Below are 72,089 nucleotides of genomic sequence, written 5' to 3' on the forward strand. Positions count from 1 at the left end.
CAGTCCATCCCAAGGATGATATCAAAACCATGCATGTCATAGACCACTAGGTTAACTGGTAGTATTCTTCCCTGAATTTCCACAGGGAAGTTGCGGACTAACTTACTACGCCCGACTGCAAACCCAGACGGCGGAGTCACTACCAGTTCACAATCCAACAGTTGCACCTCCAAACCACATAGTTTAACAAAATTACGAGAAATAAAAGAATGCGTAGCTCCAGAATCAAAAAGTACTATAGCTTCATGAAAAAAAACACATAAATAGTACCTGTGACCACGTCACCAGCGTTTTCAGCGTCACCAGGAGTTAGAGAATATACCCTAGCCTGGGCAGTACCCCTCTGCTGACCGCCACGCTGTGTCGGAGCATTCCCTCGGTGTTGCTGCTGTGTGACTCCATCATTCCTCTACCTCGGACAGTCTCTCATATGATGTCCTTGTCTACCACACCGCATACAGGTTCCCGTAGACAGCTAACACTGCCCCTGGTGTTTCTTACCACATAAAGAGCAACGTGGAACACTTGCGGCATTCTGGGACGTGCCACCACTATTTTTCTTCCACTTACTCTGTCCTGCGCTAGATGAATAATTAGGAGGCGCTGGTCTCTTCTTCGTAACCCGAACTTCTGCATCCTCTAGTAAACACTTCTATGCTACCGTGGCTTTATCAACCAACGTAGCAAAATCCTGCAACTACAGAATCACCGTATGCTTACGAATCTTGCTCCTCAGACCCCTCTGAAAATTCCAAGCCTTCTTTGCTTCGTCAGGAATCACGAATGGAGCAAATCGAGACAGCTCCTAAAACTTGGCAGCGTACTGCTGCACTGTCAGTGAACCCTGCGTCAAATTCATAAATTCCTCCATTTTCGCGTTTCTAATTGTGGCCGGAAAATAACGTTCAAAGAAAAGCTCTTTGAATCGGGCCCATGTCAACACTATCGGTATCGGTCGATGCTCCTCCATCTGCTTTACCGACCCCCACCATCTCTCAGCCTCCCCTGCCAACTTGAACGTGGCGAAGGTGACTTTCTGCTTTTCGGTGCAGTTTAACACACCTAAGATCTTCTCGATCTCCTGGATCCAATTCTTAGCACGAACTGGATCTGTACCGCCCATAAAAGCAGAGGGCTTCAATCTGGTGAACTACTCAATGGAGCAACCCAACTCAGTCATAGGACGATCCTGCCCTCTATTCGTACGCACTACCTCAGCCATAAGCTGCTGTGCGAATTCACGTAACACACTAGTAAAGTCGTTACCAGCCTCGTGGCCGGCACCCTCACTACTACTGCCACCTATATTGGCAATGATATCCTTGGATTCCATCCTGAAAACATTTACGAGAATCCATTAGAAGGTAATAGCCTAAGCATCAACTAACACTATCATACTATAGACTCAGTTCCTTAAATCCACATCCTGAATATCGATGTACTCCATTAATTTAACATCATCATTCTAACTCAAGTTCTGCCCTTCCACTTGGAAACAACACCATCAATAGATTGCCATGATTTTCTGAACCCTTCGAATGATCCAGAAAAACACAGAAGTCTGCCAATTGTTTTCGTCTCTAGGTATACAAAACAAAACTCAAGGTCATATCCATGTCCTATACTCTGGTATATTCTAGATTGTAACAACTAGAAACTTCTTAGTTTAGCACATATCCCGAACCAAGCAGCATGAATCAAATCATACTTCCGACTGGCTATGGGCTCTGATACCAACTGTAACGACCCGGCCCTTTACACGGACTCAGGTGTCACTCATATACATCAAATACCTATACCTGTTCAAGATATGGAAACAACCCGCCCTAAACAGGGACATACGGGTGTAAATCATACATAATCATGATGTAAATGTCGCGGAAAAACATAAACATCCATTGGGATTACTACTAGCCTTATACCAGAGTTCACTAATACATCCATAATTTACATACATTCGAACTTAGAGTAATCGTCATATTACAACCCTCCAAAAAGGACTTTCATCAAGTACAAAATTTAGATGCTTACGTAAGCTAACCAAAATAACCACCCCAGTCCCTTTATCTACTAGGACCGACGCACGGACGGACCTGAAAACAAAGGTTGTAAGATAGGGTGAGACACCTCTCAGTAAGGAAGAAGGAGTTACAACAGTGTGTGACTGCATACATGCATATTTTCATTCAACATTTGGAATATAAATCAAATATTTTCAATACAGTAATGCATCAGGTATATCATTATTCATATTACAAAATTCCCACATCTGTCTTTCGACCATTTAATGATTTATCAGATGACCAACAGCAAAATATCCCTATAACCAGTTTTACCCCGTGGCTCGGGTTGTGCACTGGTACTCGTCCAATGTCCTGTTCGTGCAGACACTGCCGAGTACCTACGTACAATCCGACTGCCTCCATTGGCCTAATATCAGCCAATGGTTTCACCATGCTAGCCGACCATCTTGGTACCCACATCGTTTAGTACGTGTGGTTGCACGTGTACATCTAGCTACGATATCGTGCCGTATCATATAACAGTGGTTTCATTTCACCCTGCAAAGAAAGTATTTTTCAACCCTCCCGGGACTCTCAAGCTGTGGTTCCGTGTATTATAAATTCAATTTATACAAATATGATTTTATCTCCCATAATCTATATCAATAGTATAGAAATAATTCCATCGGGTTCAAACCGGCGTCTTTCCACTCAGTTTACCCCTCTTTGTTTACTGATGTGGCTCGGTGTATCACCAGCCTCTGTTTATCACATTGTCAGTATAACAAATTGGAATTTCATCCCCATATTCTATATCAGTAGTATAAAAAATACATTCATTTCCATTTCAACATATATCACACAAGTTTGATACAAAAACCCGCTAAATGATAGAAATTCAATATATATAGTTTAACTAAATAAATAAAGGAATCGAGCCTCTCCTACTATAGTATAAACACAAATAACGATGTTTGTAAAATTTGGAGATCATACGTCGAAATCCTCGTTTTTACCAAAAATCGTAAAATCGTCAAACCGGCATTTCTACTCGGTAGAATTTCACAAATAAGCAGTTAAATCATAGATAATAACATAAACTAACTTTTTAGCGGTTTAGTTTTCCAAAATAGCTGTTGTAATCAAATTCCCCTTACCTTATATTCGAAATGAAACTTCGTACGAAAACAGTCCAAAACGACAACCCGAGATCCTAAAGACCTAAAACCACATAACATAACCTTACTATGTTTTCTACTGCTATCCAAATATCCAATCAAAATTAGGATCAGATTCCTACCTCGATTCTTGGGAAAACCCGAAACTCTCCGAAACGACGATCCGATCCACTAAAAGTGTAGAGTTTCCTCTTCTGATCCACGCAATACTCTCCGTTTTTGGAAACAGACGACGAACGGAGAGAGAGAGAGAGAGAATGAGAGAATGAGAGAGAATAAGAGAATTTATAGAATAAATCCTAACTTAGCCCTTAAGTAATCTAAATAAATATTTCCTCCAAGATATTTATATATAAATATCTCAAAATATCTCTTTTCAAAATATCTTCTCCAAAATATCTTCTTTTTTTTTTTTTTCGGGATCGGGTTACTACATGAAAATTTTGACAAAACAGAGAATAGGCATGTACAGCGGCCTCCTCAGGGTAGAGAGTTGAAGACCTGGGAATTGTGAATATTTTATTTGTCTTCACTGAGTGAATATTTTGGCTACAAAAAATTGTGAAAATAGCAGTTAGGTAAATTATGCAAAACCGTAAAATAAAAGGGAGAATATCTGTGGTTCAGATAGCATAGCAGAAAATTTATAAAAATGATTAAATAGATAATAAACCATGTAACGTATTGCATCTTTTTGTAGTATGCTGAGATATGTAGTTAGTATCACAACAATAATCAGTTGAAAACACAGAGGCACACGCGCTCAAATGTGGACATCAACTACCTAACACAACTGTCCTCCCTCATCGAGGCATGGAGACGGCTGTGTATGAAAATTATGATAACACAAAGCACAAGACAAGTGGAGTTGAGATTTGAAGTAGGCATGCCTCTACAATATTTCCTAAAGTAATCCCGCTCTGAAATTGATAGTGTATGAGGCAGGAGCAATGTTGCATAGAACATGGATCAGTCCAGTTCGTAGAAGGGAACAGGATTGCCGTATGGTACATGCTCTAAAATGTAGAGCATTAGGGGTATAATTTTTATATATATTAGTGAAAATTGTGGAACGGCAATTTCATATTATGGAGAGAATGTTGACATGTTTCTAAATCAAGAAGAGATTTTCTTTTTGTGAAATAGATCCATTATGACTGAAAACAGAATTATAATGTGATGGGTTCCCTGCTTTAATGTTGGAGTATGTGACTCATATGAAGTGGAACACATGCACAAGAAAAGCATGGTCAGCAAGAATAAGGAAGTTGGGATGCAGGAAGAAACCGTTGACAGTTTGGTCGACAGTTACATCGACGGTTTACTCTCAGGAGAAAACCGTCGATAGTTTCAGTCTGTGCATTTCAATCTCAGTATTAAACCATCGACGGTTTAATACAGAGACTAAAATGCACAGACTGGCTGTCAACGTTCTTGTTCGGCGCTGATTTCGAATTTTGAATTGGGAGGATCAATAGGCTAGGGATTCGGAGGAAAAACCTCTCGGGATTGCTACAGGGGTACTTTAGAAACTTTCTAAGTCTTTTATACGTGTAGGGTTAGCATATAAACAACATTGTAACCCTGGCTTGAATATTGATAGTGAAAATTCAGCCATTTGCTCTCCGGGACGTAGGCACGTTATCGAACAATGTAAATTCTTGTGTTGCGTGTTTTATTGCTTTGATAATCACCTGTGTGTGATTTTGTTTCCGTATTCTTTCATTATTGGTTACTGCATTGCACGATCCGATCAATTTGTGTTTCCATTGCGCACTGGTATTTTTGCACAACAAATTGATATCAGAGCTATTGTTTACAATGGTTGGAATTTCTTCTGCGAAGTTCTACATTGTCAAGTTTGATGGATCAAGAAATTTCGAACTTTGGTAGAGGAGGGTTAAGGACTTCTTAGTGTAGTAGGGTATGGTGAAGGCATTATATGGAAGAAAGCCGGAAGGCATGGACGACATGAGTTTAAAGGAATTGGAAGCGAAGGCTGTGGCGACTATCAGGCTTTGTCTGGCCAATAATGTGATGTATCGCATCATGGATGAGAAATTGGCGACGGTAATTTGGCTAAAACTGGAGAGCCGGTATATGTCTAAGTCATTAATGAACAAGTTGTATCTTAAGTAGAAACTGTATGGGCTTAAGATGATAGAGGGTTCGGATCTGAATCAACGCATCAACGTATTCAATCAGATCATCAGTGATCTAAAGCGGGTTAATGTGAAGTTCGAGAACGAAGACAAGGTGTTGATGCCGCTGAATTACCTACCTATGTCTCCTACTTATGAAAATCTAGTTACAACTCTGACATGGGGAAAAGAAACTCCAGAGTTGGAGGATATCACGAGTGCTATCTTGGGCTTTCACCAAAGGAAGAAGGCTAGCAATGAGAATTCACATGGTGAAGGACTTATGGTCAAAGGTAATCAGGATTGTGGGAAAAGCAAATCCCGGAGTGGACCGAGTAACAATAAGGCTCGGTCCAATTCCAGGATGAGGAAGGACGTACGGTATTTTAAGTGCGGGAACAAGGAGCACATAAAACCAGATTGTCCAACAATGAAGAAGGGGAACGCATAAAATAAAAAGGGTTCATCAAACTTAGCAAATGTAGTGGAAGGAGACTTAGGGAGCAGTGATGGTGATATGCTTTCGATTTCATCCAGTTCAGATAGTCTCACGGATTCTTAGATCTTAGGTTCGGCGTGCTCTTATGACATGATGCCCAACAAAGACTGGTCACCACTTATAGGTTGAAAAATTCTAATTTTTTTCTAATGGGGAATGATGCTTCATGCAAAATTGGCGAAATAGGGAACATCAGAATCAAAATGTTTGATGGTGTGGTGAGGATGTTATGTGATGATAGGCAGATACCAGAGTTAAGGAAGAATTTGATTTTATCGGGCACTTTAGATTGTAACAGGTTTAGTTACAAGTCTGAAAGTGGAGTAATGAAGGTGAGTAAGGGTGTTCTAACCGTGATGAAGAGACAGAAAGCACCAAGGAATATTTATACACTGCTAGATACCACAGTTGTAGGTGGAGCTGCAGCTACAGAGTCTAAGTCGGATGGTACCGTCTTGTGGCATATGGATGAGCATGGAATGATGGAGCTTCATAAAAGAAATCTTTTGAAGGGAGTCAAATCATACAAGCTTGATTTTTATAGGTATTGTGTGCTTGGAAAGCATAATAGGGTACAGTTCGTGGCAGCCACGCACAAGATAGAGGGAATACTCAACATTCATTTTGATGTTTGGTGGCCGGTGAGAGTAGCATCATAAGGAGGACATATGTATTTCGTAAGCTTTATTGATGAACTCACGAAAGGTCTGGGTGTACTTCATGCAGCACAAATCAAAGACGTTTGTCAAATTTAAATTGTGGAAAGTTGAGGTGGAAAACCAAACTGAGAGGAAGATTAAATGCCTCAAGACAGACAATGGAACTGAGTACACTGATTCAAGGTTCATGAAATTGTACGAGTGGCATGGCATTAGGAGACATTTCACAGTACGCAAGACATCACAACAAAATGGTGTGGCAAAGGGATGAACGGAACCCATAGTTGAAAGGGCTCGGTGTCTCAAGTTGAATGCATGGCTCGCGGAGAACTTTTGAGTAAAGGCAGTAAATATGGTGTGTTTCTTGATTAACAGATCACCAAGGGCAGCTCTAGAAGGGATAGTTGTAAAGGAAGTATGGACACGCAGCGCGGTAGACTACTCCAGTTTGAGAGTGTTTGGATGTCCAGCCTATGTGTACATTTATAATGAGAAGAGATCAAAACTTGATACAAAATTCTAGATAGTGCATCTTTCTAGAGTATCAGAAAGGGGTAAAAGGGTTCAAGTTGTGGGATCCAAAGGCAAACAAGGTAGTGATCAGTAGAGACATGGTTTTCGATGAGAAAGTCATGTTGTGGCATACTCAGGAAGAAGAAAAGAAATAGGTGCTGAAAAATTGCAGCAGCAATGAGCATGTGGTGCACGTGGATTAGAGACTCAAGGTGGAGATGACATTGTGCAAAATGCAGGAAGTTCTAGCTCAGGAGACCAAAAGCAACGCAATATAGCTATAGACAAGCCCAGACGCACTATCAAGCCACCACCCCGGTGTGGATTTAATGATCTGGTGTCTTATGCATTTATCACTAGTAGTAAGGATCCTACTACTTTTCAAGAGGCGGTGCATAGCCAAGAGAAAAGTAGATAGATGGGTGCAATGGTGGAGGAGATGGAATCACTGCATAAGAACCAGTCATGGGAGTTTATGGAGTTTCCAGCAAGGAAGAGGGCGATAGGATGCAAGTGGATGTATAGAAAGAAAGAAGCGGTATCAGAATAGGAACGAGAGAAGTTCAAAACTCGATTAGTAGAAAATGGTTGCTCACAAAGGAAAGGAATTGATTATAATGAGATCTTCTCCTTTGTGATCAAACACACCTCCATCAGAGTAGTGTTGGGATTGGTGGAGCATTTTGACATGCATTTGGAGCAAATAGACGTAAAGACAGCGTTCCTTCATGGTAATTTGGAGGAGCTTATTAACATGGTACAATTAGAAGAGTTCAGTCAGCTTGGACAGGAGCACTTGGTCTGTAAACTAAAGAAATCACTTTACGGGCTGAAGCAATCTCCAGGGTAGTGGTATAAATGTTTAGACTCCTACATGATCCGAATTGACTACAGGAGGTGTGAGTATGATTGTTGCTTCTATGTGAAGAGTTTCGAGGACGGTTCACTTATTTTGCTGTTACTTTATGTTGATGACATGTTGATTGTTACGAAGGATATGACTGAGGAAAATCAGTTGAAGACTACTGAGTAAATAGTTTGACATGAAGGATTTGAGTGCGGCCAAAAAGATTCTTGGGATGGAGATTTGCAGAAACAGAGTTGTAAGGAGATTGTGATTATCTCAGAGTAACTATGTGAAGAAGGTGTTGGAGAGGTTTAGCATGATTAATGCTAAACCGGTGAGTACACCGTTAGCAAATCATTTTAAGTTGTCTACCGCCCAATGCGCAAAGATGGACGATGATGTTCGTAACATTTCAAAGGTCCTCTATGTTAGTGTAGAGGGATCTTTAATGTATGCTATGGTATGTATGAGACCGAACCTGGCATAAGTTGTCAATGTGGAGAGCAAGTTCATTTCGAATCCAGGTCGACAACATTTGGATGCAGTCAAGTGGATCTTCAGATACTTAATAGGTATTACAGACTATGACATTATGTTCAACAAACAATAGGGTGATCCTTCAGTGGTATGATATGTAGATGCTGATTATGCAGGGGACTTAGATGACAGAAGGTCTACCACAGGGTACGTATTCACCCTTATGGGAGGACCTATTTGTTGGAGGTCTACGGTGCAGTCACTTGTTGTTTTATCTACTACTGAATCAGAGTATATAGCAGTGAGTGAGAAACTGCCAAGGAAGCGTTGTGGCTTACAGGAATTTTCAAGGAGTTAGGCAGCAATGTAGAGTTCAGCTGCATTGTGATAGTTAGAGTGTCATCTATTTGCCGAAGAACCAAGTGTATCATGCGAGGACCAAGCATATAGATAAGCGGTTTCACAGGATCAAGGAATTGGTTGCTTCTGGTGAACTACTACTTAAGAAAGTTCACACGTCTGACAAATGCAGCAAATATGTTGACAAAGCCTATTACCACGGATAAGCTCAAGCATTGCTTGTACTTGAACAACATCTCCAATTGCTAGATGGGGGGTGTCCTAACCTACTGTCCCGGGTGGAGCTGCGAGTTATGCTTTCGTATTTCTCCTAAGGGGTGAATATTCGCCAAGGTGGAGGTTATTGGAATATGGGGCTCATATTGAGTGGAACACATGCATAGGGAAAACATGGTGAGCAAGAACAAGGAAGTCGGGATGCAAGAAGAAACCGTCGACAGTTTGGTTAACGGTTTACCCTTTGGAGAAAACCGTCAACGGTTTGCCTAAAACCTTCAACTATTTAAGTTTGTGCATTTTAGTCTTAGCATTAAACCATCAACGGTTTGCTGAAACCATCGACGGTCTTGTTCGGCGCTGATTTCGAATTTTGAATTGGAAAGATCAGTAAGTAGGGGACTCGAAGGAAAAACCTTTGAGGATTGCTACAAGGGTACTTTAGGAACTTTCTAAGTCCTTTTTACATGTACGGTTAGCATATAAACAACATTGTAACCCTGGTTTGAAGATTGATAGTGAAAATTTAGTCGTTTGCTCCTATGGATGTAGGCACATTGTCGAACCACGTAAATTCTTGTGTCATGTGTTTTATTGGTTTGATAATTTCCTATGTGATTGTGTTTCCGTATTCTTTCATAGTTGGTTGCTGCTTTGTATGATCCGATCAATTTGTGTTTTCACTACGCATTGGTATTTTTGCACAACAATTAACTAATTAGAAAAATATCTTATGGGAAAGATATTGAATTAAAACTTTGGATCATTAGATTTAGTTTTGTAGAACAAAAATGTACCATGTTTTGGAGCATTCATACCAATTCATGGTTTACAAAGGTATTAGCATTTTCTGGTCTATGGGCAGGAGTATGGTTATAACAATTTACTAGTTTACAAAAAGAACCTTACAATTGTCACTGGCATTTATTAATAAGTCACATTTAGCATAAAGATATCTAAGCTCCATAATGGGTTTTTTTGCATTTAAATAATGAAAAATACTAACTCTACATTTGAAAACATGGAATTGGGAACTTGGCGATATGGATTGGTGCCAATTTGAGTAATAGTACAAAATTATATCAACTTTCTTCCAAATCCGAGCCCTGAAATTCATCCCAAACACTACCCAAGGAACATTACCTGGAAAAATACCTGCAGTTTGGAAATGGCAGGTATGAGTTTGCAATTTGATCCCATCACTGAAATTCACTGTCTGGGAGCCTATACACAAGTGTTGATCAAGTAAGCTGAAGCTGACCTGCCAAGATGATCTGGTTCTGGGTAGAAATTCAAAGTTTCAATAGGAGCTCTATCCGAATGCAATTATGGAAGTCTCAAAGGAGAACAGCTTGAATATTTTCAATGGACTATTTCTCTCTCCATCTCCACATAATATTAATGCAGCGCAGATCCAGATCCTGACAATTAAATCATTGTAATCCGAACTGAAGTAAAATCATTATGAAGGTGGATCTGAGGCCTTAGTCAAGGCAAACTGTGGGCAGCGAGCAGCAAAGAGACTGAGGATTGGAAATGCAACTCGAAAAGCCCTAAAAGAGCTGGTTTAAGTACAATAAGCTGTTGCAAGCAGTGTGTGTTTCCAAATGGCTCACCAATAATCACCACAGGAGCAAACACCATTCCGGAAATGGTGGAAACGGTTAGTGTCCCTGACTATAATTTCACGCTCAGCAATCCTGGAGATGAGCTTGGCAGCGATATGACAATCCCCACAAACACGAAGATTCTTGGTAACCCTAATTGGCATCCCAGGCCCAGTGTTTAAGATGGCAAAAACAATAGCCAACTTCTCACTGTGAACTGCAAGATGGTATTCCTTATCCTCCTCCTCAACATCATGAAGGGCAGAATCTGTCTCTGGGACATAACCTGCCTCTTTCATCTTTCCTACTAATACATCCAACTCATCATAGATCTCTGCAGACTGTGGATGTGATCGGTCACCAGCAAGAAAAGTGTGAACATGACCATCCAGCTCAACATTGCTAATGCCAGGCATTTTCTTGATTCCCCTCTTTTTCATTATTGTTCTGACAGTTGTTACTTCTTCCCATCTACCAGCCCTTGCATAAATGTTGGATAACAAAACATAATAACCTGACTGCTCAGGAACCAACTGGAAAAGATTATCAGCAGCAAGCAGCCCAATAGTCATGTTAGTGTAAACCCGACATGCACTTAACAAGGCTCCCCAAACCCGTTCATTAGGCTCCATTGGCATCGTTTTGATGAATCCATAGGCCTCATCTACTTGCCCAGCACGTCCTAACAGATCGACCATGCAAGCGAAGTGTTCAATTCTTGGAACAATCTTATACTCATTCATTAGCTTAAAGAAATATCGCCCCTCATCCAATAAACCCGCATGGCTACAAGCAGAGAGAACTGAAACAAAAGCAATAGAATCTGGACTCAGACCCGATTCTTGCATTTTCGAAAATAGAGCTACAGCATCACGGCCTTGCCCACTCATACCATAAGCACAGATAATTGAAGTCCATGATGCTACATCCCGGAGTTGCATTTGATCAAATACTTCCCTTGCATCCCACAAACATCCACACTTTGCATACATATCAACCAAGGCATTCTCCAACAATAGGTTTGGCCGAAGCCGCTTCACGCCAACATATTTATGAATCTTTCTACCTAATAACAGAGCTGAAAGATCCCCACAGGCAGGAAGAACACTCGAAAGAGTGACTGCATCGGGGTCTATTCCTTGAGCTTCCATTCGGGAATAAAGATCAACAGCTTCTGCAGGCATTGAATTATTCACATACACTGCTATCATCACATTCCATGAAACCAAACTCTTATTTGCCAACTTCCAAAACATCTCACGGACGAATGAAACATTCTCCACAGAAGTATTTGTGATGGCCGGCAAGAGGCTAGCCATTGTGCCAGCATCCGGTATAAGCCTTAATAACTCCATCTCCCTACAGACCTCTAATGCATCATTAAACCTCCCATTCTGCGCATACCCAGCAACCAATGAATTCCAAGAAATCACATCTCTGCTAGGCAATCCATCTAGAACTCGGCGAGCCTCTACCAAACAACCGCATTTCCCATACATGGCGACCAGGCTGTTCCCATTAAACAAATTCGAGTCAAGCCCAACTTTCACGACTGCAGCATGAATTTGCAATCCGACCCACAAATTGTTAGACCCAGAACAGGCTTTCAGTACACTAGGGAACGTATAATTATCGAAGCAAATCCCATGGTCAGCCATACTTCTGCAAACGAGAAGAGCTTCAACATACAAATGATTACTCACATAGCTTCTAATCATGACATTGAAGAACACAACACTCTTGTCAGGAATTTCATCAAATACGTGGCGCGTCATTCTGGGTTCACCGCAAGCAGTATAAGCTCTCATCAGTTTGATGCCAAGCCATTGCTTTGATTCCGAACATGGGTCGACGACGAGCTTGGAATGGAGTTTTTTCAATGTTCTGATATCTGGGTTTTTGTCTAACATCTGCCCGCATAATTCGTCCGTGAGAGGCGTGCTTTGCTGGATGGTCTCTGGGCCATAGCTATGGATTGATGAAATTAGAGTTTGTAGCGGTCTGGCATTTGAAAAATGGCGGGAAAGAGGATTTACGGATATCATGAATATGTGTTTGTGTGATGTGTTTTTACGAAAGTGTTCGGGACATTTAAGTTTGCTTGGCATGCTTGATTTTAGCTGAAGCCACTAGCCAAGGCACGCTGTCTTTGATAGGTATCGTCTTAACGAGGTCACACATCCAGAGTTGAGGTGATGAATGGAATCAACCATCTCTTTTTAGTTTTTACTATACTCGCACATAAATTCTGAAAAGGTACACCTTTATTTTAATCCGGCCAGAACCACCCTTGAACCCCCTTACAACATTAAACCATTGGTAACAATGATCACGAGAGAGACTCACAAGTGTGGGCTCTACAAACTAAGATCTAGAATATCACATCAACATTTAAACAAATATAAGCGAGAGAGATAAGGGTTCGCATGGATTCATGTGGATTTTATATCATTTTTATGGATCCAACCATTAATATAATATTTTATAATTTTTAACTTTCAAATTTCATGTTAAAGGGTCATTTCTCACAAGTCTTCCTCCAATGATCACATCACTGTTTTCAAAATGTTCAAATGTTCAAATGTTCAAGCCAATAATTTTCTCATAAGGAGATACTTTTATTTTTTATTTTTTTTAAATGCTAAGGGCATACTTAGATCAAGAAATAATATCAAAAACCTCTCTTGAGATTTCTGCAATTTTCTCATTTTAGAAGAACAAAAAAAAACTCGAGACTTTATTTTATCATTTTTTTTATTTTTTGAGATACAGAACCAGTAGAGAATGAATTAATGATATACAACCGCCACATGAAGGTTACAATAAGATAAATAAAAAGCCACCCATTTTGTGTACATGGATCTAAAATTCCAACCATCTTATGTTGGTTAAATTTTCTATGTGACTTGTTACAGTTGGTCTGCACATGCAAGAAAGCTAGCCTGGTCATTGTCTAGCTTACATCCTCTTCATGAACAGCTTCTATGTGCAAGCAATTGGTCCTCGCTGCTCAAGAAATGTTACTGGCATTGCTGGCCGTTAAATCAGTTATCCTGAAACAAAGCTTTAGAAACAGAGCCACCTGAGTTCATGGCAGAATTTTCCTCATCTTCCATGCCGACATTGTTTCCTCTTTGGCATGAACGTTTCTTTCCTGTCATTGGGGTTTCACATACCATGTCATAGCTTTCCCTTCGGTCTTTCCTCTTTTCCAGCTTCTGGACAGGATATGACTTTCCTTTCATTGCCTTAAGCTGCTTTGGGGCCCAAACTCTCTGCAAATCCGGCATCCAACTTGTGAAAGATGCAAATCTGCGAGCCCTCTCTCTCCTCTCCTGGGCTTCAATTAGCCTGCAGGCATGCTCCTCGATCCGGACCACTTGGGAGCTCATATTAGCATTTTCCAGTGGTTGGGAAGAATCATCTTCTGCTGAGATTGGTTCATTAGTTACATTTTTTTTGCCTCCCTCTTCTCTGGGTTGTTTGTCTCTCCAGGATTGATTACTATCCTCGCTGTTGAGAAAAGGATTAGGGGCTTCACCCTCATCAGCAAAAAGCAACAAATCCATTTTTCTGTAGATTCTGTGGACCACATCTTCAAGGGTGTGAGAATATCTGCAAATTTTGTTGATCAGGCATTCAGTCTAACAGTATTTCTCCTTAAGAAAAATTGAAATCCTGAAGATGTACTGTTAAAAAGAATTAAATAAAGAAAAATGACCAAGTTTAGGCTTCATAAATATGCAAAGAAAATTAGTTCAACAATGCTGTATGATGTTATTATAATTGTCAAGTACGTTTAGTCAAATACTTTCACAGTATAAGATGAAAGGATTGAGAATGGCCACCCTACCTTAAAAGAAAAGCAAGGATTACCTTATCTTTGATTATTGAGGATTTTTTTTTTTTTTTTTTTTGGTTCAAGACAAACCAAAAAAACTTTGTTTACCCAAGGATTGAAGTGCAGAGTAGATGCTAGATAGTACTACAAGCACAGTGTCACAAGCTAAGTTTGTTCAGGGATTTATGCTTGCCTATGATCGCTTTTCTCGTGGACTTGGGATGGGTTTCCATCATTTAAATACTAGTGTAGGATTAATTTATGCTAGTAGTATCTTTGTATGCCAAATAAGGCAGTATGACTCCTCGGTCACTTTGATATTTTCTAGTGTCAACATGATAATTACATAAAAACCTCTTTAAAGGAGGATGAGTGTTCATCAGTCATTATAAAACTCACTAGTTATTGTCAACGTGTTTAGCCTACTTGCCTCCCTTGCTAAATACATAATGTCAACGGAAGTGTTGTTAATGAATTGCGAAGCTTCAATGTTTAATGTTTACTTACCACTGCTTTCATGATTGCTTACTATTTCCGCTGCTATTAGATTGAATGCTAATGAAAGTATTTCGGAGATGAATGTTGGTAAACGATAGGCTGATTAGTTATGCAAGAGTGCTTTAGCTAGCGCCGCACAGCCCTTTCACAAAGGTGTGAAAATAGTCGGCTTGTAACACTTGGTATCAGAGAGCCAAAGGTTCAGTTACTACGAGAATTCAATTACCTTTGTTGTGGGATTTGGAAAGTTTTGGTAAGTGACCATGACACCAAACAATGCTGAGAGGATCAGCGTACTAGAAGCACGGGCTAAGGCAACAGCCAACACTGTGACCGCGAAGGTGGCCCAAATGAGGGAACTTGTTGATGAAGTGATGGGATCACAAAAGCATCAAGCAAGTTTGCTAGGTGAGATGTCAGAGGACTTTCGCCATATAGTGAAAACCTTGCAATCACGGATGGTTGATCTGGATGCAAAGATAAATCTGATGGTTCTTGCTATGGGGAACTCCAACACTCTGGGAGTTAGCAAGACCAAGGTACCAGAACCCAGGATGTATGGGGATGCCCGTGATGCCAAGGAGTTAAAGAACTTTTTGTTTGATGTGGAGCAATACTTTCGCACTGTGAGGATGGCCTAAAAACAAGTGAAGGTGGATACGACGACCATTTACTTGGTTGGTGATGCCAAACTGTGGTGGCGTACCAAGTACCAAGAGATTGAAACTAGATGTTGTGCAATGAATAGTTGGGCAGACTTGCCCCCAGGGCGTAGCTCAGGTGGTTGAGCGAACTATGGGTGTGCCTCTCACGAGGTCAGCAATGAGCCTCCCGGGTTCGATTCAGCCCCTGGGCTCCTGGTTTACCCTCCTCGTGGTGATGTGGGGCCGGATCCACGGGGCGTGGGATTAGTCGCTGGCCGGTGCGACGGACCGTAAAACGGACGTCGTTGACGGTAGGCGGATACCCGGGTCGTACCCAAAAAAAAAAAATAGTTGGGCAGACTTGATGAGAGAGCCCAAGGCCCAATTCTTTCTTGAGAATGTTGAGTATAATGCAAGGAGAAAGCTGAGAGATTTCAAGCATACGAGGTCAATAAGGGAAATGTCAAACAATTTTCTGCTTTGATGTTGGATATTCAGGATATGTCGAGGAAGGACAAGTTGTTCTATTTTTTAGAGGGGATGAAACTGTGGGCAAGAACTAAACTTCATAGGCAAAAAGTTCAAGACTTGTCTACTGCACAAGCTGCTACAAAATGCTTGACTGACTATGCTGGTGATGATACCACTTCGTCCAAAGGGTTTGGCGGAGAGGGAAATAGTGGAAAGTCTTTCAAAAAATGTAAACCCAAGAGTGGGGGAGCCGAATATAAAGCATCAACCTCAAAGGAAACTTCGTTATCAGGAGTGAAACCACCTGCTAAAGGGTCATGTCGGATGGCACCTCTAGATATAGTAGAATTGGGGAAACAACTTGCAGAATTAGAAGCGGGATGTGATCGCCCTTCCAAAACACCATTGGGAGCATCGGTGTTGTTTTAGAGGAAACATGAAAAGCATCTACGAAAGGTGTTGGACAGGTTGAGGGGAAATAGTCTATATGCGAAGAAAGAGAAGCGCTATTTCACTCAATGGAGCAACAATTCCTTGGTCATGTGGTTGAACAAGGTCATATCTGGAGGGGTATGGAAAAGGAAAGGATGATTCAAGAACGGAAGATCCCCACAACAGTAAAGGATTTGTGTTCCTTTCTTGGCCTTACTAGCTATTGCATGAAGTTTGTTAAGGGGTATTCGAGGAGAATGACTCCAATTACAAGACAATTGAAGCAGAGGTATTATTGGCCGCACATGCGTGATGATGTGGTTTAATATATTCGGACTTGTCTCAATTGCCAACAAGACAAGGGGGAGCAAAAGAAGCATGGTACTTTCATGGCCGCACCAAAGTGTTGTTTGGCAAAGGAGACACACAATTGTTCCTTGTGACTATTGTAAGATATTGGGGTGTTTCCCAAGTTATTGTTTGTGACCGAGACTTAATGTTCACTGACAATTTCTTGACAGAATTTTTCAGGATCTTCAGGTCACATCTTGACATCTCTTTGAGTTCTCACCGATAGATAGACGGGCAGACAGAGAGGTAGAGAGCTACTGAAAGAGTACTTGCGCCATTTGGTCAACAACGACCAGAATTGGGTACAACTACTTGACGTGACTCTATTCTGAGGCAATGCCCAAAGGAGCTCAACAACCAACAAGAGCCCTCTTGGGCATGTTATAGGTCAATAGCTGTTGTTACCTCACACAATGGGCGAGCTGTATGGACGAAAGAGTCCCAAGGTGTACATCTTCACCAAAGAATGGAAACAGAATGTAGAGTTTGCCCGAGCCTATCTAAAAAAAGCTTCTAAGCAGAAGAAGAAGTGGCCAGATCAGGGGAGAAGACCACAATTTCATGTCAGCTGCCTCAAGTCGTTTAATGCCGACACCGATGACCTAAACAGAAGTCAATCCAACAGAGCAGAGTTGAAGACAATGCAACCTAACAAACGTGAAGTTGAAGAGATCCTTGTAGACAGAAAGTTTATACCCTCAAGGAAGAAGCTGTAGAAGTTCCAAGTGAAGTGGAAATCCCTTGATGACAAAGAAATCAGCTAGATTTCTGCAAAAAATATGAAACCATTTGTGGACAAAGTTGAAGTATTCCCAGCACCAAAGTCTACAAGAACGTCGACCGCATAAGTGGGGGAGTGTCATAAGCTAAGCTTGTTCAGGGCATTGTGCTTGCCTGTCACCGCTTGTCTCGTGTACTTGGGATGGGCTTCCATCATGTAAATACTAGTGTAGGGTTAATTTTGTTAAGCTAAAATGGAAACGGATTAAATGGAAACAGATTAAATGGCCTTGAAGAGGATGAGTTGTAGATGAAAATGAGCCATGGAGAAGCCAACTTTCATGCGCTAGAATGATAATGCCCGCGTGCTAAAATAACCCATTAAATATCCCAATTACTCCCTTCCTTTCCTATCCATTCAATATGGCTATATAATGAAGCAATTGTACGTGAATGAATATAGTGAAGTGAGTGAGCGAGGAGTGTGAGAGTGCTCAAGGTGAGAGAGAGAAAAGTGTGAGAAGAGTTGAGTTTAGTGTGTATCTCCTCCTCTTGTTTTTCTCCCAGGTTATAGTATATTTGGTATGCTCCGTAGACGTAGGTCAGATTAGACCAAACCACGTAAATCTAGTGTTTTTTATTTTGTGTGCTTGTTTTGCTTGTGTGATTATTGTTCCTAAATCCCTAACAAGTGATATCAAAGCTAGATCGGAGCAAAGTAGCCAGATCAGAGCAAAATTGCAAGATCGAAGCAAAGTCGCTAGATCAGAGGTCCCAGGAGCTATATTGTGCTAATTACGTATTTAAAGAAAATTCTATCTAAGAAAGTGGGACTTAAGCAGTTCATTGTGACCCCTACTTTACTGAGAATTTACCTGGTGTAATTTAGCACAATCATCACTGGGCTCCACTACCATGTCAGCACTAGGCCCCACTGCCACGTCATCATTGGGCCCTACTTGCCACGTCATCACCGGGTCCCACCTGTCACGTCAACAGTTAGTTAACGGCATTAATTAATGTCGTCAATAATGGCGTCAAAATATTCTGTTAAGTGGGAGTATATTCCGTTAAAATTAACGGAAAATTAACCGATTTTGACCAAAAGGTTTGACTAGGTTTTTAGAATCATTTCAAGTCTGTTTTTGAACGACTTGAACCATTTTTAAGGTTTTCAACCGTTCTGAATCCAACTGTGTTGTCCATTTGAGCTGATTCCATCTCTAGATCAACAAATTGAGATGTCGAACGAAAATAACTCAAAGATCGAGATGTTTAACGGCACCAACTTCAGTTTCTAGAAGATACATATCGAGGACTACTTGTTTGGTAAGGAGTTGCACTTACCATTGAAGGGAAAGTCAGATTCCATGAAAGAGGACAAGTGGAAGTTGCTTGATCGAAAAGCTTTTAGAGCTATTAGGATGATGTTGGCAAAACCACCAAGTCTCTTATGAATGCGCTCTCCAACATGTATGAGCAGCCATCAGCCGCCAATAATGTACACTTAATGAAGATGTTATTTACCATGAACATGTTCGCAGGTGGAAGTTTTAGTAGATATCTAAATAATTTCAACAAACTGTCGGATCAACTTGCCTCAGTTGAAATCAAGTTTGATAGTGAAATCTGTGTCTTACTGATTTTTAGCTAGTTGCCTAAGAGTTGGAAAGATATTGTTACTGCGATCAGTAATTCCACAAGAAAATCAAAGTTGAATTTTGATGAAATTGTCAGCATGATTTTGACGGAAGAGATCATGATGTCAAACACTGCTTCCACTTCAAGTTCAGCATTGAATGTGAAAAGTCGAGGGAGAGATTCATGGAAAGGAAGCGAGAATGGCCGATCAAACAATCGTGACAGATCTAGGTCCAGGCGATCCAAATCCAAAAAACCCAAAGGTTCCCAAGACACAAAGAATGTTGAGTGCTAAAACTATGGAAAGTTCGGTCATTTTAGAAATCGGTGCAAAGGTCCAAGAAAAGAATATGAGGCAAAGACAGAAGCAAATGTTACTTCAAAAGAAGGTGATATATTGATATGCTCTTTAAAGAGCAAGGAGTATTGGGTCTTAGACTCTGGAGCCTCATTTCATGCCACTTGCAGTAAAAATTACCTAGAGAAGTATATACCAAGTGACTCCGGTAAAGTATACCTTAGCAATGATCAACCTTGTAACATAACTGGCAAGGGAATTGTGAAGATCAAGATGAACAGGTCAGTATGGAAGCTGAAAGATGTCAAATATATTCCAAACCTGAAAAAGAACTTGATCTCAGTTGATCAGCTGGCAGATGAGGGATACATCACAACATTCATTAGAGATGAATGGAAGATTTCAAAGGGTCCACTGCAGATTGCATAAGGTAAGAAAAGTGGAACACTTTATGTGACTTCTAATGCATATATGTCTATTTCAGTTGCCACAAGAAATGTCAATAGCAACATTTGGCATCAACGACTTGGTCACATTAGTGAGAAGGGACTCAAGGTGATGCACTCAAAGGGAAAGTTGAGTAATCTACGGTCAGTAAAAATTGATATGTAGAGGATTGCATACTTGGGAAACAGAAGAGAGTTTACAGACATACACTAGTACCCCAAAGAATGAGAGACTTGAACTAGTTCACTCAGATGTATGGGGACCAACAACCGTCTCATCCCTAGGTGGAAAGAATTACTTCGTGACGTTTATTGACGATCATTCTCGGAAGATATCGATTTACTTCCTGAAATACAAATATAATATCTTTGATGCTTTTAAAATTTGGAAAGCAATGGTTAAAAATGAAACTGGTTTGAAAATCAAGAAACTGAGAACCGATAACGGTGGTGAGTATGATGACATCGGGTTCAAGATATTCTGCTATGACTATGAGCATAGTATCAGAATGAAAAGAACTGTGTTAGGTACGCCTTAACACAATAGTGTAGCCGAGCAGATGAACCGAACATTGACTAAAAGAGCCAGAAGCATGCGTATGCAGTCAGGCTTACCAAAGCAGTTCTAGGCAGAAGCAGTCAATACAATAGCATACTTGATTAACAAGAGACCATTCGTACCATTGAACAACAATCTACCAAAATAGGTATGGGGCGGAAAAAATGTGAGACTTTCATATTTGAAAGTTTTTGGTTGTGTAGCATATATGCATGTTAATGATCATGTCAGAAACAAACTTACTCCAAAGTTCAGGAAATGCCCCTTCGTCGGTTACGGTGAAGATGAGTATGGATATCGCATTTGGGATGATGAAAACGAAAAGGTGATCAGAAACAGAGATGTGATCTTTAATAAAAAAGTGATGTACAAAAACAGACACATAACAAAACCAACAGAACCCGCAAAACCAGTTCAGAATGAAACAACTTATGTAGACTTGAATGATGTCCTAGAAGGTATCGAGATACAAGAGCAAAACACCGAGAATCCTCAGGCAAAGAAAACACAACAACAAAATGCCGAGATTCCTCAAACAGAGGAACCTGTGGAGCAAATTGTAGTACCACCGCCTCCTACTCCAGCTCCGGAACTTAGAAGATCTTCTCGGCAACATATACCAAATAAGAGGTATATGAATTATTTACTTTTTATAGATGGAGGAGAACCCGAATGCTATAATGAAACATGTCAGGCAAGAGATTCAAGCAAGTGGGAGCTTACAATGAAGGGCGAGATAAAGTCTTTCAACTCCAACAAAACGTGAGAACTAGCTAAGTTGTCCAAAGGTAAGAAGGCTCTTCACAGCAAGTGAGTGTACAAGATCAAAGAGGAGCATGACGAATCTAGGAGGTACAAAGTCTGATTGGTAGTCAAAGGCTTTGAGCAAAAGGAAAGAATTGACTATACTAACATTTTTGCATCGATTGTGAAGGTAACAACCATCATATCAGCCTTGAGCATTGTTGCCTTAAGGGGCCTACATCTCGAGCAGTTGGATGTGAAGACAACATTTCTTCACAGTGATCTTGATGAGGAAATTTACATGCACCAACTAGAAAAATTCTCAGTAAAAGGTAAAGAGGATCTTGTGTACAAATTGAAGAAAAGCTTGTATAGTCTCAAACAAGCCCCCAGACAATGATATAAAAAATTTAACAGCTTTATGCGTAGAAAAAATTTTTAGAAGTGCAATGTCGATCACTATTGCTACTTCAAGAGGTATCATTCTATCTATATCATACTATTGCTATATGTCAATGACATGTTGGTTGCCGGACCAGATATAGGAGAAATCAAGAAATTAAAGCAGCAAATGTCAGAGGAGTTTGACATAAAAGAGTTGGGTTCAGCCAAGCAAATACTTGGGATGCAAATCTCCAGATATAAGCAATAGGGAACATTGCGGTTTTCTTAGTTAGAGTATATTAGCCGTGTTTTACAAAGGTTCAACATGAGCAGCGCCAAAGCAGTAAATATGCCATTGGCCGATCACTTTCGTCTCTCTAAGGATCAAACTCTCCAAACAGATGAAGAGAAGAACTTCATAACTAAGGTATCTTACGCCTCAACCATTAAAAGTCTCATGTACGTCATGGTTGGTACCAGACCAAACATTAGTCAAGCAGTGGGAGCTATCAGCAGGTTTATGTCAAATCCAGTGAAGACTCACTAGGATGCAGTGAAGTGGATTTTGAGATATCTACGTGGCACTATTGATAAGTGTCTATGTTTCGACAAAGGAGATTTGAAAATTCAAGGATATGTTGATGCTGATTTTGCAGGTAAAATTGATCATCGCAGAAGCACCACCGGATATATGTTCACTGTTGGCACAACAACTGTTAGTTGGATGTCACAGATACAAAAGATTGTCGTTTTATCCACTACAAAAGCTGAGTCTGTAGCAGTGGCAGAAGCCAATAAAGAGATGATTTGCCTTCAAGGTTTGTTAACAGAGCTCGAAATAAAGCATGAAAGAAATATTTTGCATAGTGACAGTCAGAGTGCGATACATATAGCAAAGAACTCTGCATTTCATTCCAAAACCAAAAACATTAGATTACGTTATCATTTCGTCAGATCTCTATTAGAGGATGAAGTGTTGACACTGGAAAAAATCTAAGGTAGCAGGAATCCGACAGAAACGTTGACAAAGGTAGTGACTACAGAGAAGCTGAAGTTATGCTCAACTTCAGTTGATCTTCATGTTTGAAGACAGATTTGAGCACATCATTATCTATATACTGGTTGAGATAGTATCTCTATCTCCAAGTGGAAGATTGTTAAACTGAAATGAAAACGAAGAAAATGGAAATGGATTAAATGGAAACGAAAAATTAAATGGCCTTGAAGAAGATGAGTTGTAGATGAAAACAAGCCGCGAAGGAGCCAGCTTTCACGCATTGGAATGATAATGCCTGCGTGCTAAAATAACCCACTAAATATCTCAATTACTCCCCTTCCTTTCCAATCCATTCAATTTGACAATATAATGAAGCAATTGTACGTGAATGAATATAGTGAAGTGAGTGAGCGAGAAGTGTGAGAGTGTTAAAGATGAGAGAGAGAGAAAAGTGTGAGAAGAGTTGAGTTGAGTGTATGTCTCCTCCTCTTGTTTTTCTCCCAAGTTATAGTATATTTTATGTGCTCTGTGAACGTAAGTCAGATTAGATCAAACTACGTAAATCTGGCATTCTTATTTTGTGTGCTTATTTTAGTTGTGTGTGATTATTGTTCCTAGATCCCTAACAAATTTCTGCTAGTAGAGTCTTTGTATGCCAAATAAGGTAGTATGACTTCTCGGTCACTTTGATGTTTTCTAGTGCCAGGATGATAATTACATAAAAACCTCTTTAGGGGAGGATGAGTGTTCATTAGTTATTGTAAAACTCACTAGCTATTGTCAACGTGTTTAGCTTACTTGTCTCCCTTGCTAAACACACAATGTCAACGAAGGTGTTATTAATGAATTGCGTAGATTCAATGTTTACTGCTTGCTTACCACTACTTTCATGATTGCTTACTGTTTCCGCTGCCATTAAATTGAATGATAATGAAAGTGTTTTGTGGATGAATACGATAGGTTGGCTAGTTAAGCAATAGTGCTTTAGCTAGTGCCGCACGGCCCTTTCACAAAGGTGTGTAAATAGTCGGCTTGTGACACACAGACATGCAAAATGTGTTTTTCATATTGTCAATTTTCACAGGTGTAGTGGTTTCTCTCTTTCTCTTCTTTTTTTCCAAGTTCAGTGGGCTAAAAATAAAATACTCAAGCATAGACCAAAACCAATCAAAATCCAAATTTATGCCAGCTTGTGTTGACAAAAATGATGACCACTTTTCCCTCATCCTGTTCATTAAGCAAGTTTTCTGATTGTCTCTTGGTACGCAATGGTAAAACCAATCAGGACCCAAACTATGTCAGCCAATCAACACCTCATTAGAAACAAAAATCCTTCTCAAATCCCAACAAGGATTTCCACTAAAGGTGTAGAGAAAGTTTAACAGTGTTGAATTTTTAAGCAACCAGTACCCCAAATACAGCCTTAGGAGTTTATAGAAATGATTGAGGAAACCATCGTTACATTGTATTTTATGCAATAATAGCACCTTGTTGAAAAGGAATATATTTTATTCAAAGGTCAAAAATTGAAAATTTAACAAAGTACTAATCTATGAGATGTGAAAACAAATTTGTAGTCCCTTAAGAGCAGCCCAAGTCCCTAACAAAAGCAAATGGGAAAGGCATGGTACATATCAAATGAGTCTTAAAAAGGAAATCCCTAGAAAGATATGAAAAAAAAAAAATTTCCAGTTCCCCTTTTATATATCGATCATCGGAAAATACAAGACTATAAATTAGATGATAATACACCACCTCCTCTTGCCCATGTGCATTACAAAAGTAGTTGAAGTATCCATGTTGAAATTTTCATGTTAGGACACTCCAAAACTCCTCAAAATAGTGTACACGCGCAAACACTAACACACATCAGTATCCAAGATAAAGTGGGCACAATGTTAAGGTAGTTGAACATTAGGAATCAGTCCATGAAACTCTTTCTAATAAATATATGATGCTACTGTTTATATATGCAGCCAGTTATTAAAAATGAACATTTTAGAACTTTAAAAAAAAAAATGATGACACATAAGATCAGATAAGGGCATCCCCTTTGAAATGCTCTCACAATCACAGTTCAAATTCAGAACCCACAAAAGCACATACAGAAACCTCTACAAGAAGAAATGCCAGTTACAATTTAACTTTCCTCTAATGTTCCAACCCCAACCCCCACCCTCTAGCCTACTGACTGCCACTCTTTCCACCAGGAACTGGGCAGTACAAAGTGTAATATAATATATTCTTTGAGTATGCTGCTAAGTTAATAGGTCATTTCAAAAAGAAATCAAAGACTCTACCTTTGACAGACTACAACACCGGTAAACAAACCAAAGCAGCCAAGTATCTTCCAGGATAAGACTGCAAAGATATCATATGAAAAAATATAAATGATATAAGCTGAAGTAGAAACTTCCAAACCATCCAAATTGAAAAATATTTCCTTATCGAGGTAGTATGGTCTATTGCACAAGTAAAATGCAGTAAAATAAGGGAAAGCATCCTACAGCTGAAGGAAAATTACTCCTAGGAAATATTGAAATCAAAGCCTAGTAGAGTAAGGTGTGTGGTCACAGAATTCGTATGCTGAAATCAAAGTTTCTGTTTTCAATTAACTCCATCACTGTTATCAAGTTACACAACATTTTTTGCTTTTGTCATTTGGCTCACTGTTCAAAACTAGAAAAACTAGCTAGACACTATGAGAATTCTGCGCAGCCTTTATTTGCGTATTATGGAAGGGTAGTTACATAAATTTTAGAGAGAAAAGTTGAAATTCAAAGACCATAGCTGTGGAAAAGTAGTTACGGAGTTAAAATTTTTCTCAGAAGTTGAAATTTAAAGACCATGGTTATGGAAAAGAATTGAGACAGTTAGGACTTAGGAGAGTGATTGTGGTCACAGGAAGTTAGAAAAGCTTTCAGTGACAGTGAACATACTTAATTTTTTAATAGGCTTATTGTTTTTAAAAGAAATGGAAGAGACCAAAAGAGAGAATCCCCTTAATAGTCATGATTATACATTATAGTCAGGTTTATTATTGAAGATATAAATACATCCACTTGTACATTCATTCAAATATGAGTCCATGATTGAACTGAAAAATAAACAGGGTTGTATTGTAGGCATTTGTGAGGGCAAAGATGTTTCCTAGGGGTATGATAACAGAAAGAAGAGATGCTTAAATTGTCTGGCTCGTTCTCAGAAATAATAAGTTCATATCTAAAAATATAGCAGTTTCAGAAGAAAAAAAATTTCAACCAAGGTATATCGGTGATGCATGTACCTGCTTTTTATGGTCCTTTCTACATAATTATCAAGGCTTGCATCACCAAAAAAGCCTCCTTCCAGATGGCACTGTATCTTCTCTAAAAGTAAGCAAATTTGCCTCACAAACTTCAATTTCATAGATTCCTGAATACCAACTGCAATCTCTGACTGTAGAATCTCCATCCGAAACAAAATTTGCAATTCATATCTAGTGCATATTAAGGAAAATGTTACTGCAATTGGAGCCATGCTGTTGACTCCTCAACTTATTCAATCAACCAAAGCGACTTTGCAGCTATAAAAATTCAATATATAAAAATACAGACAAGGATACTCTCTAACTATATTTACTGAGGTTAGTACGGTAGACTTTGGATCAGATGCTAGAATTGATGAATCATTACATTTGTGTTTTGCTGTCAAATCCTTAGGGTCAACTAGAAGAAGTCTTGTCACTTCAGGAACTATCCAATTGCTAATATCATCTGATTCTGCCACAGGGCTTTGATTCTCCAAATTGGAATATATTGTGCGCTTTTGATATAAAAAACGAATGGACGAATGCACAAGTCTCTCAGCCAGAGCCCTCAGGTCTACTCCTTCAGATTCAAATCCATGTTGAATTTTTACTGAAAGACTACTGAAAAAAGCTTCAGGATTTTCTGTTCTAGCCAAAAATGCAGTTCCTTCTGGCATTCCTGAAGTTCTAGTCAACAAATCCTCCCCAGCAGAGATAGAAGAAGAAACTGGCTGTCCACTTTCTTGGTGCAACTTATTTAGTTGTTCTTCTATTTCTTCTGAAATGTCCAGATGAGGCTGGACTCCATCCGGTGTGGGACGACATAAACTGTCAGATTTCTTGATCTGTTTTATCCAGCATTTTAAAAATTTCAACTTCTTTGAGTTATTACATCCCCTAGCAAAATAGACATCTTCAAGAACCATTTCAGAATGTTCAATGGCCTCCTTACAAAAGGCATTCCAAGTAAGATCCTTGGGCAGATGTAAATGTTTTTTAACTTTTTTTTGTTTTCCATCCTCTAGCGCTACAGACCTTTCCAATGAAGAAGTCCCAGATTGGGAGTGAAAAAACTCATTTGAGGAGCCCATATTGATATTTGGCATGCAAACCTGATTTGTCTCCTTGGTAAACCGAATGGCATGCTGACCACCTAAACAATCAGTCATGTTTGGAGGGAGGATGCCATTGTCTATGATATAAATAAGAGCTGAATAAACAGTGAAAGGCTTGAGGATTCCCGTGCATGAATTTTCATTACCATTTGAAAAAGACACCAGAGCCCAATAACCTTCCCTGTGCATGAAACTCAGAAAAATTGGCCAAATGGGAATGGCTTTCCTCTGCATGAATTGGCTTGTTTCTTTTAATAGCATTTCAAGAACCCTATCAGCAAAAAAATTGGCAGAAATTTCATTTCGTTCTTTCCCAATTTTCAAAGAGGATCCATGTAATAGAATAACATCAGAAAAGCATCCCTCAATTTTAATAAATGTGCTATGCTTCTGCACAGCCCTGACATTAATACTTGTCACCCCATGATCAAACTGCCCCCAAAATGTATTCTTTTGTTCATAACCACTGGTTTCTAGATTTATAGCATCCTTGTTATGCAAAACAAGATCATATTCATGCCCATTCAATGTCTTTGGGTTAATCAAATCAAGATCACAACACTTGCACTCCAAAGGATTCCCATTTACATCTGAGATCTCAAGAGTCAATTGTGCATGAATTGCCTTGCAACCATCACCGCCATCAAAGAAATTTGGTAACATGCCAATTTTTGGATAAATTAATCCAAAAGGGACAAGGGAAGAACCCAGAACAATTGATTCAGTTGAGCAAAACCCCCACCCCAGACTCTTAATCCCACTCTCAAAATATCCCAATTTCACAACAGACTCATTGATTCCGACCTTACCCTCATCATACTCCAATTCATACTTAACATCAACCCAGCTGCAATGAATATCTCTACTAACAAATGCCTCACTAACAGCCCCATAACATTCACGAAATTTCTTACAAAAAACATCGACATTACTCAACAACTCATCGCCCAAATCCACATTCATAAACTCGGATAAGCATTTCAAAGACCGGGCAATCGGAGAAAATAAAATAACCAAATTTGATCGAACAATGGGAGAATTCTTACCTAAGGGGTCGTGAATTGGGGGATCCCATGCATAGTCATGCACGAGCTGCAGCAGCGAGCTGGCAGCAAGCGAAGCGCTGGGTGAATTGGGCGAGTTTTCAGGATCCGGAAGAGCGGAGAGAGAATTGAGGATGTGGGTGAGAGAGGAGAGGGTGTGGGGAGGGTGGTGGAATGAGAGGGAGGAATAAGCAGAGTTGCGGAAGAAGGGGTGGAGCTTGGAGAAGGAGCGGAGAGGGGAAAGGGAGGAGAAAAAGAGCCTGAAGGAGAAGAGCGAGGAGGAAAGAGGAGGGAAGGAGAGGAGGGTTTGGACGGAGGAGATTAGGGTTTTGAGAAATGAAGAAGGGTTTTGGAGATGGAGGAGAGGGTGGAGGTCTATGAGGAGTACTACGCGCTGGGTTTGTGAGAAGTCTATGGCCTGTGCCATTGCCAGAGAGAGAGAGGGAGAGAGAGAGAGAGAGAGAGAGAGAGAAGTGGATCTGAGGATCTTGAAGATTTGAAGTGGATCTTGAGGGTGTTGAAGATTTCTTCTTGCGACGAGACCGAAGGCGCGGAAGCCGGTGAAGTACGCCAGCGGTGGCCGTGAGATAGGCAGAGACGGGGGGAATCGTGGAGGCGGCCGGCGCCGCTGAACTTTAGAACAGGTAGGAGGAGAGGGAGCAGAGGTCGACAGTAAAGTAAAGTTCGAATTAGGTTTCTTGGCGGGAAAATGAAAATGAAGAAATGGAGGCAAAGATAGATTTCGGGGTCGGTTTTACTAAGGTGCACAGGTCGTGCTCTGCTTATTAAATCAACGACCAACCATATTTGGACAGCTCCTCGGCCACGCGAGAGATTAAAATGGGATCAAACACACAACCAAAACAATGTAACAAATTGCATTACAACTCGGTGAGAAAAAGGCGTTCAGTTCAGACCAATAATACGACGTCATTTATCTATTTCAATAATTTGAAGTTTGTGCATTTGGTACGCTTTCAATGCTCGATTGGAATGAAAATTTATTTTACAGGACATTTTTGTGATAATTATGATTTTAAAATAGTTTGAAACATTTAAAAATTTATTTTAAAAAAATATATATTTAAAAATATATTTATTTATAAGTAGTCTGAAATTATTCATTTAAATACTTTTTTTTTTTTAATATTTTGCCAAAAATACTTTTCTCTTTAAAAAAATAATTTGAAAAATAACTTTTTGAAATTAGTATTTGTTTGAGTGAGTCAAACACTATTATTAACACAAATATTTAAAATAAATACTTTCTCTAAATAAATACTTATTTTTTAGACAATTCAAATGAAATTTAGGCATTTATGAACAAATATTAATTGTTTACCAATTGACAATTCCAATAAATTTTAGCACTATTATCACTTAGCACGTGTTTGAATTTAGAACATATTAGAAAAATAAACATATATGTGAACGAAATTATTTTTTGTCGTATTTGCTAATCAAGTAGAGTGTAAAAAAAATTAAAATGTATAATTAATTAATAAAAAAATAAAGTTTATGCATAACTAATCATGAAGTTCTTTTACACTTCCTGTCAAGATCATGAATTTTGATTCTTGAATTTAGATTTGTATAAAGTTTGATCAAATTCATTATAAGTATTAAATTTTGTCTAAATTTATACAAAATTCAATTCTAAGTCTATCCCAAAAATAAAATTACCATATATTTGGGAGATATCTTAAATTTGGATTTGTGTGAATTTTGATTCGATGTAATACAAATTTGTATTAAAATTTGTCATAATTCATCCAGATTCAAATATAAGATTTAAAATTTATACTCTCAAATAAATAACTTGGTAGTGTTTGAGAGCATGAATTTCAAACTTTGAATTTAAATTTGCATGAATTTAGACAAATTTTAATACAATTTTATAGTGCACCTTATCCAAATCAAACACAACTTTAAATTTAAGGTTTCTCAAAACATAAGATTAATATTTAAAAAAAAAACTTATAATAAAAAAAGAATGTGTTTTAAATTTATTAATTTAGTGAAAGATTCTCATGCTCCTTATCCTTCCTACCCTCTAACACCTCCATGCTATTTTTTCATTGCTTTGTTCAATTCTTCCTAATATTATTTTTCAACTCTCTCTCTTCCTCTCTCTCTTCTATGATTGAACCTAGATTGATTTGTACAATCATTAATTAAGTTTTATCCATTTAGAATTTTGTTAGGTCAATTAAGTAAAAGATATGTCAAAAATACTCTTAATTTTTTATCTACAAAAACAATAATGGACTCTCGAATGATTTTAGTAGTGTTTGAAGGATTTTTTCGATACCTAAATTATCAAATAGTTATAAAATTAACACGTGTAAGAAAAATAAGAAGTAAAGATAATGAATCTCATATTAACTCAGTGATGTCACATTTTTTTATTTTTTTGTTTTCTTTTAGCCCTCTGCCTCATAATCGTCTCTAGTAAGTGGATTATCCTTATTTGAATGTGGTTAGTTACTTCTTCTTATCACAAGAAGATGAGTCTCTTCATCGGAGTGAACGATTAAGATCGACTATTGTGGAAATATGGATCACTGTTACCAGGGAGTGGATAGTTAAGGCAATTGATAAACTCAATAAATGAGATTAACTGAAGAGCTCTATAAAAGCAAATTAGTTATGGGGGCAAATCGATTTGGGAGTTCTATGAGCAGGTCAACTTGAGTCCGTAAGAGCTTTATGAGTAAGTTGTTTTTGGAAGCTTTATAAATCGATTTTGAGAGTTCCATGATTAGGTCAATTGCACATGCAATCAGTCACATGTGTAAAATCAGTTTTGCTAGGTAAGATTATTGGTTGGTGCTATTGCAAATTTTACAATAATTGATCATTGATTAACATTAACATTTACATTTAAAATTTATAATTGATTTTTATAGTCATGTATATTTTAGTGGTATAATCAAATGTATAGAAAATTTCTAATATTAAGTTGTCCGAGACATCATTCTAAAATTAATTATATACAAAATTTTAGAATATAAAATAAAGAATGAATAATAGCAAAAGAATTCATATAAGAGTTTATTTTTATTTTAGTTTTATTATTTTTTAAGTTGCCACAACCTTTAGGCATTTTTGGTAAAAAAAAAAAAAAACATAAAAATGTATTTTTGGGAGTAATTAGGATAGATGAGCAAAGCCAAAGCCGTTGGACATCGCCGTACGGTCTTCTCTACTGAAGATGGCTCTGCTATTCTCAATTACACTGATTCCGCTCATCCCCGACCTCTTCACTGCATTCTCACTCCAAATTTAGCTGCATCTCTGAATCGTTACCATTTCAGCTCCTTCAATTCAACTGAAGAACACAGGTTTGGAGAAAGAAGAGGGAAAACTCAAAAAAGCGAGGACAAAATGTCTACAATTTCGGTTTCTAAATTTATCACTTTTTCTGTACTTTCATATTCTCCTGCGAATGGCCATAAATCTTCTTCTATTGCTTGCCCTTTTCACCCTAACAAGTTCCCTTTACTTTCGCAACCACACACTTCTTCTCTGCCAAGAAGAACCTTATTTCTCTCAAAATCTTCCGAAGCAGAGGTCTCTGCGACAGAGGACGAGTGGCTCAAGAAACTGCCCGACAAGAAGAAGCCTTTGTACTCTCACAGCCTCCCTTGCATAGAGGCGTGGCTGAAGAGCTTAGGGTTTTTTCAGAGCAGAGAAGATAGAGCCGTTTGGTTCGTTGAAAAGCCGGAGTGGCACGCCCAGTTGTCGCTTGACGTAACGGATCTCCACATAAGGTTCGTGCATTTTTTTTTTACGTGTTTCTGCAACTGGGTTGTTGTTCCTTTATTAGTGCTGAGATAATTGTGTTTTTTAGATTTTTTTTTTATTCATCTGGGTGTTTGTTTTAAATTGATTAGTGCTGAGATAGTTATGATTTTATATGGGTCTTTTGGGGTATTTATTTTTTGTTTTTGCCATTGTTTTTGGAGTTCTGATGAGGGGGAGTTGCCTTGGCCTGAGACTCTGAATGATAGACTGTTTGTTGGGTTAGTTAGGTTTTGTAATTCAATGGTGCAGTACAAAGATGGTGTCTTGTTGACTTGTATCAAGATATTAATCTGCATCTAGTGTCACTGTATGATAATTTGTTTAGTGTGGTTATGAAATGAGGAATAGCTTCCCAAGAGGGGGGGTGAATTGGATTCTTTTTTAATTTTAATGATTTTTAAGCTATAATTTTAATTACCCAGAAAACAAGATATATAAACGATAACTATACTTAAAAATACTGAAATTTAAATTCACAAGTCAATTAATGAAATCAACGTAATTCAATCACTCAACCAAAAATATTAGAGCTTTAGTTGATTTTTCTGTAAATTCTTAGCATGCACTTTACTTGATCAAGATTTTCGCAGATTAACCAACGTACTCCCTTTTTGGGTTTCCGCAAATGATTAATCAAAACGTACTTTCTAAATATCAAGTACCTTTGTTTCTTTCTCACTTAAGAATCTACAACCTGCACATTTAAATCATACCACAATAGCAAGTAAATAATATAAAGTAAAGCAGAGAGAAAGACACAAGATTTTTACGAGGTTTGGCTTCAACACAGCCTACGTCCTCGCCTTTGGCAAAACACCAAAGGATTCCACTATATTAGTTTCGTTACCTGGTGGAATAATACCAATCTACAACCACTCCTTCTATCAGACTAGGGCCCGCCTCTCCAAACAATAACCCCTTGTTTGGTCAAATGATTCAACAACTCTGAATCGTTTAAGAATGATGATAAAGAAATTTGTGTACAAAAGAGAACTCTCACAATAGAGTAGATTAGTACAATGATCAGCTCACTTATACTTCAAAGTAATTCAAATATAAGAAATTTGAAGCTCAACGCTTAGTATGAATTACCAAATGATTTTTCAAAGAAAATGAAAGATTCTGATTTTTTAAAGTTTTACTTCAAAAATATAAATCAATATCAGATTAGAAATTTTAAGCACAAGAAAAATTTAGCTCATTTGAGAAATTTGAATACTTGAAAATCACTTGATCTAAAAAACCTTTGAAAAGTAGTTTGATCTAAAAACCTTGAAGGTTGCTTGATCTTAAATTTTGAAGATTGCTGGATCTGAAATTTTGAAGATTTTTGGATCTGAAACTTTTAAGAATTTCTAGATCTGAAACTTTTGAGAATTGCTTAATTTCAAAAACCTTTCAATATTGCCTCTATGATCATTATTTTAAACCTTTGAAGTTTTTGACTATTTATAAATGTTTTTAGAAGCCATCCATTACTCTAAAAGATTCCTAAAATTCATTTCCAAATATTTTGAAATAAATATGTTTAAAAACATGGTTTAAAAAATCTTCTCTTCTTAAGCCCTTTTTATTTATTAAAAAATGCTTTTTTAGAGTATATATGTTTAAAAAAAATATTTTTGATTTTCCAAATATTTTGAAATAAATATGTTTAAAAACATGGTTTAAAAAATCTTCTCTTCTTAAGTCATTTTTATTTATAAAAAAAAATACTTTTTAGCGTATATATGTTAAAAAAAATATTTTTGATTTTCTATGAGTTTCAAACCACTTTATATTTGAGTTTAACTTTTGAAGTACTTACATTAAGAACATCCTAAAATATAATTATTTAATCTTCAATCTTGTTCTGCCATCATTTTTGTTGTTTCAATCTTTTATTTGAGCTTTTCACCAGTATAATTTTATTCCTCATGCTCTTTGTAATCCATAAACTTTTCTTTGTGTTCTTCAAGGATTTTTTGTAATCCATAAACTATACTTGTGTTCTTCAAGAATTCTTTGTAATCCATAGGCTTCTTTATGCACTTGGGCTTTGTCACTTTCCTGAAAAAATTTTACTTGAAACATATTAAACATATCATTGATTTGTTATCATCAAAATAAGAATTGTAAGTCTTATTAGACCAACAGGTTATATGTGTAACTGCAGTTAGATTGAACATTTGGCTATTGAGAGAGAGGCAGATGACTATGGATTGAATGGATTTCCAAGCGAAAGGCTCCAAGGACTAGACAAAGGTGAAAAAAGGGCTCCATTGCCTCGTGGGAAAGGTTATGTGGCTATGACTTGATAACATGGCCGTGGACAGGAGATGAATGGTCAACATACTTCATTATGATACTTCGTGGCGAAGAAATTTCATTGTTGGTAGAAGGAACATCAGTGGAATTTTATCAAGAAATATAGAAGAGTGGCTGTTATGGCAGTATCCTTTTATTAACCGCCATTATTATCATTATTTTGAAAAATTGTTGTTGGTTCAAGTAGCCCACAACTGGATTGTTTGGTGATCACTGTATTCGTTGGAAAAGCTGGATTCTTTTGGGCCTATGGAGTGTGTCACACTACCACATCAATGGGTAGATATTTAGATGTCTGCAGAAAAAGTGAAAATTTTAGTCAATCAACGAATATCATTTCCTTTGTGGAATGTTGAGATAAAACAAATGGCAATTCAACAATATTTTAAGTTAAAAATGAATGTAAATGTGAAAATTTAGTGGTAGCATCTGTTAAGGATGAGATGAAAGGCAAAAAAAAATGATAGTTTGATTGCATGGTGATGGGACAAACATTAATGATTATGCCAATAGAGTTCAGTTAGAAGATGGTAGAAGTACAAGGCGAGTGCCAAAGGGACTGTTGGTTGAGGCTGTGGAGAAACCAGGATGTTTTATAAATTGATGGAATAGAACTGTCCTAGATAAACTGAAGTGGTGAAAACTATTTGTTTTAAGGTTGTGGAGAAACCATGATGTTTTATAAATTGATGGAACAGAGTTGTCCTAGATAAACTGAAGCAGACAAAACTATTTGTTTAGCCACCTTGTTTAAATGATAGATGAGGAACTTTGCTAGGTTAAACTGTTCTGGTAAAAGTGTAAAACAAACAAGGTTAGTTTCTACTGATTGTTCTTGAGTAGTATTTACCTTTGTTTATTATGGATGGGTTGTTTTGAATTGTATGTGATGGTTTATTATCTCAATGAAATCTTGTGAGATTTCATTTGAACTACTATGACTGAAAATTGTTTTTAAGGTAACAGCCAGAAGTAGCCCAGCTAGGGGAATTGGAAAAATCAGAGATCTTGCCTGAAATTTTTGTTATTGAGGGAAGCACTGTCCAGTGCCCTGATTGGAATCTGGAAGGAGGAAAGTGAAGAAGAAAAGAGACATTATTCTGTATACATATAGTTTTTCTCTTGCTGGATGTTGCACTAGTGTACCTTTAGAAATAATTCATGTTTTTACACCCTTGTGGTGAGAACAAATATAGTAAAAACAGCATCATCGGCAATCCCTGTAAGCATAATTGGACATAACAGACCTACCCGCCTCCCGTATGGGCATTTTTTTGTTCCTTGAACATAATAAATGACCTTCCTTTTGTCTGGCCTTCATCCATAAATGTTGTTTTTCCTCCTTGGCTGTCTACCAGATGTTTCCCTCGTTTACACTACTTTGGTGTTTGCTCCACAACCAACTTTTTTTTTTCATTCCGTCTCTGTTGCTTGTCATTTTCTAATGTGTAACGTCTGAAACTGTAGTTTTTCCACATTTTTTCTTGTTTTGTAATTTCATGGAAATTAATTGTGATATATTTCATCCAATAGAGATGATAACTATTTTTGACTGATGATAGTGGGGTTGTGCCACTTTCCTTAATTTTTTTTTTCTCCTAAATTGATACAAAATAGGTTCATCAACAAGGTATTATCTTTGTAGAAGATCTAGTAGATCTTCTTGCTCATATAGTTTGCTTGTGAAGGTTGGTAATGTATCATATTCTCAGTAATTATTTGTCCTCACAAATTATGATTATGAAATCTCTATGCATATGCATTTAATTTTATAAGTTTCTGTGCTATTATGTAATGGTATCAGTGGTTTCGCAGGTACTTAAAGCCACAGGGCAATATCTAGGAAGTCCTCCTATTCACAACTATAACACCGTTACAGTTTGTTAAGGACTCTTATGCTGTTAGACTGCGCGTGAATGAGTGGAATAGGTTTTTGAGTCTTATTTTTTGCATTCTCCACCCCCACCCTCCTAATTGAAGCTTAGAAATTCAAGTTTAAGTTGGTTTATTTTAGTTAGTGTTTTTTATATAAAAAATAATTTTTGGTTTTATTTTATTTAACATTTAGTATGTATGTTTTTAATAACTAGCATTCAAATAAATCTGACTTTTTTCTCATTAACATTACATATTTTCATATTATAAGTTCTTCCAAATTAGGTGTAATTTTAACATTACGCCTACTTTGGAGACAAAAATACATTATATTGCTATGCTTGTTCTTGTTTAATATATCAACATTCTATATTTTATTTTTTAGATTGCAAAAACTCCATTAAATACTAAAAAAGTATAAAAGATGGCATTATATATTTTATATTTCTTAATGTTTATGATTCTTTGTTTAAAAATATAAAAAATGGCGTTCTATATTTTATATTTCTTTATATTTATGATTTCTTTGTTTAACTTTCACTTATCAATAAAGTAGTGAAAGGTAGCAAATGGATGCTTCTTGCCAAATAGCAACTAAAGTAACCTAGATGACATCCAATACTTGTAGTATACGTTATATTTAAATTGATTAAAAAGTACTAAAAATCCTTAAAGCATTAGTATGTATGGTTCTAGATCAAAACATGTGAACCTATATGTTTTTAACAAGTTCTCTACTGCAAAAAAAAGAAAAATGGAATTCATGGACGCGGTGTCTGTTAGCTACGTTTGCAATGGCTGCAACATATGGATCTATATGTTTTTAAGAACCATGAAATACATTGTTGAACGTGGAAATCTTCTTGACTGGATTCAAGGATGCAATGAATTGTGGCGTTGTCCCATTTTATAGAAACATTTCAAGAAATGTTAGTTCCTTGCATGACTGTATAAGGTGCACGTGATTGTTTGAATATGATTCAGGTATGTTTAATTATTTGAGACGTTAATTGGTTTGAGTTTCTTTACTTTAATTATGTATAGTTTGCCCATATGCTACAGTAAATCAATAATTTTATTATTACCTGACTCCTTACTGTTGGAATGATGATTGATTTGCTCATTGTTTTAAAGCTGTCCTGTATTTCTTCTTACAAAGAGGTGTTTGACCATATTGGCTTAAACATGTCCTACAATAAAAAAAATAATTATTGATGAGCTTGAGCTTTAGAAAAGGATTTCAACACATAAAAATCATTAGTAACAGAAGGCTTTTCATAAACTACCATTTTTTATATGAAATCGGGACTCATGCACAACGGATCAGCTGCAAAAATAATTTAATGACTGTGAGTTTTTTTTTTTTAATCATTATTTTTAAAAAATAATAATAATAATAACCCAATCATGCACATTGCATTAATAAGGGATCGGTAATCTTCTTTTGAGTACTTACCACTTGCAGAGTTTTTCTGAGACCCATAAACCACTGTCATAGGAGGTAGTTTTAAATTACTAAGAAATACTGGAAGCTGTATTATTGAGAACATCAAGAGTTAATGTATGAGCAAGATTAAGGCATTTGGAGATCTTCGTGCTTATGATAGGTATAGGCATTAGGATACTTGGATTTAATTATGTAATTTTCCGCATCTGGGTGTTTACTATTATGTTTTATTAATTAGGGATTTGCTTCTATTGCCCAAATTATGTTTACTTGTTTAGGGATTTGCTATTGTTTCATTTTGTTATGTTTCCTTATATAGTAATTTGCTATTATTTCCAAAATTATGGTTTCATATTTAGTATTAGGAGAATGTCTATATAAAGGCTTGATGTGTAACTGTGAGAGGCAGATTGAATATTGAATATTAGGCCATAAATTGGGTCTGTCTTCGGTTTTCCCTTTCTTTTAATTTATTCCTATTTATTTAGTTGCTTCTTTTTGTTTTTCTATTATTTGCTTTCTGGTTTTCTGTTGGCAATATATCCTGCATGGCTGCATCAACTTGGTATTACAGCCTCATCTTGATCCTCCCTTGCTACCATCATCAAACGACAATCCAACACTATGAGTCTAGCCATCAGACAACCGTTAGTCCAGTCTTTCCAGCCACAACTGAAGCCTCAGCTTATCATATTCATCACACCTGCAGGCACCACCCATTGCACCCAAACCTTAAAGTACCCTAACAATTTTTTTCTTTTCTTTGCTCTGTCATCCCTGCCAGGGCCCCCCAATCCTTCATTTGTCTTTCTGTTTAAAGAAAAAAAAAAAGAATTTTGTTGATGTTGGCTGTTGCAAGAGCTTATGAGAAGCAGCAGCAAACACTGGATAAATAAACAAACAGAAAAGGAAAAAGAAACTGTTTCTATTGCTGCAGCGTTGGAGAAGTAAAATTGCATCATCACCATCTTCTTCATTGAAAAAGAAGCCCAACTAGCAGATCTTCCTCGTTGAGCAACTCCCAAATCACCCACTGGAATCTATGTTCCTCTAATCACAGGCCACAGAATCTATGCTCTTTTAATCACAGGCCACGACCAAAGCACCGTCATTGCCAATGCCTCCCCAGCAATAGTTGCAGCATTGCAAGCTTCTGTTGTGCATATCCACCATCGCAGACTTGTGGCTCTGCCATCATTTGTTTGTGTGTTATTGACCACAAAAACTTCTCAAATCCCTAACCCATGTAAGACCAACCCACATAGACTCTTTTTAATTTTTTATTATAACCAAATCCACCTATATCAAACCCAATCCTAACCTGTTGACTAGCCCATCGTAGGTCCTTCCTAAAGTGGGACTGACCTAGCTTTAACACCACTTGATCCACTTCAGTTTTCGAATAAAAATAAGAACCAAAAAAAAACACGGTGACCAAGGACCAATTCAAATCTGTTTTGCAAGATGTCTCCGAAGTGAAGGTCTGGAGGGAGATGCATGTCTTCGTAGAACAAACTAATCTGGATTTACAATATTGCATGAAGGATATCACAGACAACAATAGAATGTAATAGCTTGTTGAGACATGTGGATAAAAGAGGAAGGGGGTTGCGTGTGGTACTAGAAAATTATCCAACATTCCTGGTGACTGTAGTAGAACCTGAGATTGTTAAATCTTATGGCTGGGCTGAGCTGGCCAAAAAGAGTTCATTGTTTAAGACGATGAGAGGTCTATGAAAATGCTTAGTGAGCCTGTATCAGAATCAGAGTTGCAACCAGTCGTCCTAGCTACAGGATCTATGGCATAAAGGATGATCTGAACTGACATATAAGCCTAAAGAATCCATGAAGGAACTTGAGGAGTTGGAAATCACAGAGATTAAGCCATTTGTGGAGGGTGCGACCCTAGAGTTCAAGGCTGAAAATCATGAGTGGATTGCATTTGCGGAATTTATCATTCCTGATGAGTTTGTCATGACTTTGTCCACTTGCATTCATATTTATTTTTAAGCGCGCGATTACATCACTGATATCCAACTTTGCTTGATTTACAATTTTTCCATCCTTCAAATGTTTTGAATTCGGGGTTCAGTTTTTCCGGCCAGGGGTGAATGAGCATGATTGAGGCATTTGTAGATCTTCATGCTTACCATAGGTCATAGGTGTAGGCATAATTTAGGATATTTGGATTTAATTGTGTAATTTTCCTGCATTTGTTTCGTTAATTAGTGATTTGCTACTCAAAAGTATGCTTCTTGTTTAGGGATTTGCTAGTATTTTCCAAATCATGCTTTATTATTTAGTGATGTGTTATTAGTTCCCCAATTGTGTTGCCTAGAGCTAGGAGATGGCCCATAGAAAGGCTTGATGTGCAACCATGAGAGGCAGTGTGAATTTTGAGAATGACCTTAAATTGATTCTTGCTTTTCCCTCTCTTTATTTTCTTGTTTATTTTTTTTTTCTTTTGGTTAACATCTTTGGTTTTCTCTTAATTTTCCATTATTTTCTTGTTGACTCTATGTTGCCAATTGGTCCTGCATCACGAAGTTACCCCTTTCTTTTATTTATATGTTTATTCATTTTTATGTTCTTAGATTAGTGAAGTTCTTTAATATTTCCCTTCAAAAAAAAAAAAAACTGGAATATATTTTACATGGTCACCTTTTTCTTTTATTTATTTGTTTATTTATTTTTTATGTTCTTAGATCTGTGAAATTCTCTAATCTTTTCCTTAAAAAGAAAAAAAAAACTGGAATATGTTTTACAGGTCAACATAAATAATATTATAGCAGGTTGACATAAACAAAATGTTTATAATATTTGCAGAATTTGTCTCCCAGCCTCTCTTGCCCATTGAAAAGATATGTGGTTCATAAAGTGAGAACAACATCATAAAGAGTCGGGATCTGTATATATATATATATATATAATTGGACTTTTATTGATTTAAATATGACTAGTCAATGGAAACAATCTAAGATCACTTTCGCATTCTGACAGGATTGAGTGAAGATGGGATTAAATGTATTTTGGTTTCTCGTTTGGAAAGTCATCTGTTTATGTGTTTTTCATTTTTGTATTTGTTTATAGCCTTATTTTAGCGTTCCGTTGCAGCCCCAAGAGTACGAGACATGGAAATCAGTGATTTGTAATTTACACACAAAAAAGACTTAGAATGTTGAACAAGTTGATAGATGTAAACCTGAAAAAATTGAATTTATATTTCTTTCTGAATTATGTATTTTACTCATTTCTTGGATTAGACAATTGATTAGATCTTCAACCTATGTTGGAGTTGAAATTTGAAAAGCTTGGAATTCAATAGCCCCTTTGTAATCTTACTTACTAGATGTATTGGATTCCTAATTCCTATTTTGGAACCCGAAAGTCCCTATTGCTTCATTTTTCTGTCTTTGCTGCATCTCCTACCATGGTAGCTCATTAAGAGTGTATATTTGTTATACTCAGGTACATGAAAAGCGGACCTGGAAATCTTGAAAAGGATGTGGAAAGGAGATTCAGTTATGCTCTGAGCAGAGAGGACATTCAGAATGCCATGCTTGGAGGGCCGTGACGACAATAACTGTAAATCTAGCTGCTGCTTGGCCTAATTTGATATGAGCACCTCAGGTTGTTCCATAATGGTCATTCTCCAATTTAATGTGTGGGTTTATGCTTTTCCTACATCAGAGAGAGAAATCCATGTTTCTAACTTGTTACTTGTTAGCCTGTATTGATCATAATTCAGTATTTTTTTTCATCATAATTGAGGAATGTCTTCAAGTCACTTAGTCCCTCAATTGTTGCAATGCAATTGAAGCTGGTTAGTTTCTCTTATATCTTGGAATACCATTGAAGTTTTGTATCACCGATTCACCATTCTAATTTTTAAGCAAATCTGGAGGAAAAATTGACTGATATTCATCAATCTTGCTCTTTTCTTTTGTTTTGAATTTGGCAATGGGCTTTATGAACTCTAAATGTTGTCTGTTGTCCTCAGAGAATGTGTTTTTGGACCAGTATTGCATGCAAATCAAGTTAACATACAAATGAAACTTGCCATAGCAATAAAGTTAATCTCTACTAATGTGGGTATTGAGGGCATTAGAGAAAGATTGCTTAGCCTGCATAGAGACCAGTTGGTTCTCTTGATATTTTTACACCCACTCGGAGTATTGCTGGGCTTCTATTAATCTTGAGCCCTTTTAACATGAAAGCTCAAGTGAGAGAAGCTGCACATATAAGAAATTTATTTGCTTCAATGGGAATCTGCAGAGTGAAAATGAGACCAGTATTCCTTGACAAGCCGCCTGAAGAGAGAATCTTCCCTCATCATTAACTTTGTTGGCTCGTCATACTCCACTAGTTGCCCTGAAATTTTAATTGATATTTTCCTTCAGATTGTTTCAAGTGCTCGTTTGGGACAACTTTGAATTAAAATACACATAGTTGCTTCCTGCCGTCTCCTTTTACACATTACCCTTTCCATTGCTGGCTAATATCTCTAGGCACTAAGCTTCCAATTCCTTGAAACGGGATGATCTTAAACCATTTAGCCCTAGATCCCAAATCTGCAACCTAGGACGTAAGCAAGCTTTTGCCACCGTAACTAGGGTCAGGTCTGTGTTCAACTCCAATATGAGTCAAGTCCAGACACTTGACATGACAAGTGAACGAAAAAGAAATGTTCATGTATCAGATGCTTCTGTCCATCTAGAGGGGAACTTTTGACCTGGTTTTCTTGGTGGCATTATAGAATGATGACAGACCATCAGTATGATGATGAATTTCACCAGTATGATGATGATGAAGCAAGTTCATTAGGACAAGAACATGCAAGGACATACAAACTTTTGGGTATTTTTTTTTATCTTTTTAATTATAGTTGAAGGATTGAAACTGACCAGCGTCAATGGCGAGAACCATAGTGCAGTCCATTACAGTTGGTATCCTGTGAGCCACCGTGATCACGGTGCAATCTGTGAATTCGCTCCTAATGGTTTTCTGTAAAATCAAGTCAGTTGCGTTGTCAATAGATGCAGTTGCTTCATCAAGAACCAGAATCTGGCTCCTTTTCAACAGAGCACGGCCCAGACAGAACAACTGCCGCTGCCCCATGCTCCAATTCCATCCCTCCTCCATAACTGAAACAAAGATTTCATGTCCATTGAAATTGATTATATACCACAGGAAGTATATGTACCCCAACTACACACTTACTGCAATAAGTCTGCAACCTTACCTAAAGAGTTTAAGCCCTCCTTTTTCTCCTTAACAGCATCTTGAAGCTGACACTTTCTAAGAACCTGTCAAAAATACATTATATTCTTCATTAGTATGCTGTTGGAAATATTGTTCAAGGATGGATGGCTTCTATGTTTATTACCTCCCATATTTCCTGTTCAGAGTGTCGAGACAATGGATCTAAATTGTATCTAACTGTCCCATTAAAAAGAGTAGGGTCTTGTGGTATGATTCCAAAACGAGATCTTAGGTCATGAAGTCCAATGGTAGAGATGTTGAGGCCATCAACTGTAATCTTCCCTCCTGCTGGTTCTATCAGGCGAAATAGGGCACTTATAAGAGTAGTCTTCCCACAGCCAGTGCGACCAACAATGCCAATCTTGTGACCTCCTTCAAATGTGCAAGTTATCCCGCGAAGAACAAGTGGTGCATTGGGCCTATATCTGATCTGTTTCCACACAAATAAAGATTTCAGCATGCAGACTTACATTGGTTAAAAGTGTAGAATATAAAAAGTGGGTGGAAAAGCTGTTTCCTTCATTTTCTAGAGCAGAAAATTAAGGAAAGAGAACAAATGGAAATGATCTGTTGTGCTGCTTTCTAAACCATTCTCTCCACAACTATGAGGAAAATTGAAGGAAAGAGTCTCGTCTTTTAGTCCGAGTGAAATTATTTCTTTCCTGCCAATTCCCTTTCCTGACACTCCATTTGGAACGTGGAATGATGAAATAAGGTAAGGAAATTATAAACGAATCTACTTGTTCCTGTTTGGTTATAAAGAAAAAATGAGGAAAAAGATATATATACATATATATATATATATATATATAATAAATCAATGACACCTTAATTTTCAATTATATTTGGTCAAATTTTCTTTCTTAATAGTATTTGAGATGGAGAATAATACAATGGAAAATCAATTTCTTTTTCTTTCCATTCTTTTATAAATTCTGATTTAGTATGGAACTCTAAAGGCGAAACAAGAAGAGGGAAAGAAAGAAACATTCTTTTCGTCTTGTTTCTCTCTCAAACTTTTTTCTTTGCCTTTTTTTCCCTCATATGGAATACATTGTTAATTATAATATACACAAGAACAAGTACCTGCAGATCATGAATTTCTACTTTGCCCACAACTGGCCAATTTTGTGGGGGATGGTGCCCTTCTATGACTTCAAGGGCTTCACTTGGTATATGCATGCATTGGTTAAGCCTTTCTACAGAAATGATATAATTTGCTAGTGTGCACTGGTTTTGTATAGAAAAGACTATGGATATGTTCAATGATAGACCATAAGACAAAGCCATTCCGACAAACCCTGCAACACAAAATTACTTGTCATTGAAAGAATTGTTCTATGCAGGAACATCTAGCTGATAATTATCCCATAACTTCATTTCCTAATAATAATAAAGAGCTTGGTAGAACATTGGAAGATGAAAAATATTGAGAGATAAATCACCCACCAGAGCTAAAGGTTCCAGGAGGAAGCAAAATCATGCAGAAGGCTGAAGAGGAAAGGACAACTGCACAGAGTGCAGCCAACCGGAGGATCAACCACTCATTTGCTGCAAAACTGTGAAACAGTGAACCAGCATTTGTGTCAATGAGGTTCAGATTCTTCACAAAGAACTGGTGTTCCTCCTTGAAAGCTCTTATTGTCATGGCACCAGCCACAGATTCTGCTATATGGTTTGCCACCATGGACTTGGTTGTGCCATTTATCCGCATCAACTCTTTAGCAGAGGCAAGGTAGTATCTCTGTTGATATGACACAAGTCCACTCAATACACCAGTTAAGATAAAATCAAATGGAAAAAAAACAAAAAAAACCACCTAGATAAATTGAATGCCCCATTGGGCGGCATGATGAAATCATAACTATCATACATTTTACCCAAATTTGATATGAACACTTTCGAAAGATGTCACTTAGTGTCTCATGGAGATGAAATGGTGGACACCTAATAGATCCCATGAAAGATCTAATATTACCTGCAAATGTGTCACCAGGAAAACCATTGGTATGGAGACAAAAAGAACTTGCCAGGTAACAACTGCGATGACTCCTAGATTGACGAAAGCATTTATCGTTGATGCAGCAGTGTAGATTATGCTGAACAGGACATCAAGATCAACAATACTCATATCAGATGAAACCTATATAACAGATCACAGGAAGAATTAGTTTCATTGTTCATTTGAACCCCCGAAAAGAAAGATCAATTAGTAATTTGTGTTTGGATTGCTTACTCGGCTGAGTATACGTCCCAGAGGTGTAGAGTCATAAAAGGACATTGGTGCTCGAAAAAGGGAGTTCAATAATTTTGAAAATAAAGATTTTGAAGATTGAAGACCCAAAGCAACTAAACAGAAAGATCTGAAGAGCAGAAATGCTGTCGAGGCCAATCCAATTAACAAGTAGACTACTATCAATTCCAATGAGCTCACATTTCTATTTTCAATACTTGTAGCCATCCAAAAGTTCTGTGATATCTGACCAAGCACAAATATAAGGTGACAGATGCTAGCCATGGAGAAGAACAAAAGGCCTTTTTTCTGATTCAGATACAGTATGTATGGCTTAAAGCCTGTGTTGCCTGTTTCTCGCTCTTCTTGCTTAATCAACTGGTGATCTATTGATGCTTTAGAGCTGTGCACAATATTATGAGTAGTCTTGATCTCCACAGCAGAGGTTTTGTGTCTATATTCTGAAGTAACCCCAGAATGCCTTTCAGAACCAACTGTTTCTTTATGTGCATTGATGAAGTCCTGAAATTCCTGGCTTGAGGCTAATAGCTGATGATAAGGAGCTGCTAGTAGGATTTGCCCATTTGACATCCACTGCCAAAAAATATATACATGTATTTTCTTTAGCATGATCACAAAGAGGGCAGAGAAACTATATTAGCAGAAGTTTCCTCTGGAAATAAATTTTGTGCAAGAGAAGCACTCTTAATTACCAAAAAATTTTATGATATGGTTGTGTGAATATGGGAAATTAAGGACAGCATAAGATATTGGTAAGTTCTAGAATTCAATGAGGTTTGGTATACTCAATGGGAAGGAATTAGAAGAAACTGACCAAAACAGATTCAAATGCAGGAAGGAAATCAACTTGGTGGGTCACTAGTAAGACTGTCTTCCTTGAGAGTGCTCCCATAATGTATTCCTGCCACAATTTGTGTGCACTTCAAAATTAAGTGTAATAAAAAATAAAATGAAGCATGCCGATAGATAAATGCTGTTTACATTAAATAAGCTTGTGGCGGTGTGTGCATCAACTGCACTGAATGGATCATCCAAGAGATATATATCAGCATCCTGATAGAGCGCACGAGCAAGTTGAATCCGCTGCTTCTGCCCACCACTCAGATTAACTCCTCTCTCTCCTATTTCTGTAAGATCACCAAAAGGCAGCAATTCAAGATCCTTTGCCAATGAACACCTCTCAATTGTTTCTTCATATCTTTGAGCATCCATGGTTGACCCAAAAAGAATGTTCTCCTGTATTGTTCCTGTCTGAATCCATGCTGACTGGGAAACATATGCAATCTTCCCGGAAACTTGAATCTGTAGAACCAAAATAAAAGTTTCACATGGCAGATGGATTCTTCTAAGGAAAAAATGTTGGTGTTACCATGAAGGGTAACATGGTGAAGTAAAGCAGTTTTGTAAAGTTAGGATGGATTCCCATAGCTTCAAAAGAAATAAAGAGCAGCAAGAACTTACAATGCCTTGAATATTTGGAACCTCCTGAAGAATTGCTGCTAAAAGCGTTGACTTTCCAGAGCCCACTTCTCCACATACAGCCACCTTTTCACCTGGCCTAACCTCTAAACTTAAATTTCTTAAGGTTGGCATGGATATGTTCTCATCCCATGAAAAAATAGCTGATTCAATTAAAATGGAGCTATTTATATTCTTCACATTGCAGTTTTGCTGCTCATTTGCACTCTGCAGCTCAGGTGCCTCAAGGAACCTAACAATTCGAGTGAATGCAACTTTTGCTTGAATGATCGACGCAATCACATCAGGGATAGATCGAACAGGTTCCTGAACAAGCCGCAAAGTTGCTACAAATGTGAAGACATTAGCAGCATATAGAGGAACATTGAGCAAGTAACATGCTCCAAAAGTAGCAGCAGAGACCAGTACAGGTGATGACCAAAAGATAAATCCATTGTATGCTTTCTGCAGCTGGACAGCTGACAACCATTTGTACTCCACTTCTCTCAAATTCTCAATAACATTCTTGAAATGAATTTCCCATGCATATAGTTTCATGACCTTCATGTGCACAAGAGCCTCAGAACTAGCTTTGAGCCTTTTGTCTTGTGCTGCCATGAGCTTGGTCTGGAACTTATGCTGTAGTTTCGCAAGGGGTATATTGCAAATCACGGTGAGAATTATCATCAATAAGGCTGCAATTGTTGCAAGCCCAACTGCACGAAATAGAATCGTTAGAGCAATGCAGAGTTGTAGGCTGCTTGTCCACGTCTGGTGAAACCAAAAAGGGAGTTCGCCAATCCTATAAGCATCTACGTTAACATAATTCATTATCTCGCCCACTGAATACTTCATTTTAGCAGCATTGGACAATTTCAGTTGCTTCTTGTAAATGGCTGCTGTGATGAATGACCTCACTTTCAGACCTATGAGTCTGCTCCGGAAGCACCATTGCCTTTCTGACAAGGATTCTATGATCTTTGCAAAGAAAAGTGATGTGGCTAAGACATGACCCTGGTATTTGAAATCTTCTTTCCCTTCAGCGACCTCAATGAAGGCAATAAGAAGCAGAGGCCCAGCAGAGACAGTGAGTATCTTGATCAGTGCAAAGAATCCAGACACAAAAATCTCTTTCCAGTGGCATAAAACAATTGTTCTCAATATTGATGGTTGGGATGATGATTCTGTCTGTTTCTGTCGGTTAAATTGCTCCAAGAACTGTGAGTAACAGCTTTCTGCTTGATCTATCTCACGTAGCTTGGGAATATCCTTGTCCACAAGAGTTTTTCCCCTACCCTTTTTCATCAAAGGATTCAACCACCAAAACGACATTCTGCTGAAAAGTCCAGCCGTGGCAAATGGAGTAACATAGTCAATTTTCCCTCTGTTACTGGTCTCATCTTTCAAAGGGGCATAAAGGGCCCTGCAGTTTATTGTATGTTCACTATCTTCGTCCTTGGAGCCCTTATAAGCGCATGATAACAGTAAAATTGATCCTAGAAAGGACAATGCATCAAAAATTGTCATGACAGATATTTCTCCACTAACAATGGCAGCAAAAATTGATAAGGAACAATGAGTTCCTGCAAACAGGAAGGTGGCAAGGCACAGGAGCTGCAATGGGGCTTTTGGAAGGTGTTTCCCCCAAAGGCTGGCTGCTAAGCCAACCAACAGCCAGGTAAATCCTTGAAACAATGCTTCCATCCATAAGTGCAGCGGTAAAAATGTGTGGGTTTTTCTCAGCTTTTCCACAAAACTGTAAATGCCCAAACACAAGTATAGAAATCCCAGACCTCCATTAACGATTGCAGAAATTATCTGCAACGGTGAAAAGCCTTGAAAGCAAGCTGGTATATTAATCATTCTCAAAGATGCCTTCCGAACCATTGTGAATAAAAATATGGATAAAAGCAGAATGGTGAAACAGATGACTAATGCCTCGTTGATACAGGAAGAAGGCTGAGACACTGAAACAAAACTGGAACTGCATGGCTTTCCCTTATTTTCTGAGCAATCAGCCTCCCCGCAAAACAAAGTCCATAAATCTTCCATCATTCTATTCCCTTATTAAGCTATTCAAAGTCTGCAAAGCGTGCACGAGAGAGAATTATATCTTTGACAAGCAAACTTTTCATATTAATCATAAAGCATGGACTACAAGAAATAAGTTGCTAATGTGTTTCTCCAAGTAGGGAAAAAGAGAAAAGTTAAAATCACCTGCTCAGGCTATCACAAAACCAAACAGAACATCTATGAGTTTCCTTGCTTAACATTAAACCCAGTATTGAAAAGGATCCAAAAGCAAAACCAACACAGCTCCAACTCTCTCTCTCTCTCCGAATGCAGTTTGAGAATAAATTCAATTGCCAGTCCTCTTCTTTGAGCATGCTCAAATATGAGGCGGGTTTGGTCTAAAAGGTAGGCTCAAACAATAAAAATGAATAAAAAAATCTGGAAAGCATCAGGGATGACAAAAATAGAAGCCACTTTCCTTTGTTGCACTGAAAAAAGGAGCTGAAATATGTTTGTGATCAAATTCTTCAGAGCTGGACCATTTCTTGACCGTTTAATTCCTGGAATCAGGAGTCAGTTGCATCCAAATTGACATTACCAGTAATGATGCTGTCAAATGGACGAAAAGAGAGGCTCCTGCTTTTGCTGCTACAGTCTATATCATCTACGGATCCAAACAAATACAGAGAATTCCTTGGAGGAAGCAAAGGAGGGCTCGTGGCAAGTATTTGTAGTTTTCTTTTTTTGTTTATCATGAGTTACTGGATGGCTATGATCTTTGCTTTGGGGTTTGGTTGGGGGGGGGGGGGTGTGGGCTTTGCTCATGGAATAAAAATCATATATATAAAAAAAAAAAAAACATCCTTCAATCCAAATGCAACTAAGAAAGAGAGAGAAGCAAACAGAATTTGAGAATCTGAAATTTCATAAAAATTCAGATTAGCAGAAGCAGCCGCCCCAACAGCTAGAAAAAAACTAATAAAAGATTCGCAAAGAATATGAAAGGGAAACTAACCATATCCACCACCTAAAACCCAAACATGCATCTTTCTAGTATGTGTAGTATCTTCTTTTCATTTCACATGCTCATGAAAAATGGATGACAACATTATTTTAAGTCTTTTGTTTTTAAAATGCTGAAGTTGAAAATAGATCACTGATTATAGGTATTAAGAATGCATTTGTTTTGCAGGGCTAGATTTTGTAGGATTGAATTGCATTAAATAGAATTGGATTGACTAGCTTTGGCAGTTATTTTGTCTCATAATCAATAATGAGGTATGAACCCACAAGCATGCTATGCGAAGAGAGTCCCATGCTTGTCCTGTTCATTCCTAACCATTGATCTTGCAAAAATCAACGGCAAGGGTACATGAAAATTTTTAGGACAAAAAACATTAATTTCCCCTAAAGTTAAGTAAAAGGACAATGGCCTCCCGTGAGCTTTAAAAAATTCCAAGAACCTTCCCTAAGATTTTAAGAATTCAAAAGACCTCCCCTAAGGTTTTCCAAAAAAATACAAACCTTTCATTATATTTAACAAAAAGACAAGTTTTTTTAGGGGAGAGTTGTGTCTTTTTCTCAAATCTCAAGGGAGGTTTGTAGTATTTTTAAAATCTCATGGGAGGTCTGCGACATTTTTGAAATTTCAGGAGAGGTCTTTATCTTTTTGCCAAATCTCAGGGGAGGTGAGTGTCTTTTGTCCAAATTTTTATGCTTAGTATGACCCATGAGAGTAAATTTCATGATGATTATTTATTTTATTTATTATTAAAAATTTCTACTTCAACACCCATAAGTATAAATGTACAACCATCATGGGCTAATTTTTTGTTGGTCAATGCAATATGTTCTTCATTTAGGTTAAACAATACAACTCATTCATGATATCTAAATTATTGTGCACACATGCAGGCACACGTGTATGGAATCATGATCTAACTTAATTAAGGTTTTAAACTATAAATATCATTGTGGATATGCTTTACTTGTTGAATATCATTCCAAATTTGCTTTGATGAATGTCCAAAAAACCTCTGTAGCTACTAAGGTCTAGAAATCCTATTATTTTGAGAGCTAGAATGTGGGGTTTTAGTGGCAGCCATGATGCCATCCACCACAGTAGATGCTGACTTATCATAGTTGCACGATAACTGTGCAATCACTACTTCATAATATGAGGTTGTAGGCGAATGATTTAATTAGGAGCTCTTAATATTTTATTTAATTTTTATTTTTATTTAAAATTAATTTTTCTAAATATATCAAATAATTTTAACTATACTGCATGTGCACTCCACTCACCAAACACGTGAATTTCATAAATAATGTTAATATTATTATATTAAAAAAAATTTAAGACCCTAAACAAAACCTTAGTGACCTTAATGAAGAGTCGGCCCTGTACACAGTCCAAGGGGCCAAGACTTAGGAGGCTCAAATTTTCAAATCTCAATCACGTACCTACATCCTCTCTCTTCCACTCTCTCAAATAATGGTATCCTGCTTTGAATTCGAGGCTAATTTTTATTGAAATAATGGTCCGTGCTTTTATCTTTCTTCACTTAAATTAGAAAATATTAATTTGAATAAAAAATTATATACTTTTAAAATTTAAACTCTAATATTTAAATAAGAGCCTTATATTTATTATCCAAAGCCACCCTTGAGGGTGATGTCGGCATCCTTTTCTATGGCCTTTCATTTGAGTAAAATGTCCTTTGATACTTTATGATATATTTTTTTTTTTTTTCAGTTGAGTCTAGATTATGCAATATAAAATAATTTATTTCCTATTTTATTATTATTATTTTTCTTATAAAATTAAAATGAAAGAATTTTAACATAAAAAAATAAGAAGTTTTTGGTTATTGAGAAAAATATGCTCAGGAATGAAGATGCTGATGCCCTTTTGTCAGGGACAGAGTTGTGTGCGGTCATAATTGAGAAATCCATTATGCTGACATTGAGACATGATGGAATTCATGAAGACCCTTTTTCTTTTTCATGCAAAAGCCTAGCCAGTGGTCTAGTCCCACTAAGAAAAAGGACGACAATTATTAAATTTAAATGGATTAGCCGTGAGATTTTTTGTTTGGGCGTGCCATGGGAAGGACTCTAGCCATCCCTGTCGCTCTCCATCGTGCGCCACGTTCCAACATTAAATTTGTATTAGAAAAATTTTAAACTTATAAGGATGGTTTGAGTTCCGAGACATCTTTTATAGTACAAACTCATAATATCAATGAGTCAAAAGTAGATAATAACTCATTAGAATTGAATTCAAGCCCGTTTCATTTGATATCAAAGTCATCATAGGGGTATACACATAGGTGTAAATTACTCTGATAAGAGCATTAGAGATCAAACGGGGTGGATCCTACACCAAGGCATCAAAGATCAGACGTGACAGCATGTCATGGTCTCACATCAGACGCATATTAAGGAGATGTTGAACTTATAAGGATGATTTTCCCTCCAATTATATAAGGTGCATTTTTTAGTATAAACTTATGATGTTAGTAAGTCAAAGCGGATAATATATATCTCACCGGAGTTGGACCCAAGACTGTTACACCATTCTTAGCAACTGTGTTTATTTTTAATTTGTCTCTTAAATATTTTTATTTATGATATATATATATATATATATATATGTATATATAGTTACTTAGTTGTCAAAGGCTTTAATGAATAAAACATAACTAGTTTTATAGCTGTCTAATTGGTTGTATCTAATATAATTCTCTTAGGCTCCGTTCAGAATTTAGAAAATATTAGGGAAATGAAAGAAAAATATTAAGCAATTCTCATTTTCATGTTTTGTTATCAAGAAAAGTAAGAAAGAAAAAAATATATATACAAAATTCATGAACAAAATTTTGATTTTACACATCATTAATACTTCATTTTTTTCATTTTTTAATCATATAAAAACAAACTTTCATTTTTAATACAATCTAGTGCAAAAGAAATAAATAATGAAAAATGAGTTTTCTTCTTATTTTCCTTTCCTTCATTTTCCTAAGTAAAATCCTCAATCCAAAGGACCATTTAGGTCACATACATTTGGTTCATGAAATGCTACTTCTATGAATAGATTAGTTATAAAAAGTTAGATACAATTAATTATATAAAAATATATATTGTTAGAATAAGGTTAATAATAAAGTCAAACTTTTTATGAATCCATGACAAGAAATAGATAAGAAATAATTATTTCCAACTAAAAGAGAAGCCACAAACTTTTCTCAAACTTCTGAAGTCTTTGAAAGTTAAAATGTAACAACACCAAAATTATTACCATTTTTTTTAATTTTATATCCTACAATAATATAATATTACTTTGATACCAATAATAATATCTACTATAACAGCTCGGACCTCAAGTGGTACCGAGGACACTTGTTCACAAAACATATCACCTATGCAGCGGAAAACATAAAAATACATTAACCTTATTTACAATACCAGAGTTTCAATATTTTTCAAAATATACATATACATCTCTCAACAGAAACCCAATGTGTAATAACCCGGAAAAATTAGAAGGGTTCTCGTCGACGAGGATATAAGAGGAGCTCGTCGACGAGGACAGGTTTCGTCGACGAGAAAATACTGAGAGAGATTTTTGGGGCAGTCTGAAATTCATAGATGAGGGAGGAAGTTCGTCGACGAAATTCCTTAAGGACTCGTCGATAAAATGACATGTCTCGTCGACGAATCTGGGCCTATAAATAGTAAAAACCTAGATTTTTCACGCGAAATTTGCGCAGGAAACCCTCTATTTCTCTCTCTATGCCCCTCTCCTCTTCTCTCTTTGATCTCGACCCGGTTTCTTGCCGAATTAAATGTCGAAGGCCACCACGATGCTCCTGACAAAGTTCACTGCAAGTCTGCTGAAACTGATCATTGGTTGAGTTAGTTGGAAATTCATCTCAAACTCAGGGTAAGGTGTTTTATTCAGAATATGCTTTCCATGTAGTTATAGAAAAATGTTATATGCAGGAAAATACTGATGTTTTGTTTTGGGGGATATTATTTTCAGGGTGTTGGGTGGAGAACCCTGCAGGTGTAGGGCCAGAGTTCAGTAGGGGTTTTTCAGAAACTAGGTAAGGGAAATATGTTATACTAGGAGATTTACTTACGTTATCAGAAATTTTATATATGTACGCATGTATACCAGTTAATATACAGAATATGAATTTTTAAAGTATGTGTGGCCTGAGTAGATATCTATTTGATATAGAACCTATGTAGTTTCTTACAACATATCATACTATACAGTATTTACAGATAAAGAATGATGTATATCACAGTATATTTCAAAACAGTTTATTATGAATGTTTGTCCAGATTAGTATACATATACAGAAATTTATTCAGATTAGCATATTACAGTTTATACAAAATCAGTACAGTACAGTTTTTTATACAGATTAGTTTATACAGTATTTACAGTATGCCATGTTTTCCTAAATGTCATAACACTCAGAGTATACAGACAGGTTATTATATAGACAAATTATACAGTATAGCATCAAGATGCTACAGTTATACAGATATTACAGTATTTACAATACAAAATTATAGTGTTTTGGTTATTTTGGTGTATAGTGAACTCAATCTCATGATCAGGTGGCAAACCAGGTAACTCTTTTGGAAATACATCTGGAAACTCTCTCACTACTGGTATGTCAGCTTGTCTCAATTCTTCTCTTGGAAAATCTTTTATGTATGCGACATACCCCGGCAACCACCCTGTAGTAGTCTCCTCACCTGAACAGCTGACACCAGCTGTGGCGAGGCACACACGCGTGAACCCACAAACCTAAATTATAGCTCACCCGGGGGTCTGAAAATCACTTCTTTTTGATGGCAATCAATGCTAGCGTGATAAATAGCTAACCAATCCATGCCCAATATCACACAAATCCCTGCATATCTAGGACCACAAGATCGGCTAATAGCACTCTCTCCTGAATATTTATTGGGAAATTTCGAAGTACCCTCCTGCATCTAATCACAGATCTCATTGGCGTACCCACAGACAATTCTATATTTAATGGTCGTGTCTCTATTCCAGCTATTTTCACATATCCCGCCAATATAAAAGAGTGGGTGACACCTGTATCAAACAAAACAATCATTTTATATGGTAAAACAGTAAGAGTACCTGTGACCATGTCTCCAGCCGTTTCAGTGTCTCCCGGTGTCAACGCGTAGACCCTCGTCGGTGCAATGTTCCTCTGCTAACCACCACGAGGCGCCTAATATTCACCTCGAAACGGTCTGGGAGCTTGTGCATAATTCGAAGGCATCTGACACGATCGAGCCATATGACCGGGCCTCCAGTATTGATAACAAATATTTTCCCACAGTCGACACTCACCAGGATGTCTCCACCCGCATCTAGGACAAATGACAGGAAGTTGTCCGCCCTAGAATCCTCTGCGCTCTACCATTTGTCTCTGGCCTTTTCCAAATCTACCCCCTCTCCAAGAGCCTCGACTAGGACCAACCTGATAACTCGAGGGCACAGTCCTCTTCCTCTAACTCCGTGTAACGACCTAAAAAATAATGACATTTAAATAATAAAGAGAGAGGGAAATGGAAGCAGAAACGGAAGGAGGCAACAGGCTTCGTCGACAAACGCTTTGCGTTCATCAACGACATTGCATGTTGAATGGAATAACATGAAACTCTTACACAGGGCCTCATTGACGAACACAGGGAATTTGTCGACGAGCGCATAAGGGGACCTCGTCGACGAAGCTATGCCTCGTCGATGAGAAAATACCGAGAGAGGTTTTGGGGAAGCCTGAAATTCGTCGACGAGGGAGGAAGTTTGTCGACGAAATTCCTTAAAGACTCGTCGATGAGATGACGTGTCTCGTCGACGAAGTTATGCCTCATCGACGAGAAAATATTGAGAGAGGTTTTGGGGCAGCCTGAAATTCATCGACAAGGGAGGAAGTTCATCGACAAAATTCCTTAAAGACTCGTTAATGAGATGACGTATCTCGTCGACGAACTCAGGGCTATAAATTGCCAAAACCTGAATTTTTAGTAGAATTTTGACGCAAGAAACCTCCATTTTCTCTCTCTACGCCCCTCTCCCCTTCTCTCTTCGATTTCGGCTCTATTTCTCGTCGAATTGAAGATCTGAGGCCACCACGACGCTCGTGGCGAAGTTCTCTACAAGTCTGCAGGAGCTGATCGTGGGGGATGTCGGTTTGAAAATCATCCCAAATTCAAGGTAAGACATTTAATTCAGATTATGTCTTTCTCGTAGTTATAAGAAATATTGTAGTTAAGAAAATACTGATGTTTTGTTCTAGGGGAATTGATTTTCAGGGTGTTGAGTGGAGAACTCTGTGGGTATAGGGCCAGAATTTAGTAGAGTTAAAGTAAAGGAAATATGCTATGTTAGGAATTGTTATAATGTTAAAAGAGATTTTATATATATGTATATACCAGTTTATTACCTAGTTTTATAGAATATGAGTTTTAAATGCTTGCGTGACCTGAGTGGATATTTATGTGATGAAGAACTTATATAGTTTTTACAGTATATCATACTATACTGAATATATAGATATAGACAGTATATACAGTTTATATAGTTTTTCCAGTATATGGAGTTATACAAAATATATAAATATAGTTATATATTCACAGAGATTATATAGAAAGATATGCATGCATATACAACTTTTATACGAATAATTTCATAAAACAGATATATATATACATATACATGTATACAGTTTTACTCAGATCAGTATATATGTTACAGCTTTATACAGAACAATATATATAGTGTTTATAGTATGTCATGTTTCCTATTACCATAACATACAAAGTATATAAACAGAGTATATAGACAGAGAATACAGACAGATATACAAAGATAGCATCAAGATGCTACAGATACAATATATAAAGATTACAGTATTTATAGTACAAAAAGATAGCATTATGGTAATTTTGGAAATATGATGAAAACAGTAAAAGAATATATATGTATATATATATAGTATCAGATGCCTGAGAAAATATTACAGACAGATACAGATAAAGAATACAGAGCACGGTACCATTGCTAGATACAGATAGAGTACAATCACATATCTCAGATAGTGTGTGGGTACCGTCGACCATACTCGGAGAGTATGTAGCTCCCCAATTCGCTGTGTGGAGGGGGCCGATTTGACGAGGTAGTAGCCAGTCCCGAGCCTAGGAGTGGATGCAGTTTGGTCGGGCTGAGGTAGTGTAGAGTATATTGACTTATCTAGAGGGCCGACTAGATAAAGTCCCGCCTACGGGCCTCACAGCCCTATCATGAGGGGTCAAATCATGACATCTAGAGTTCTAAGGATAAAGCACAATTTTATATATATGTATGTATACAGTTTTATAGTATATAATGGGTATAGTATGATATTAGCAGTATGAAGAGTAGAAAACACAGATGATATAGTTATATTTTAAATTGTGAAAAGAAATATATGTTTTACAGATTTACTATTGTATTACAGTTCAGTTGTTATTTAAACAGTATTCCTAACTTAGTTACCACACACTTGTAATAGCATATTTCCACTTACTGAGCGTCGACTCACCGCATGACTTTAATATTTTTCAAGTGAGCTAGCCAGGCGAGCAGATTAGGCTCGCGGATAGAGAGTATTTTGATTACCCTGATTATAGGGTGAGTTTTGATAGAGTTTTGTAATTTTGGGGTAGATGATGCCGGAGGGATTTGTTTTGTATGGCTATGGTCGATATATACTAGATTCTGGTATTGTATAGTATTTACATATATATATATATATATATATATATATGGTTATGTGATTATGTTCCACTGCTTAGGTATGTATATAGATATATAGATAAAAAATTTTTTAAAAAAATATAGAGAAGTTTTGAAGGTGTTACACTCTATGTCTTCGTCTTTCTGGGCAAACTTTCCTCTGCTATAATAGCCTTGACAACCAACTCTGAGAAATCCTGGATCCTTAGTACTGCCACATTCCTGTAAATATCACGCCGCAAGTTTCTCTCAAACATTCTAGCCTTCTTCGCTTCGTTTGGGACAATATAAGGGCAAAAACATGATAGCTTGATAAATCTCGCGGCGTATTGTTGGACAGTCAACGACCCCTGGGACAGACTCAAAACTCATGTACTCGAACATCTCTGACTGAAGCAGGATAATACCTATCAAAGAACATGTCCCTGAATCGGGCCCAGGTCATCGACACTGGTATTGCCTTCTACTCCTCCAATTGTTTGGTGGCTGACCACCATCTCTCGGCCTCCCCCGCCAGCCTATATGCAGCATATAAGATCCTCTGCTCATCGGTGTAGTGAAGTACTATCATAATCTTCTCCATCTCCTGTGTCCAATTCTCAGCAACTACAGGATCAGCCGCTCCAGAAAAGGTCGGCGGATTCATCTTCATAAATTTCTTTATGGTACATCCCTGAACTAGAGATGGACCTCCCTGCTCTCTAGAGCTTCGTGCTATTTCAGTTATAACCTTTTGAGCCACACTACGTAGCACAGCATCGAAATCTCCATCTCCTGTGCCAGAGGTCCAGCTCCATTATCCCCACTGGCGTGAGCACTACTGCCTCCTGGGTCCACCTTGCAAACATATAGAACATTGTTTTAGAATCCTATTTCTCATACAGACCTAACTTATTCCATTTAACTAAAACTGCAAATTCTCTATTAACTATCCCTCCTGATCCTAACCCCAAAATCCAATCCTACAACTCAAACACATAACTTGTTGATAGTTTACTATGGTTTTTCTGAAATCGTCACCCTAAGAAAAACACAGAAACCACCACGAAAATCATGTATCCAAATCACAGAATAAAACCTCAAATTCTTTTCCTATATTCTGGTATTGTTTTCCGCCGCATTCTAGAGTCTACAAAACCTAGAAACCTAGGCTCTGATACCAAATTGTAACATCCTCAAAATTCTCACCATTTTTTTTATATATATAATAACAAATTACTCCAATATTTAAATATAATGAGCATCCCTACACAACAGAAAACATAAATCACATAACTACATATACATATATATATATATATATACAATACCAGAATTCAGTATTTTCAACCATAGCTACATAATACCTCTCTCTCTCTCTCCAGTGTCAACTACCCCAAAAATACAAAACCCTACACTAAACTTACCCTATAACTAGGGTGACCAAGTGATCTTTATCCACGAGCCTGATCTACTTGCCTAACTAGCTCACCTGAAAAATTTTAAAGTAATGGGGTGAGTCGACGCTCAGTAAGTGGAGATATGCTATTACTAGTGTGTGGCGATCGAGTCATAAAAATTATAACATAAATATATATAAAATTGCATGATTTGGAAAATCTGCAAAACACATGTATAGTAGCTTAAAACATTTGCATCATCTGAACTTTTATCATTCATACTGCTATATCATACTATATACAACAAAAGCGGTAAAACTGTATACATATAAATAACTGTGCTCTTTCCCTCGGACTCTGTATGTCATGATTTAACCCCTCATGACAGGGTTGTGCAACCCGTAAACAGGACTTAACCTAATCGGCCCTCCAGATAAGTCACTATACTCTACACTACTCTAGCCCGGCCAAACTGCATACACTCCTAAGCTCGGGACTAGTTGCTACCACGTCAAACCGTCCCCCTCAACCCAGCGAATTGGGGAGCTGCATACTATCCGAGCACAGTTGATGGTACCCACACACTATCTGAGATATGTGGTTGCACTCTATCTGTATTAGCAATGATACCGTGTTTTGTATTCTATATCTGTACTGTATCTATCTGTAATCTTTCCACAGGGATCTGATACTATATATATACATACTATATTCTTTATACTGTTTTCATTATATTTCCAAAATAACCATAACACTATATTGATGTACTATAAATACTGTAATATCTGTAGCATCTTGATGCTATAATTGTGTAATCTGTCTATACTTTCTTTCTATATAATCTGTCTGTACTTCCTTTATGTATAATCTAAGTGTTATGGCATTTAGGAAAACATAACTTTCTATATACACTGTATATATTGTTCTGAATAAATATATGTATACTGATATATATATATATATATATATATATATATAACTGTCTATGTAATCATCTGAAATAAACTGTATATGTATACAAATTTTGTCTGTATAAAATCTGCAATTATCTAACTATATCTGTATAACTTGAAATACTGAAAAACTACATATCAATATCATATACTCAGGCCACACATGCTTTAAAAATTCACATCCTGTATAATATCTGGTATACATGCATACATATATAAAATTTCTGATAACGTAAGTCAATCTCCTAACATAGCATATTTCTCTTACTTTATCTCTGAAAAGCCCCTACTGTACTCTAACCCGATACCCACAGGGTTCTCCATTCAACACCCTGAAAATCAAATCCCCCAAAACAAAATATCAGTATTTCTTCGTGTATTGTATTTCTCATAACTGACAGAAAGACAAATACTAAATAAAATGTCTTACCCTACGATTGGGACGAAATCCAAACCAACTCCACCAATGATCAGCTCCAATAGACTTGTGGAGAACTTCGCCAGGAGCGTCGTGGTGGCTTCAGATCGTCGATCCGGCGTAAAACGGACCCGAAATTGAAGAGATAAGGGGTGGAAGACTTTTTAGAGAGAGAGAGAAGGAGTTTCTTGCGCTAATTTTTCATCAAAATCCGAGTTTTCACAATTTATAGAGTCAGATTTGTCGACGAGACACGTCACCTCATCGACAAATCCTTTAATAATTTCGTCTACAAACTTCCCCCTTTGTCGATGAATTTCAGGTTGTCCAAAAACCCTTCTCGGTATCTTCTCGTCGACAAGGCATGACTTCGTCGACGAGGTCCCCTTATGCGCTTGTCGACGAATTCCCTGTGTTTGTCAACGGGGCCCTATGTAAGAATTCTGGGTTATTATCTCAAAAGTACAATGTCGCGTTCGTCGACGAAGCCTACTGCCTCCTTCTGTTCCTATTTTCATTTCTCTCTCTCTTTATTATTTAAATACCATTATTTTTCGGGTCGTTACAAACCACATATCTCAGATAGTGTGTGGGTACCGTCAACCGTGCTCGAAGAGTATGCAGCTCTCTAGTTCGTTGGGTTGAGGGGGCCGATTTGACGAGGTAGCAGCCAGTCCCGCGCCTAGGAGAGTATGTAGTTTGGCCGAGCTAAGGTAGTGTAGAATATAGTGACTTATTTGGAGGGCCGACTAGATTAAATCCTACCTACGGGCCACATAACCCTATCATGAGGGGTCAAATCATGACATATAAAGTTCCAAGGATAAAACATAGTTATGTATATGTATACAGTTTTACAATATTTGATAAATATAGTATGATATTAGCAATATGAAAAGTAGAAAACTCAGATGATATAGTTATATTTTAAATTGCGAAAAATGTAAATATGCCTTACAGATTTATCATTCATTACAGCTCATTTTTTATTTAAAGTATATGTAACTTAGTTGCCACACGCTAGTAATAGCATATTTCCACTTATTAAGCGTCGACTCACCCCATGACTATAACATTTTTCAAGTGAGCCAGTTAAGCGAGCATATCAGGCTCGTAGATAGAGAGCTTACTAGGTTACCTTGGTTATAGGGTAAGTTTATACAGGGTTTTGTGTTTTTGGGGTAGATATTTCTGGAGAGAGAGATGTATTATATAGCTATGGTTTAGAGATACAAATTCCTAGTATTGTATGGTATTTATGATTGTATGACTTATGTTTCCGCTGTGTAGGAATGTTTATTGTACACAGGTTTACCCCGGTGCCTTCCGTGGCTCGAGTTTCATAGCAGGGGTATCAAAATAGTTCATATGTGAAATAATAATAATAATAATAATAATAATAATAATAATAATAATAATAATAATAATAATAATAATAATAATGGTATAAATTTTGAGGTCGTTACACAATGTCCTAGGGGCATGCCCAAAAATACAACTCCAGCCAACTCAAAACTTACCTTGTAGCTAGGGCAGTACTAAAGTCCCCTCTATCTCGGAGCACACTTCGCACATCTATCCGGATCACCTGAAATGTTTGGAATTCTAGAGTAAGACACCTTTCAGTAAGACGGAATAAATTACAACTAGTGTGTGGCAAATGAGTTTTACTTGAATAACATAATTATTAAATCAACTATAATTGTGATAACATTTTAATGTAGAACATATAATAGATAGTTTCTATTCTATGTAAGACCATATACATTTATTTATATAACTGTGAAAGCTTCCCTAGATGGATAATTGTATGCATGAATTAACCCCGCATACACAGGTTGTGCAGCTCATGGGCGGAACTTAACTCTAGCTGGCCTATCAGGCTAAGCCAAACTATAACCTCTATAGTACAATTGGCCTCCTCAATCTAGACCTGACTACCAAGGAGCCGTCGTCTCTCCTCTAGGAACAATCAACTAAAAATTCCACACTCTATCTGAGATGTGTGGTTGCACTATATATACTGTATAGCTACCGTACCGTACTTTATGATATGCTTTGGTCCACTAGGGTTCTGATACTGTATAATATTATTACTATGTATTACTGTTTTGCCATGATTCTGTATAAACTATATACCATGATTTTGTATAAACTGTAATACCATGATTCTATATAATAACTGTAAATCATAGCTCTGTAATAACTGTATATCATGGTTCTGTAAAAACTGTATATAATCATAGTTCTGTAAAAGTTGTATATAATCATGGTTCTGTAAAAGTTGTATATAATCATGGTTTAATACCAGTTGTATAAAATTTGGTATTAAATCTCTGTACTATATCTGATATTTCTCATGCCACACAATTTTAAACGAAACTCTACTTATACTATAATCTATACGGGAAAAACTGTTGTAACAACCCCGACCGACCACGTGGGCTCGGAGTGCTACTTTAGTTACGTTAGTGCACCTGATACCTTATTCATCAAATATAAAACACACATACGTAGTAAAAATAAAATATAAAATCCTCAAAGTATATTACCAGAGTTCTAACTATCTTTATACACAATTATATATCCATTTTCACATAATTACATCCCATAAAACTAAACAAAAATAAAATTTCTATCGACACACTACTTACATAAAATTTACACCACTAGCCCAACTCCTCTAGCCTGCTAGACCTAATCTCTAGGATTCCCTGAAAAGACAGTTTGTAAAGTAAGGGTGAGACATAGCTCAATAAGGGAAAGACTAAGTTAATGTCAGTGTGTGGCCATCATGCATTTAGTGTACAGAAAATAACCAGTTCACTAAGTAGATAAACACGTTTATGAAAACATTCTTATTTTACACTCACACACACAATTAGCCGAGGATAGGAAAGATTACCCGCCCATACAAGTAGCTTCCCTGTACTCTAATACCATTATTGGTACTAGGGCACTCGCCTTTCTCAGCAAGCCCTCGAAATTATCTTATTAATCATTTGTATTCACATAAATTAACAAATATGCATATAAGACACTCTCTATGACAAACACGCCATTTACTTCCCCCATGGCACTGGTTGTGTAGCCCGAAGGCTGGACTAAGCCTAGGTGATCAGCCCAAACAAAGTCAAAAAAACAACATCCTCTACAAACACATCTGCAGGCATCCATAACAAAGTTGCAGGTCCGACGCCCTTACTTCAACCTCACGCAGGCAGTCGGCTGGACCCCCTACACTTCTATCCAGAACAATGTGGGTGCACATGGTCTAATTAGTAATGGTACCGTACTCACAATAAACTGGTCCCCAAGGTTCCAAATGCATATCATGCAATTTAGATAATAAAAATCACCATTTAAAACATTAATCACATATATTTCCTGTTATTCCAAAATTCTAGCTGTAAGAACTTGAACCGTGATATAAGGAATTAATTAATTAAGAGAGGGGTAAATTGGTAATTAAGCAAGCTTCGTCGACAAAGCCAGAGTTCGTCGATGAAGTCTTTGTACTTCTTGGCGACGAAGTGCAGAGTCTTGTCGACGAGGAGTGGCCAGGTCAAAGGGTTATAAATAGATATTTTCATTACTTCTCAATTAAGAAAACTCAAATTCTCTATCTATCTCTCTAGAAACTCAACCTACTCTCTATCTCTCTAGATTTATTCGTCGTATGTAGTGGGAATCGTTGATCCGACGATACCACGAGGATCAGGGAAGGATTCTCTACAAGTTCTACGGATCAGATTGTTGTTTCAAGTATCTTCAGGTTTTGGCTTAGAATTGAGGTAAGGCTCGGTTATTAGTTTTGATTCGATAGTCTTGTAGGTAACAGAGTTGTGAACGAGTTTTGTATTGTGAGTTGTAGGTTTTGGAACTCGATTCGCGGTTTAGGGGCCTTGGAGTTCGGGATTTTTCATTCGAGAAAAGGTAAGGGGATTTAGTTTATGTCGGTTATTTTTGAAATCGGACTCGGTAGAACTGTGGTTCACGGTCTTATGTATATTTTGGTTACTCATTTGGGGAAATCTAATGGTAAAACTGTGGGTTTTTCATGTAATAGTTATTGGGAAAAAGGGGGTACTAGGCTACCATCCCTGATTTTGTTGGAAAACCTTTGGTATACTGTGTTATGTATTGTGTTAGGGATGGTCGTGCCTTGACTTTATTAAACTGTATACGCTTGGAAAATCATGATTTATAGATTACTAAATAGGTGTGGTTTGTTTGGTTATATGAGTATGCATGGTTGTGTTTTGATGAAATGCAATAGGAACTAGGTTCTAAGTTGTTCTAGGTATTGAAAGAGTGTCCATCTCTATATCTGAGGGCGTTTGTTTATCGCCTACCATCTTCGGTAAGAGTGTCTGGTTCTATATCCAATGGCGTGAGCCTTACCGGCTGATCACCAAAGGGTGTGGATCCACCAATTTGTACCGGTACGATGCCATAAGAGGCTGGGGTTCGCCATGTGCAGGGGACGTCATGTATCACAGGTCGGCTACTGGCCAACGACGGGTATTGCGGGCCGGCTTCAGGCCGAATGGTGTGACGACACCAGGTTACTTGATCATGTGTGCATGCGTGTATGCACTATTTTGAAACTATTTTGTGAAACTAGAACTGCATTTTACTGTGTATGTTTTGATGTCATGATAGCACTCAAATGACACATACTGATATAACATGTATTTGCCTTACCGAGAGGTTTCTCACCCCCGCTGTACGTACATATTTTTCAGGTCTTTCGGGTAAACAGAACTAGCGTCCTGGTGTGGGAGCGTAGTGGTCGGTGTACTACGAGAAGTACCTGCGTAAGTCCTAGGCCTATGTTGGGTGGTGTTTGGGGAGTTTTGGTTGCCACCTGGGTTGTATTGTATTTTGTGGAGTTAGACTCCTTTGTATAAACTCTAGTATGGTACAAATTGTGTATAGAAAGACTTATCTTCCGCTGTGTTTCTGTTGTGTATGCGAATGTGTATAGGGTGCCTAGGAATCCCACGAGGTCGGACCCTCATTCATTGTACTGTATCTTGATTTTGTATGATATAGGGACATGTTAGGTTACTTTCTCACTCTCAGGTCCAATTATTAGGTTTGGGGCGTGACAGCTTGGTATTAGAGCTAACCAGGTTGTTAGGTATTGCATACTTGGTTAGGCATAGCTGTGTGTACATACCAGAGCATAGGAGGTTGGATGTGGGTAGAGTTGGTTGAGGGATGTTCTGTTGCTAAACCAGGACTCGTCGGCGGTGTTCTGTGTTTTTCTTGGAATGACGATTTCAGTAAAATCATGGCAAACCATTGATGACTTTCGTGTTAGTTTGATAGGATGAACCTGGACCTAATAGGTGATAGTTAACATGATTAGGGTTAGATAATTGTGTAAATTGCACATGTTGTAGGAGTCTTTATAGAACTCTGTTTTGTTTTTAGAATGGAGCCCAAGGATAATGACTTGGGAAGTGGCTCCGAGGAGACGATGAGTGATGAGTCTCCTATTGTGCCTCGAGGACTGAGGAGACAGGTCCAACGGGAGATCGGGCAGAGTGTCAGGAGACGCGAACGTTCTCCTACATCTGTGGGATGCACCATTGAGAGGTTCACACACATGCATCCTCCAACGTTCTTAGGGGGACATGACCCGACAATAGCAGAGGACTGGGTCGAGAAAATTGAGAGGATCTTGGAGGTCCTACACTGCACAAACAGTCAGAGAGTTCTTTATGCTACCTTCCAGTTATTTGGGAAGGCAGGGCGATGGTGGACTGCCGTGAGTTTGCTGGAGAAGGAGAAGGCTGGTCCTGTGGAGATGTCTTGGAGCCGTTTTAAGGAAGTGTTCTTCGATAGATACTTCCCGGCTTCTATACGTGACGCTAAGGTGGATGAGTTTTCTGCACTAACTCGTGGGAGTATAACGGTGTAGGGGTATGCTGCTCGACATATAGAGCTATCCCGATTTGCGCCGTGTTTGATCTCAAACGAGTACGAGAAGACTCGGAGGTTTGAGAAGGGCCTGAGGAAGGACATCCGCAGATTAGTGAGTATGCTTCAAATCCGTGATTTTTTGGTTTTGGTGGATAAAACCACTGTGATTGAGACTGGAATCCAAGAGGACGAGGTGGATCAGGAGCCGAAGAAGAGGCCAGTACCTTCTAGTTTTCAGTTGGGACCTCGTTAGGGATTGTGGAAGAAGAGAAACAAGGGCTTGGGTTACTGACAGAATACCGAGCGTCAGGGTTCTCAGATGAGCCAGGTGGGTGATCGTTGTACCAGGTGCCGCAGATGGCATAGCGGTGAGTTCTAGCCGTTTGGGGGTAGCTGCTACAATTGTGATCAGTCAGGTCACATGGCTCGAGATTGTCATGCACCTAAGAGGGGTACGCCTTCTTCAAGTTAGAATCGGGGGAGTAATTAGGTATCCCACCAAACAAACACAGCTCCAGCGAGGGTGTACTCACTTACTCCAGCAGATGCTAAGCATTTGGGGAATGTGGTGATAGGTACTATGATATTGCTTTTAAATAGAGTTATGGTTTTATTTGATTCGGGTGCAACCCACTCCTTTATATATGTTAATTTTGTGAAACTGTGTGGGGTGGAGACCCAAGTCATGGAAGAGGGATTGTCTGTAGCCACACCATCTGGGAGTATGTCATTCTATAGGAGAATGTTGGAGGACTGCCCAGTGGTAATTCAGGGAAAGCAGCTACCAACAAACCTTATAGTATATGACATGTCAGGGTTTGATGTTATATTAGGAATGAATTGGTTATTCTCTAGATATACTGTGATCGACTATCATATGAAGGTGGTAGTGTTCAGACCTCCTAGGGAGCAAGAGTACGAGTTTGTGGAATCGTGTGTGCGTTCGACGCCACAATTTCTATCAACATTGCAAGTGAGGAGATTACTTTTGGATGGATGTCAGGGGTACTTGGCTCGTGTGAGGTAACCACCGCTAGATGAGTTGAGGCTCGAGGATATTTGGGTAGTCAGCAAGTTCCTGGATGTGTTTTAAGATGATTTACTAGGTTTACCTCTGGATCATGAGGTGGATTTTGCGATAGAGTTACTGCCTGGTAAGGCACCGATCTCTAAAACTCCATACTAGATGGCTCCAACAGAACTTCAGGAGTTGAAGGAGCAATTGCAGGAATTAATGGACAGGGGTTTCATTCGACCTAGTTTTTACCTTGGGGAGTTCCAGTACTGTTTGTGAAGAAGAAGGATGGGTCGATGCACATGTGCATTGATTACTGTGAGATTAACAAGATAACTGTGAAGAATCGCTACCCATTGCCTCGTATTGATGATCTCTTTGACCAGCTGCAGGGTACACAGGTCTTTTCAAAGATTAACCTATGGTCAGGATATCATCAGGTGAGGGTTAGATCTAAGGATGTAGCGAAGACTGCTTTCCATACTAGATACGACCACTATGAGTTTCTGGTCATGCCGTTGGGTTAACGAATGCTCCGGCAGTGTTCATAGATCTTATGAATAGGGTTTTCCATGAGTACCTGGACCGGTTTGTGGTGATGTTTATTGATGATATTCTGGTATACTTGAGGAGTACGAAAGAGCATGAGAACCATCTAAGGTTAGTATTACATATTCTGCGAGAGAAGAAGTTGTATGCTAAACTAAAGAAGTTTGAATTCTGGTTGAATCAGGTGGCATTCCTAGGCCATGTAGTAACAAGTGATGGTATATTAGTTAATCCTAGAAAAATCAAAGTTGTGGTCGATTGGGTGAGGCTGAAGAGTGTGGAAATGGGAGTATATTTCTATGGACTTTGTGACCGAACTGTTGCCAGTACTTCACGGGCAGAATGCTATCTGGGTGATTATGGACAGGTTGACGAAATCTGCTTACTTCTTACCGATGAAGATTAGCTACCTTTTAAGTAGGCTAGAGGAGTCATACGTGCATGAGATAGTTAGAATGCACGGGGTACCGGTGTCCATTGTGTCAGATCGAGACCCGAGGTTTACTTCTCGATTTTGGACGAGCTTGCAGGAAGCATTGGGGACGAAGCTTACTTTCAGTACAACATTCCACCCCTTGACTGATGGACAATCAGAGAGGACGAAACAGATCTTGGAAGATATGTTGCGGGTTTATGTGTTAGATTTCAGTGGTAGCTGGATACAGTTTGTGCCACTAGTAGAGTTCGCTTATAACAATAGCTTCCAGGCTAGTATCTGAATGGCACTGTTCGAGGCTCTGTATGATCGGAGGTGTCGATCTCCTATGTATTAGAGCGATATTGGTGAACATCAGGTGTTAGGACCTGAACTTGTGTAGTAGGCATCTGAGAAGGTAGGTTTGATCCGAGAAAGGATTAAATCAGCTCAAAGTCGGCAAAAGAGCTACATAGATGTTCGCCGCCATGAGTTAGAGTTCAAGGTGGGGGGTAAGGTATTTTTGAGGATCGCTCTGATGAAAGGGGTGATAAGATTTGGGAAAAAGGGCAAGCTGAGCCCAAGGTACATCGGACCATTCAAGATTCTTGAGCGAGTGGGTCTGGTAGCCTATAGGATTGCACTACTCCCAGCACTCTCGAGGGTCCACGACGTGTTTCACGTATCCATGTTGAGGAGGTACGTTTTAGATCCTTCACATGTTATTAGCTACGAGAATGTGGAGATTGGGGATACTTTAGCGTACGAGGAGATACCTGTTCAGATTCTGCACCATAAAGTTCAAGAGTTACGTACCAAGGACATATCTTTGGTGAAGGTATTGTGGCGGTATCACGAGGTTGAGGAAGCTTCTTGGGAATTGGAAGCAGAAATACGCCGGAAGTGTCCATAGTTGTTTTGAGTTATGCACATTACCCTACTTTGTATTGGAATAGGTGGTTGGTCTTGAGGAGTGTGTGTATTTGTGAACTCGTGAGACGATTTATGTTTGTAACCATGGTATTCCTTCACCATAAGTGAGGGTATGTATATGTTGTGACGGGTTGCGTTATAGTAGTCGTCGATTATCTTCCTAAAGTCGAGTGTATAATTGATTTCATGAATGAGTTTATGAATAAAAGATAACAAATTTCGAGGACGAAATTTTGTAAGGAGAGGAGGTTGTAAGAACCCGAACCATGATATAGGGAATTAATTAATTAAGAGAGGGGTAAATTGGTAATTAAGCAAGCTTCGTCGACGAAGCCAGAGTTCGTCGATGAAGTCTTTGTAGTTCTCGGCGACGAAGTGTAGAGTCTCGTCGATGAGAAGTGGTCGGGTTAAAGGGTTATAAATAGATATTTTCATTAGTTCTCATTTAAGAAAACTCAAATTCTCTCTTTATCTCTCTAGAAACTCAACCTACTCTCTATCTGTAACGTCCCTCAATTTCTTAATATAAAATATCACATAATAAATGAAATGGTCAACCCGAACCCATGGGTAGCGGGGACATCTATCAAACATAGCGGAAAACCTAGCAGCAGTAAACATAAATCTCAACATCCAATCATAAAATATAATACCGGAACTTTCTATTAACATCAATATACTGTTTATATGTACAATCTCCAAAAAAATAAAAAACATCACTAGAACCATACAACAAAAATCTCATAGTCCTAGTTCAACGCTTACCCTTCTAGTAGGGAAGTACCAATCACTCAACGGTGGCCCTGACCCGCTGGTCTCTTTGGGTTTCCTGAAAAGTTAATTAATGTTGGGGGTGAGACACTTCTCAGTAAGGGAAAATGAACTAAATACAGCTATGTAGCAACATGAATATTTAAAGTGCTTATACATATACAGTTCATAACTCTAGAAATAATCATAATATTATACTGGATGATCATGTACTTTCATATTTGTTAATAAATCATAACATACATAAGCATTTGTTATCACTGTAATAACATACATAAAAACATCTGTTGTAACTGTAGTACTGAAAATATACCCAGGATGAATAGCTAGCTGGTGTCATGTATTACCCCCCATGACGAGTTGTGCAGCCCAAAGGCGGGACCCGACAATGGCTGGCCGACCACTACTGGATCAAATATGTTTGTAAGTACGATGGGCCCGCCACACCCTGGTCCGGACTGCCAGGTGGACGTCCACACTCTACTGAAAGCCACATCGATTGTCCATCTCCCATCCCCTCGTGGAACAGTTAGCACTAATCTGAAGTAGATATCTGATCTACACATATAGCTACGGTATTGAGCTCTGAACTGAACTAAACTAACATCCTAACTGTAATAACATATAATACATGAACATACATAATATCATCACGGCCTCGTGCCAAAAACATAGATACGCCCTTGTGCCGAAATCATACATATGGCCTCGTGCCAAAATCATAATAAATACGATCTCGCGCCGATAACATAATAAATACAGCCTCGCGCCGAAACATAAATACAGCCTCGTGCCGATAACATATATGTGGCCTCGCACCAAAATTGTTTTAGGTATTTATAATCTGAAAACAACTTATTTATCATATATTCATCAAACTCAGTATAACATAATTCGTCTTTTCAAAATACCTGAAAATATGCTTTGCTCGTAAAATCATTCATATCATGATTCGCTTCACATAAAAATAATGTTAATGCCACACATGTGCTGTTAAGTCTTACTTCATATTTTAAAATCATCATTTCTAGCATCTTATACGTACATATACATTTTTATCACAATAGCAGTATTTTCCAATCATGCATTTCATATGTAATATACAAAGATAGCATAGGCTTTTCTGAAAATAAATGTGCTCATTGTCGCGACGTCCCGGGAGCGCGTGTGCCCCGGGCGGCGAAATAAAAATCAACTTTAATTTTCAAGGAAAATATGGAATGTCGGAGTCGCCACTAACCTTTTAGTGTGGTTAGAACACATGACTACTACCCCGTTAGGGGTAGAATGGGTCTACGTTACCAGAATTAGGCTCAGGAGTTCGGTTACGCAAGGGAAAGGTACAAGCACCCCCTACGCGCCGTTCTTACGAACGGTACCTAATTAATTTTAAATTATCCCTAAATTAATCTAATAACTCTTTAAATTACTCATTTTTATGAATTTATAAATACACATGAAAAATAAATAAATAAATAAATATAATATATACATATATATTCCCTTAGAGCTTAAAGTACGTGAAGCCCGAAGGCTAATACCCTAGCATTAAAATCATAGGGATAATAATTAAGAAAATACACTCCCAAAATTTGGAAATTGTATATAAAATTTTATAGGAAAATACTAGTATGGGAGGTTTTACTATATATTAATAAGATAATAAACTAAGAAATTAAATTACCATAATACATGTAATAATAATAGGGATACATATATGCTAAAATATTACAAATATCAGTAAGTAATGAAATACCATGATACAATATATATTAAGACACTAAAGATACCATAAAAAATAATAATAATAATTAATACTAAATATATCACGATACTAACAGTAATTAATACTAAATATGTTAAGATACCAAAAATAATTAATATTAAATGTATTAAGATATTAAAAATAATTAATACTAAATATATTAAGATACAAAAATGATTAGTACTAAACATTTAAGATAAAACACAAAACATAACTATAATACCATAATAACTACATGTAATAAAGGAAACCCTAAAAATACCTAAAACAATGTAAACTGATCAAAACCCTGAAATATATATACATGGAAACACGTAAAGCCCTAAAATTAATATATAAATATACAATATTACATATGGAAACAAATCAATCCTAAAATTAATATACCAAATACAATAATAAGTATGGGAGCAACTAATGCAATTAAGGAGACAAATCAACCCTAAAACCAATATGCAAACCACTAATGAAATTGGGAAACAATCCAATCCTACAATTAACGAACAAACTATACAATATGAAGGCAAATCAATTCTAAAATTAGTAGACACTTACACGATTATGAAGATGATACCAACATAATGAAATTATGGAAACACTTAAGATCAATATACATGTAATCTCTAAAGTTAGTATATAAGCCATATGGAAATAAATTAAATCTTAGACGCAGAAACCAATAGAAACTTTAAACCTGCTTAAATAAAAATAAAACATAATTACAACCCTAAATAATATACAAT

General features: G+C 37.6%; 4 protein-coding genes across 5 annotated transcripts; 1 reads left to right on the forward strand and 3 right to left on the reverse strand.

The window, feature by feature from the left end:
• Nucleotides 1–9,832: 9,832 nt before the first annotated feature.
• Nucleotides 9,833–12,728, reverse strand: LOC131145949 (putative pentatricopeptide repeat-containing protein At3g49142). The gene is made up of 2 exons (XM_058095120.1): nucleotides 10,155–12,728; nucleotides 9,833–10,048 (listed from the first exon to the last, which is right to left on the reverse strand). The coding sequence occupies exon 1, from the start codon at nucleotides 12,606–12,608 to the stop codon at nucleotides 10,506–10,508; it is 2,103 nt and encodes a 700-aa protein (XP_057951103.1). The 5' UTR covers nucleotides 12,609–12,728; the 3' UTR covers nucleotides 9,833–10,048; nucleotides 10,155–10,505.
• A 471-nt stretch (nucleotides 12,729–13,199) lies between these two features.
• On the reverse strand, nucleotides 13,200–28,664 carry LOC131145950 (uncharacterized). 2 transcript variants are annotated; one of them, XM_058095125.1, is made up of 4 exons: nucleotides 26,131–28,607; nucleotides 25,813–26,004; nucleotides 24,827–24,887; nucleotides 13,200–14,115 (listed from the first exon to the last, which is right to left on the reverse strand). In XM_058095125.1, the coding sequence occupies exons 1-4, from the start codon at nucleotides 28,398–28,400 to the stop codon at nucleotides 14,098–14,100; spliced, it is 2,541 nt and encodes an 846-aa protein (XP_057951108.1). In that variant the 5' UTR covers nucleotides 28,401–28,607; the 3' UTR covers nucleotides 13,200–14,097. The 2 variants fall into 2 exon arrangements, with proteins under 2 accessions (XP_057951108.1, XP_057951107.1); XM_058095124.1 differs by lacking the exon at nucleotides 24,827–24,887 and having other exon boundaries at nucleotides 26,131–28,664.
• Nucleotides 28,665–31,124: 2,460 nt separating this feature from the next.
• On the forward strand, nucleotides 31,125–41,337 carry LOC131145952 (uncharacterized). Its single transcript, XM_058095128.1, has 2 exons — nucleotides 31,125–31,746; nucleotides 40,878–41,337. Exons 1-2 carry the CDS (start codon nucleotides 31,136–31,138, stop codon nucleotides 40,981–40,983), a joined length of 717 nt encoding a protein of 238 aa, XP_057951111.1. The 5' UTR covers nucleotides 31,125–31,135; the 3' UTR covers nucleotides 40,984–41,337.
• Nucleotides 41,338–41,460: 123 nt separating this feature from the next.
• LOC131145951 (ABC transporter C family member 10-like) lies at nucleotides 41,461–49,254 on the reverse strand. Its single transcript, XM_058095126.1, has 12 exons — nucleotides 48,601–49,254; nucleotides 46,387–48,466; nucleotides 45,907–46,227; nucleotides 45,740–45,826; nucleotides 44,908–45,498; nucleotides 44,650–44,814; nucleotides 44,121–44,415; nucleotides 43,758–43,972; nucleotides 42,796–43,101; nucleotides 42,652–42,715; nucleotides 42,314–42,553; nucleotides 41,461–41,780 (listed from the first exon to the last, which is right to left on the reverse strand). Exons 2-12 carry the CDS (start codon nucleotides 48,436–48,438, stop codon nucleotides 41,668–41,670), a joined length of 4,449 nt encoding a protein of 1,482 aa, XP_057951109.1. The 5' UTR covers nucleotides 48,439–48,466; nucleotides 48,601–49,254; the 3' UTR covers nucleotides 41,461–41,667.
• Between the last annotated feature and the right edge of the window lie 22,835 nt (nucleotides 49,255–72,089).

The sequence above is a fragment of the Malania oleifera genome, chromosome 13 (assembly GCF_029873635.1).
Source record: "Malania oleifera isolate guangnan ecotype guangnan chromosome 13, ASM2987363v1, whole genome shotgun sequence".
Taxonomy (NCBI): Eukaryota; Viridiplantae; Streptophyta; class Magnoliopsida; order Santalales; family Ximeniaceae; genus Malania; species Malania oleifera.

What these genes read in the sequence shown, in the direction of transcription:
- LOC131145949 (XM_058095120.1), bottom strand. Translation starts at nt 12,608, where the DNA reads ATGCCAAGCAAACTTAAATGTCCCGAACACTTTCGTAAAAACACATCA.
- LOC131145950 (XM_058095124.1), bottom strand. Translation starts at nt 28,400, where the DNA reads ATGGCACAGGCCATAGACTTCTCACAAACCCAGCGCGTAGTACTCCTC. An exon ending in TCAGTAAATATAGTTAGAGA is followed by an intron (nt 26,005 to 26,130) that starts GTATCCTTGTCT and finishes AATATGCACTAG; the next exon opens with ATATGAATTGCAAATTTTGT. An exon ending in GAAAGGACCATAAAAAGCAG is followed by an intron (nt 14,116 to 25,812) that starts GTACATGCATCA and finishes CAAAATTTGCAG; the next exon opens with ATATTCTCACACCCTTGAAG.
- LOC131145952 (XM_058095128.1), top strand. Translation starts at nt 31,136, where the DNA reads ATGAGCAAAGCCAAAGCCGTTGGACATCGCCGTACGGTCTTCTCTACT. An exon ending in GTAACGGATCTCCACATAAG is followed by an intron (nt 31,747 to 40,877) that starts GTTCGTGCATTT and finishes TGTTATACTCAG; the next exon opens with GTACATGAAAAGCGGACCTG.
- LOC131145951 (XM_058095126.1), bottom strand. Translation starts at nt 48,438, where the DNA reads ATGATGGAAGATTTATGGACTTTGTTTTGCGGGGAGGCTGATTGCTCA. An exon ending in TGGGACGTATACTCAGCCGA is followed by an intron (nt 44,815 to 44,907) that starts GTAAGCAATCCA and finishes TCTGTTATATAG; the next exon opens with GTTTCATCTGATATGAGTAT. An exon ending in CTGAACAGGAAATATGGGAG is followed by an intron (nt 42,716 to 42,795) that starts GTAATAAACATA and finishes TATTTTTGACAG; the next exon opens with GTTCTTAGAAAGTGTCAGCT.